We start from the raw sequence: 54,498 nt of genomic DNA, 5'->3' as shown, positions 1-54,498 counted from the left end.
CTTGATTGACAGTGGTGTAGATTTCTATCATGCGGGAGCTCTTACCAGTCGAAAATATCAACCCGCTATATATGAATTATTTTTCCTAAAATGAAATAATATTAAAATTGTAAAAATAAAAGCCAAATTTTAAAAATAAAAGCCTATCATATTTTATTTACGAATTAATAACAAATGAAAGTGTTCAAAAGATCTGTGTTTAATTCACTAAGATATAAAAGAAAAAAAAACATCGGGACTTAAATCGTTCAACTCATTCGATGAATTCGATTCAAGCTTGTTCGACACAGTTCAGTTTTATTGTAATCCTCCTAAAATGTTCCTTCTAATCATTTTACCCTGAAGTGTCCCTTTTAATCATAATCCTCCTATAATTTCCCTTCTAATCATGTTCCCTCTAAAATATGGCTCTACTTATAAAATATTTCTAACCACATACATGTCCGTCTTTAAACTTTTTATCACTTTCGTTATCCGTTGCCCTGAAAGATTATTGCTTGTCTACAAATAAGTAATATTTCTAATCAGATAACTCCATATAAATCTAGTTTTAAAATAATTCTAACCATTTTCATCCCACAAATGGCCATAAACGCCTGTCCTTAAAATTACATTTCTAACCACTATCTGCATCCGTTGCCCACAAAGGGATTGTTAGTCTGTAAACAAGCAATGATAATCACGGTATTCCAATGGTTCAAACATATTTGATCAAATGGTTAATGTTGAAAGAAAATGAACAGGAAAGTCGTGGGATAGAATTCTTATCTATGTATATGATGAGACGTATAACGGTATTTGTCATTGTTTTCTTATCGCTAAACACGCCCTATGCTGACACCATGAAAATTCTGTCTTCTGAATTGATTCATTATCGTTTTGATCCGTCTTAAATATTGAATATGAATACGTGATATGAATAATTCATTTTGATTAGAATTAGCTTTTGTGGCGCGGAGTCAAGGTGATAAATTGCCTTTCCTAATCGCGTCTTCACATTACACAAGGCAATCAGTCGTACACATTTTAATTAATTAATTAATCAAGTATCTTTAACATTACCCATACAGAATATACAATTAGTCATTCGAATTGGAGACCTTTCATTCAAACTTGGTCATGTGTAAATCAGGTACGCGTGCAAGATTTTTCTTAGATAAATTAAATCCGAATCAAATTACATGTTGCTATATTTTCTTTGAAATTATTGATATCTTGATAATTAATTCCATTAGTTTAATACTATATTTGATGTGAGTTGCTTCCATACATGAAATTACGAAATGTCTGTGCTGGGGTTGTCCTTCCGATGAATCTGACCGGAGTTGATGGTATAAAACTACTCGGCGATTCCCAAGCGGAACGTCAGTCCGAGATAACCATCTGACCCCGAGCATGTTCTGGACATTACCTCCGTATATGGCCTTGTCGCTCTCTAATTTGAATCACCTTTTGATCGCGGACACCTGGTATTAACATTTCCTCTATTCTGAGAATCCTGATAACACGATTTTTATCGCCTTCTCATTCCAGTGAGAAATCATGCAGAGAGTAGGCACATACATATTGTATGAACAACAAAAAGGGCAAGAAATGAGATGTTATTGAAGAAAAACACAAAAATAGTAAATATGTCCGCAGGGACTCCAGAATTAGTTACAGCCTAGATTTTGAAACGTTTTGAGGGGCTAGATTAAAATTCGATGGTAAAAAAACCACCCAGGTGTGCATATATATACGGAAAGGGAGAAAAACTCTCCGTGACAAAGATTCAACCCCGCCTACGTTTATTAATGAAAAAAATACTATTTCTGTTGAGTGTAGAGAATATGCTTATGATCGTTGAAAAGATGGATATTTTTTCTCTCAATAGCATCCTAGATACATGCTAAATGTATTCTCGTTCCGTCCTTGTTGTATATGAACAACGGCCATTTTTAACATTTTTTTTAAATTCATTAAAATTAGAAGACATTGCATTCCCAATTCCAGATTTGGACACTTTTTCGACCTTTTTGAGTTTCTTTGTCGCCTCCCTGTATCAACATTATGCCCTTGCCATCACTGACGAATCCTAAAAGGATGAAATGTCGGGACATTGCAGTTTAATTCATATTTGGCTCAACTGTATCCAACTATAAAAATGTATTAATAGCTTGAGTGTTGTTAGTAGTCAAATACGTGAAAATCAAGAAAGGTATTCGGTTAATGTACTACATAACTAACACTACTAATACCATGAGGCTATAACAACCACTGTCAGTTTGATTGAAGGAACTCGGGATGATGAGAAACTCTAGGAGATTAAACGGTCCTTCAAAACGTACAAAGGCGTAACCCTTCTCGTCCGCCATGAGATCTACGTGCGCCTCAGGATACATAAAATGTCTTCTTATATGCTTAAGTGTCATGTTGTTTATTATCCTTAAGAAGAACATCGAGTATGCCATCAAGTGCCATACAAATACTGAAAAGAAACAGAAACGCGATTAGAAATTGGTCGTTTTACGGGAAATTAAAAGTCGCTATTTAATGTAACAAGCATGCTGGGTATTGCTAAAGCAAAACATGTCCCCTACCGGCACCACTAAAAATAGTAACGGTGACCTTGACCTTGACCCAAAAAACCTTGAAACTCAAACATGATATCTAGCTACTTATACTGAAGATACCTAACAACTTTCGACAACATATCTTGAAGCGTGGCTGAGAAAATTGCGGAAAAGTGAGGCTGACAGACATACAGACAAGATTGAATTATGGGGTGTCGTCTTTTGTCTGTGAACTAGTAACAGTGACCTTGACCTTGATCCTTGGGGTCACTAGCCCGACCACGTGTTTTTTTTTCTCGTGTACTCCGGTCTCCTCCCACAGTAAGACCCCTCGCGCGCTTCCATCCGGGCCAACAAGCGTGATTAATATAAGCTGATATAGCTTGTTTCGCAATTGTTGTAAAAAAATAAAGTTTATATTTTAATATAATATAATTATAAAATAATAATTTATAATTCTTGTAAAGCACGTTCACCCAGAATGATCCATATAATCAAAATAACCTACATTTGTGACAAGCGAACTTTTCTTTCTACATTTTACATGGGTGCTAGCTTTGGACTCTTAAAAGTCTTTCTAGAACACGGACAGTTACTAGTTTCGCAAATCATATACCTAACCCAAACCCGTCCAGTTTCTGTTTCAGATTACATCAATATAAACTTGTGGGTTATACATATATAGTTGTGGGCACAACCTTTGGTAAAAATATGGTCTAGAAATAGAAGATCAAAATAGGCAGATAACTTAAACAGATCAAAATTGACCTTGACCGTATTACGCACCTTGTTCTGCCATCTTGGATCTTCAGCCTCTGAGTGAAGGCAGCTACGTCATGCGCTTTTATAGCGTTCTAAATTTAGCAAAATATTAATGTGCAAAGTGATTAGCTTGACCATCTCACTCCTCCCTTTACTGCCTCTTTCAATAATTACTGTAAAGTTTCTAAATAAAAACAGGAATCCTATACAGAGTTCTGCCTGCATAAATAGCATTAAAACAAGTTTTAATTTGTATTTGTACCGAGAGAAATATATATAATATAGGTACAATTCGTATCCAGTATGCAAATACATTGTGATCCTGGTATTCATATCATCTAATAGACGACTTCCATAATGATCATGTCAGGGTATCGGGCCGACCATCACTGCGCCATTGAAACGTTCTTTATTAAGAACGCCCATGTGGCGCAGCGGTAATAAGCTGCGGGTATTTCTGGCCAGGCGTAGATCGTGAGTTCGAGGGCCGGTCAGGGTACGAGTCAAAAAGTTGTCTTCCTTCGTCATTTCTGTTACTATGTATGATACATATATAATCTTTCTTCATATCCAGCTGGAATTTCGCGCTTTTTCATTCACACTCGTGCTGAGGGCGTGCCGTGTGAATTATGGAAGTTATTTAACCGTTGATCCTTGACACATAAGTTATATCTGTCGCCATGGTTACTAAGTCTCGGACTGACACGAGATCACTTGACGTGAGACATGACTATAATGTAAATCTATAGGAACATATTGGTTGATTTAACTATGATTAAAACTAAATCCAGTAACTTAAAACTGTTGTTATCTGCAATACAATGTGGTGGTTCCTCTACCTGTAAAGAGAATTCTGTAGGCTGTCCTCCATGTACGGTTTTTTTCTGTTTGTGAGCATTTGTGTGTTACCAACCTTTTATACACGTAAAACATGGAGGTTTGGTGGCTTCATGCCCATCGCGATTGAAAATTCCTTGAATGGCTTAGGTTTGGAAGCTTCATGCCCATGGCGATTGAAAATTCCTTGAATGGCTTAGGTTTGGAAGCTTCATGCCCATCGCGATTGAAAATTCCTTGAATGGCTTAGGTTTGGAAGCTTCATGCCCATCGCGATTGAAAATTCCTTGAATGGCTTAGGTTTGGAAGCTTCATGCCCATGGCGATTGAAAATTCCTTGAATGGCTTAGGTTTGGAAGCTTCATGCCCATGGCGATTGAAAATTCCTTGAATGGCTTAGGTTTGGAAGCTTCATGCCCATCGCGATTGAAAATTCCTTGAATGGCTTAGGTTTGGAAGCTTCATGCCCATCGCGATTGAAAATTCCTTGAATGGCTTGTCCATCAAAAGACGGATATAATTGTGTTGATGTCCCTATATATTTAAGATTAATCCTAAAAGAATCAAATGCCAACCTTGTGTGGTCTCTGACCAGGAGACTTTTCAATAACACACACAGCATGTTTGCTCAGTACAGTATACAGATATCATCTATGGGAGCATGCTACCGTCCTGTGTGGTAAATTGTCACGGTAGGGAGTGGGATGGAGTGAGGACAAGGTCCCTTGCTACAGTCCCAAGTTGTCAATGTGTTATTTCCCTATGATAGTCGCGTGTGGTATTTATGTACGGAAGGGCGACAAGGGTCTTATACCATTCATTCTCATGTGGCGTTGTTCTATAAGCGCCTTTTATTTGATAAGGTGTCCTGTTCTTTGTAAGTATTGTTGTCTTGTACATGGCCCAGCCCTACAGGCGTAAAAGCCAGCTGCACCCATCACAAATTTGGGATATTATCTTTTCGAGTTGCTCTCTTCTGTCTACCAACTTCCTGGGGTGGGGGGGTGTTCCTGGGGATGAGGAAAAAATAAAGCCATTCAAATAACCGCCTATGCCAACCCCCCCCCCCCCCCAACAGATTGCATTGCTATAAGCATAAGCATTTCATTTTTTTTGGCCCCCCAGACCCCTCGCCAAAAAAAAATCGGCTCGCATTACCACTAATTTACTGGATCCCCCTCTCTTCGGTATCACAAGGAAACAAACACGAACATATGTATTATATTTATCCTGTAACTGCCATCACATTGTCGGAATACACCCACCATATATATTTTTGCTGTATACGGCAGTGACGGAAAACGGCTGTATTTTTTAATCTTAGCACATGCGTCAATTCGACTGACCTACTTCCAAGCGAAACAACGTTAAAAAGGCGAACATATTTGGATCATTGTTGATACCGTTTCACTTCAAAATGATTATATTTTACACGGTCAGTGTCTTAAAGTATAAGCTGTATTTTTGGCTCGGGACAGAAAGGTTAAGTGGCTCGCCAAGTTTGTCTTGATTTACCCTCACCAAAATACAGCTTATATTTTAAGACACTGACCATGTATTCTCTATATATACCGCAGCCTCACACACACGCACACCCACACATGTCGCACACGAATGAGCCCATCATTAAATGACTTTGCTTTTGATTTGACGTTAAACGTACGCGCACTTTTAGGAATTTTGTTCGAAGGGAGGCAACCGTTATATAAGTTGTGTAAAAATGATGGGATGTCAATCAATATTTTTGAGTCCCTCTTTAAAGTCATGGAGTTTACGATATCTATGTTAAAAACCATATGTCTAGTTTTCATGGAAACGAATTTAAAGTGAAATAAATGAATTGAAAAAATACCTGACATTGTTTTGGTTTTAAGTCTAATTACCGTAACTAAGGAGATAATGACGACTGTTTCCCGCCAAAGATAGCGATGTTGACGACTATTTCCCGCCAAATATGGTGATGTTGACGACTGTTTCCCGCCAAATATGGTGATGTTGACGACTGTTTCCCGCCAATGATGGTGATGTTGATGACTGTTTCCCGCCAAGGATGGTGATGTTGACGACTGTTTCCCGCCAATGATGGTGATGTTGATGACTGTTTCTCGACAATGATGGTGATGTTGATGACTGTTTCCCGCCAAAGATGGTGATGTTGACGACTGTTTCCCGCCAATGATGGTGATGTTGACGACTGTTTCCCGCCAAATATGGTGATGTTGACGTCTGTTTCCCGCCAAGGATGGTGATGTTGACTGTTTCCCGCCAAATATGGTGATGTTGACGACTGTTTCCCGCCAATGATGGTGATGTTGACGACTGTTTCTCGACAATGATGGTGATGTTGACGACTGTTTCCCGCCAAAGATTGTGATGTTGACGACTGTTTCCCGCCAAAGATGGTGATGTTGATGGCTGTTTACCGCCAATGATGGCGGACTGTTTCCCACCAATGATGACGATGTTGACGACTGTTTCCCGCCAATGATGGCGACAATCTTTATTACATTGTACCGATATAAATAATAATTGCCATCGATTTTCAACATTTTAAAAAATCGCATAATTTTCAAGGTAAAGGGACTTCCATACCTTTTTTTCACTACCTATTAAATCAGTTAAAACCGACAATGTTTTTTGTGAGGAAATATCCGATTCTAGGTGTTTCAATGGCAATATTTTGTGAATTTGGTTCCAAATTATCAAACAATGACACGTATGCATGTATTTAGTAAGGTAAAATTGATATACATGCGTGATTTGCGTCTAGTTTTGATATGACTGAATGAACAACAGACGTTGATGTCAATCTAAGTCCGTTTTAAAGGTGTACTTTGTTCATACACAATTTCTGGCAAATCTGCCACCTTCAATTATTTATTATGTATAATTTCACATGTTTGGCTATCCATTTTTTTATTTTCATTTTTTTTAGATATTTTTCCAGTTTTCTGAGTGAAACTGAGACAGGTATAAAAAAAACAAAAAAAACAAAAAAAAAAACAAAAAACTTAGTAAATTTGATTTATAGAACATTTTATTATATAAACCTCCAATATATTACAGAGTTGATTGATCACTTTGGAAGTTATGTATCTTATGAGTGACAGTTACATATGTATAAATAACACACTTTCACACAGAGTCCACTCGCACTGGTTATACGATGAACATCCCAAATCACACACACTTATCAAAACCACTGTAATTCACTTAAAATTTCAAACTACAGTGAACATTTTTTATGATATCACAGGTCAACACAGTTACAATGCATTTCACCTGCCTTATCAATTAATACTATCAGCCTTATCGCTAAACCACATGTATCTTTGAAATTCAGAAATTTGAACAGAAATAGATATTCTATGTAATTAATTAACCCTAGCTGCAGGCATATTTGGGGTTATATACTTCTATTCTTTTAATCTTTAATATCTTCTAAATTTCAAGATATTGGAAAATATTAATCGTTATTTCCGAGATCATATATGTGATATGCAGGAAACCCCTGATAAAGGGAGAAATGTTTTGTAAATACACAGCAAATCTGACACAACCAATTAAAGCAGTTCATATTTATCTGTCTACATAATGTAGAGAAATATTTCCCGAACAAATAAATAACCTCACATTATATATATTTCATCATTCTTTGAAAGAATCAAGAAATCATAATTTTTTTTGTCATTAAATATTGTGTCATCTTCATCCACAACCATCAGGATAAAAAACAGCCCCATTAAAGCCAGCCCAACCCTCCAATCCAATCAGCACTTTGTCTAGCCAGCACTTTGTTTAGGAGGTCATGACCCCTAAAATTTAAATATCACTTTTGTTTCATCAGTTTGTAACATTTAACAATTCACATATTTCATTAAATTTTAAACAATTGGGGTACAAAATGTAAATATTTCCACCGCAATAGATATGTTAATTTGTGTGTATTGCCGAACACAGACAATATTCTTTCATGTAAATTTCACGTGAAATTTCAGAATTTCACGTGAATAGGACAAAAATGTGAAATTCGCGTGAAATTTTTCATGTGAAATTTCACATGAAATATGAATTTCTTCATGTGAATTTCATGTGACTTTCACATGAATTTCGCATGAAAAAATCCACATGAATTTCGCATGAAAAAATCCACATGAATTTCGCATGAAAAAATTCACATGAATTTCACTTGAAGGAATATCGCCTGTGTACAGTGAACTTTCTTCCTGATTCAGTAAAACAAAAATTAGTGAAATTATCCACACTATTCTCCTGTCCATTGTTCAATTGTTATAATGCCTGGCCGTCCCAGTCAATGATCTCGTCATTATGCCTTCTCCAGTATCACAGTAATTCCCTGGCCACCTCCAATGCAGGCTGATCCAAGACCAATCTTTTTACCTTGACGACTGAAAAAAAAATAAAACAAATGTAGCAGAGCACATAATTTATTAAATTTAAATCACTGCCTCCGCTAGGGATCGAACCTGAGACCTTTGGTTTACTAGTCTTACGTTCAACTGATCGAGTTAAAGAGAAGATCTCTCTAGCCGAGTGGTATATTGTGGCTAATATTTACCAGGGTTACACAAATATCATCAGAAACCTTTGACACAAAATCCTGAAAAAAATCTGATAGCTAATATAACTATATTTCAAAGTATATCTTTGTAAACTGAATCTAGCAAAAGTATGTGTTATTTACTATCAGGGAGTTTTATTTTCCAAAACAAACATGAGAGAAATGAATGCCATAAAGTTTGTAGAATATATGGGCAGAAATATGACCTTCACCTTTAACCGTTGACACCGAGAGTGATTGAAGTGACATGTTGTACATGTAAGTCACTATGATCAGGAAAACCCACACAGTAAGTAATGATAATACAATTAGAAAGATTTTTAATTTGTGGGGGATTAATGTATAATATGGATGCTTACATTTCTAATTCAGTTCTAGAATAAAATTCATTACTTTAAGAAATGAACTCAAGGTCCTTATATTTTTTAAATATTCCCTATTCCTTTTCATGTGTAGCTGGAAACACTTCCGAGTTTTGAGAATTTAAAGCATAACTCAAATGGTTTCATCCTGTGTGGACCATCTTAATTAGGCTTTACTGCTTCAAGGACTAAAACAAACAAAACAAAACTATAATGGACGCCATCCCATGGCCAGATCTCTGTACTTACTGAAGTTCATGTGCGATGTGTCCGGTGATCCTGGTCCCTGAGGCTGCCAGAGGGTGACCGAGAGCGATAGCGCCACCGTTCATGTTGGAGACCTCTGGGTTCAGACCCAATTCCTTCTGAACTGCGAGGTACTGGGGGGCAAATGCCTCATTTACCTGGAAATCCGAGTGAAGTCATAAGCAACAGAACATTTCATCAAAGCATATTCACAGAAATATTCATAACACATCAATTTACCTAAAGATGTGGTGCATATTTCTTGCACCAATTTGTATTTTACCCTCTTTTCTTATGGAAAAAATATGGAAATTCTAGTACTGAACAAGTAATATTACATTTGATATCAAAGACATTTAAGTTGTACTATTCTGACAGAGAATGAACTATGATATGGTCACTTATTTAAATCCTACAAAGAGGGACTTCCAAATTAATGTGCTAGGGGAACTGCTTAATTCAGGACAAAAGAATAACAGACCTTAAATTAATGCACAAATAAGGTTGCTTTGAAATATTTTGATCAAACTTTTAGATATGCTCCATAAACTATCGAACATTGAACAGAAATGAAGAATATTCTCGTTTGGCATAGATAATAACAATTACGACCACTTGGAAGAAGAGATTACCTATCGCGATGTCACAATAAACATGTTTACTTACTTCAACAATATCCATATCCTCCACACTTTTGCCTGCCGCCTGAAGAGCTGCGCGAGATGCAGGGGCGGGGCCTATTCCCATGATCTTGGGGTCACAACCTGTCAATCATACAAATTTACAGTCATTCACATCCATTGTGTCTAGCCATGATACACAAAAAATCTACCATCTCTCTCAATCAGCATGAATTAGTTCAGTTGTTAATTCTTTGTAATAAGACAGGGCTTTTCGGGGCCTTTAATGGGCCCCGCTCCAAAATGAAATTATTTCATATTTAAGCCAAATTCCCAAAATTTGCAGTTTACTCATGGAAAAATCTTTCCCAATTAACCAACTTTCTTCGAAAAAGGAGACAAAAAGGCCCCATCCCAAACCAGTGAGAAAAAGCCCTGTACCATCTCTGAAAGTGTTTATTTCACAAGAAAAGTATTTCAATTGTCACCTGAAATTCCGTAAGCGACAAGTCTGGCAAGTGGTGTGAGGTTGTACTTCCGCACAGCTTCCTCGCTGGCTACAATCACAGCTGCAGCCCCGTCACAAACGCCCTGGACACCCAGAATGTATACATTATTAGTCTGTACTATATTAGACATACCTCCTTAATACAACCAGACGACAACAAACACTTCCCCAACTCATCCAGCTCTCATCGAATTGATGAAACAGTTTCCACTATACATCATACACCTTAATTTGGAATTACTTTCTTAATGCATGAAGATGTTACACTTCCGACAAAGAATAATTACGATTAATATGAACAAGAATAGCCTATTGTATATGTTCTCACTTCATCTTTAAAGGGGCATTCCTTCATTTGAATAAAGTTTAGGTCATCAAAATTGAGCTTAATACTAGAAATGCGTATTTTTTCCAAGTAGTAAAAGTTACAATCCTTACATATACGGCAGTTTTACTTTCAAGATAAACCAAAGATCTTCGATTATTAAGTCCTGAAAATTCTTAATTTGACCCGAAATATCACAAATTATCGCAAAGACATAAAGTATTTGTATACGATACGCCTTTTTCTTGTACATTTTGGCGCTAGTTTCATTAAATATAGACACAGATACTCATATAATCATTGTTCTGATATAGATTTCATCAATAGAAATTGTGCATGTTTTCTGATGCCGAATGAATGATGCCCCTTTAAAACTTCAGAGTTGGTAAAAAATTAATTTCATCCAAAACAAATTCTATCTTGCTCAGCCTTTATACTTTGTAACATTTGGCCTTATAAACGACCATTATTAGGGCGATGTATTATTTTATATTTGTTGATGTTAAGTAGATATGTTTCTATACTGTGGGTGAAATTTCACACATTTGAACAAGTCTGGTCTGGTTTCATTAATGTTCATTAACTTAAAAGAAATCCCAAAAAATTCCCTTAAGGCATGATTGGATTTAAGAAAAATCTCATTTATAAAACTTCGTTAATGCTTTGGTGTTTTCCTATGGAAAATTCTAATAAAAAATTTTGTAAGTTAAGGAATGTTGATGAAACTGATTCCTGTTTTGCTATATTAATATATGTGTATACCATGGGCATCTGACAGGGTGAAATAGCACCAGTAAAATCACAAATGATAATATATGATTTCCAGTCAAGTCAAAAGCTCTTGTTTTAAAATGTTAAGCCATACATTAGATAACACATCGCCAACAATAACACTGGTCATATCTAAGTGAGATATATACCGAAGCATTGCCTGCTGTCACTACTCCGTCCTTTTTAAACACTGCAGGCAATTTGGCCAGTCCCGCCGGGACGGTCTGAGGACGCGGGTGTTCATCCACACTGAAGGTTTCTGGTCCTGTATATCAGAAATATCAACACAAAATTATCAGAAATATCAACACAAAACTCAGAAACATCAACACAAAACTCAGAAATATAAACACAAAACTATCAGAAATGTATGAAATATATAAATCTATTCCTCATTAGGGCTATTGCATTGAAATGTCTACCTGACCCCAGGCCTCCACAATAAATCACTTCTATCCATGGTTGGATTGCCTTCCCATTACTTCTATGTAATTTATCAAATAAATTCTATAGGTGGTACCCCTTAACTAAACCTGGAGTCCAGGGGTGGGGTAGATGTTTTACTGGAAAAGCCCTTAGGATTTTGGTCAAGGAATCTAAGGTAAGGCTTTGTGTCACATCGACAACGATGTAATAACATTTATATATGTGAATATAGACATATTTTGTAATTGTTGATATAGCATGCATACATCATAATTTTTTCAACATTAATAAAAGTCAGTTTTAAGTCATACTTAAAACAGACGTCAAACTTTAGAAAATTTGAAGGGATTATTAACGCCACAATGAGTAAAAGTTACTTACATATTACTCAGACTGACCACACAGTGAAAGGTCTATAAAATATAACCCTGATCTATTCTGCTCCCTTACCTTTTTTGCCTTTAAGTGTCAGTGGGGCAATCTCTGCATTAAATACACCACCGTCTTGTGCTGTAAGCATAAAAAACATTTCACACAACTAATATTTCTTCTGATCATGCCTAATTAATCATTTGTTTAAAAAGAGTCAATGATACAAGGTATCTTAAAACTTACCATTCTACTGTAAGTACTGGCCCCAAATCATGATACTACAAAGGGCAAATTTTTTCACATTTAAACTAAATGACTGGAAAATTTAAACAAGATGACCATCTTGGTGACAGGCAAGGTCACTATCTACTTTGCCGTCGATGCTATCCTAATTTATTTAGAGTGTAACTGAAGACAAGAGGCAAAAAAGAAAAGCTGAAACGAATTTCCTAATTCAATATCTGAAAAGAAAAGCTGAAACCTAGTTTCCTAATTTGATAACTGAAAAGAAAAGCTGAAATCTTGATTTTCTCATTGACTGAAATGAAAAGCTGAAATCTTGATTTCCTTATTAATTGAAAAGAAAAGCTGAAAACTTGATTTCCTCAATAACTGAAAAGAAAAGCTGAAAATTTGATTTCCTCATTAAACTGAAAAGAAAATCTGAAATCTTGATTTCCTCATTAAACTGAAAAGAAAAGCTGAAAACTTGATTTCCTCAATAACTGAAAAGAAAAGCTGAAAATTTGATTTCCTCATTAAACAGAAAAGAAAAGCTGAAATCTTGTTTTCCTCATTAAACAGAAAAGAAAAGCTGAAAACTTGATTTCCTCATTAACTGAACAGAAAAGCTAACAAATTGATTTCCTAATTAACAGAAGAGAATAGCAGAAAACTTGATTTCCTCATGAACTGAAAAGAAATGCTTGAATCAAATTTCCTAATTAACAGAAAAAAAAGCTGAAACCTCGATTTCCTCATTAACTAAAACGAAAAGCTGAAAACTTGATTTCCTCATTAACTAAAAAGAAAAGCTGAAATCTTGATTTCCTCTTTAACTAAAAAGAAAAGCTGAAAACTTGATTTCCTCATTAACTAAAACAAAAAGCTGAAAACTTGATTTCCTCATTAACTAAAAAGAAAAGCTGAAAACTTGATTTCCTCATTAACTAAAAAGAAAAGCAGAAATCTTGATTTCCTCATTAACTCAAATGAAAAGCTGAAAACTTGATTTCCTCATTAACTGAACTGAAAAGCTGAAAACTTGATTTCCTCATTAACTAAAAAGAAAAGCTGAAAACTTGATTTCCTCATTAACTAAAAAGAAAAGGTATAAACTTGATTTCCTCATTAACTAAAAAGAAAAGGTGAAATCTTGATTTTCTCATTAAACAGAAAAGAAAAGCTGAAATCTTGATTTCCTCATTAACAGAAAAGAAAAGCTGATAACTTGATTTCCTCATAAACAGAAAAGAAAAGCTGAAATCTTGATTTCCACATTAACTAAACAGAAAAGTTGAAATTTTTATTTCTTCAGTAATTCATTCACTTGCTGTCGGTACTAACCTTCCTTCCAGCGTGTCTGTGACTGCAGAGCATATGTATCACAGTCCTCGCGACTGATGTTGTACTGCATGGCCAGATTCTCCGCCGTGATGGCCATTGGCATTTTTGTGTATGTGTCTGTCAGTCCACCCCAAAGCGTATCTTCAAGCTGAAAGTTAGAATCAGGACATTCACATTTTAATATTTATCATCTGTATTGTTTATGCATCAATTTTTCATAGGATATTTCATTAACACAATGTCATGTACGTTAATTAGAATGAAATTTGCAAGTACCGTATCTAACTCCTAATAGTACTGATGCTGACATTTTTTTTCATAATTGACTAGTTGTAACGATTCACCGATGCATCAATGTATTGGATGGCAGAGTGGTGCACCGATGCATCGTCTATCCTTGATTTGTATCGCGATACTTGAAAATGTGTAGTTATCTCCCTTGGCCAATGTTAGCTTATGTTTTGAAGTGAACAACATGGCTGACAAGGCCGTTCCAGCGGCTTATAAAGCTGCCTGTTGGAGTTCTTTCAAATCAAAATTATCTAAATTCAAGAACGCTTCATGGGAAACAGACAAAACAAATGGTTTTTTGTAACAAATGTAGACAAAGACTCTAATATTCCAGAAATTTAAATACCACAAACAAAACATGACTACTGTACGATAGAATACCAGATATCTGATACTTGTAGGTCATCAGTTTCTCATATATAGTGATATGTATTGTATTGTGACACCTGTATCATGATATGAATCGTATCGCTACCAAACTTGCTATCATTAACTCATTTAGAGTCTATAAAAAGACAGCTAAAATGATTGGACACTTCAATACCAGAACAACTATTTTCAGCTCAAGATCCAAGGACTTCAGAAACCGACATGTAACAATACCACAAAACATTAGGACTATTAACATTATTGTAATAGAGAAAGAAAAGACGATAAATAAATTGTATAGTACCTACCAAGGTATAGTATTATACAGTAACTCCACAAAAACACCAGGGCCGATTTCGTTTTTGCGGTCCAAACGGTTAGACTACTTGGACCGGTGTTGTTCGTTTATGAAATAAAGACGGACCTGGTGATTTTATATCGTTTTCAGACGAGTCTTGACAAAGACTTCCAAGGCCTGTATTAACATTTGCAGGTCCGTCGAGATATTTGTTTTAAATGTAACAACTGACGAACCAAATTGTCTGTATGAACAAACAGGCCCCAGATGAAATAACTGATGATCATGTAAATCTACCGTTTACATTGATAAAACATAGACATAAAAGATTACTGCGAGTTCTGACCTGGATAGGTTTTCCCAAGGTGGTTCCAAAGCGGATATCGCGGACTGCAAACGGAGCCTGGCTCATGCTCTCAGTTCCTCCAGCAAGAACAATCTCACTCTCACCCAGCATGATTTCCTGAAAGCAATTAAACATATCATACTGACAAAGCTATACCATCAATAAACAAAAACTAACTAACCAGATAATGCAATTTTTCTATTTATTATATAATTAGTTATTGTGCTGGCCAATGTTGTGATTCATTCAAATCTTATTGTACGATTTGTACATCATGGTAATGTTAAGGGTTATATCGAGTTATCAATAGTTGTTGATCAATATACTGATAAGATCAATGTCAAGTGAGTATCAATTTAGACTCAAGTCCTGGAAAGTTATAATAAGGATTTGGGTTAGTGACTGATTTTCTGCATCTTATTCTTTGCCATATGTTACAAACATTTTTTTTAAACGAACAAACAAAACACAAATATAATTTCAGACTCATGTGAAAACGAAACACAAAATAATATTATTGACTTCAAAATTTGCATATGTTCTAAAATTAAGTTTCTTTTAAAAAGTCTTTTACAAAATGTGATATTACGTTTTTCTGTATAGAGTACATCACTGGGCCATAACTACTTACCTGTGCTGTTTTACGTTTTTCTGTATAGAGTACATCACTGGGTCATACCTACTTACCTGTGCTGTATTACATTTTTCTGTATAGAATACATCATTGGGCCATACCTACTTACCTGTGCTGTATTACATTTTTCTGTATAGAATACATCATTGGGCCATACCTACTTACCTGTGCTGTATTACATTTTTCTGTATAGAATACATCATTGGGCCATACCTACTTACCTGTGCTGTATTACATTTTTCTGTATATAGTACATCACTGGGTCATAACTACTTACCTGTGTTGTATTACATTTTTCTGTATAGAATACATCACTGGGTCATAACTACTTACCTGTGTTGTATTACATTTTTCTGTATAGAATACATCATTGGGCCATACCTACTTACCTGTGCTGTATTACATTTTTCTGTATAGAGTACATCACTGGGTCATACCTACTTACCTGTGCTGTATTACATTTTTCTGTATAGAGTAGATCACAGGGCCATAACTACTTACCTGTGCTGTTTTACGTTTTTCTGTATAGAATACATCACTGGGTCATAACTACTTACCTGTGCTGTATTACGTTTTTCTGTATAGAATACGTCACTGGGCCATACCTACTTACCTGTGCTGTATTACAATTTTCTGTATAGAATACATCACTGGGTCATAACTACTTACCTGTGCTGTATTACATTTTTCTGTATAGAATACATCACTGGGTCATAACTACTTACCTGTGCTGTATTACGTTTTTCTGTATAGAATACATCACTGGGTCATACCTACTTACCTGTGCTGTATTACATTTTTCTGTATAGAGTACATCACAGGGTCATACCTACTTACCTGTGCTGTATTACATTTTTCTGTATAGAGTACATCACTGGGCCATACCTACTTACCTGTGCTGTATTACATTTTTCTGTATAGAATACATCATTGGGCCATACCTACTTACCTGTGCTGTTTTATGTTTTTCTGTATAGAGTACATCACTGGGTCATACCTACTTACCTGTGCTGTATTACATTTTTCTGTATAGAATACATCATTGGGCCATACCTACTTACCTGTGCTGTATTACATTTTTCTGTATAGAGTACATCACTGGGTCATACCTACTTACCTGTGCTGTATTACATTTTTCTGTATAGAATACATCATTGGGCCATACCTACTTACCTGTGCTGTATTACATTTTTCTGTATAGAATACATCATTGGGCCATACCTACTTACCTGTGCTGTATTACATTTTTCTGTATAGACTACATCACTGGGTCATACCTACTTACCTGTGCTGTATTACATTTTTCTGTATAGAGTACATCACTGTGCCAGAACTCTGTATAGAATATACATTGGTATGTATAACACTGGGCCAGAACTACTTACCTGAGCTCCGTTGATAACAGCTTGGAAGCCTGAGCCACACAGCCTGTTTACACAAAGGGATGGAGCAGCCTCTGGTACACCAGACCTCAGACCGACGTGTCGTGCCAGGTATATAGCATCTGTAGATGACTGTTCAAATATTCAAAAGTTTTTAAATGACACGGAATAACATTTATTGTGTTATTTTTTTTTAGATGTTCTTGGATTACTACTTTGCTTCTTCCAACCAATTTATTGCCTCATTTTAACAAGCATGCTGGGTGTTTCTAAAGCAATACCTGTCCCCAATCACTCCCCCCCCCCCCCCCCCCTCCCTCAGCTAAAAATAGTCAGTTACTTTGACCCAAAAACCCAGAAACTTGATCTGTAGCTACTTGCAATTGTACTGAAGTTACATACAAATTTTCACCAACATACCTTGAAACATGGCTAAGAAAAGTGTGGAAAACTGAGTGGACAGACTGACAAATGGACAGACAGCTGACAGATGGAAACCTATATATAGCCCCCCCCCCCCCCCCCCCCCCCCCCCGTTTCACGGAAGGGACTAATAATTCAGGAGATTGCTTAAATTGCATCTTCCATGACCTTCAAATCTCTGCACTAATACATTTGGAAAAGAATAACTATTATACCAGGACATGCGCTGTATAAAATTAAAGTGACCATCAAAATATTTCATTAAACAATATACATTAATTTGAATTTCAAATAGGACATAATATTTTTCTGTTAAGTAGACCTTGTGCTACCTTCTTTCTTTCAATATCAAACGTATACAATGTATACAAAACATATATGAAGAAGTTGACATTCCACCCTCAGCTGAATGAGTTCTTACCTGTATTACGTTCCCTATGATGACAGAGCTGACATTCTCGGGGTTCACATTTCCGGCCGCTAGAGCTGCCTTCGATGCCTCTTCCATCATGGCAGTAGCCGACATGCCTTTCAGTTTGCCTCCAAACGTCCCAAAGGCTGTTCGCTTGGCAGCCACGATAAACACGCCATTTACAGCTGGAAATCAAAACAGAATTTCTTTGACCTTTGAACACACCTCAGCTAGTACCTATTGTCTTCAATACATCAAATATATTTAAGAGAAACTCAAGCTCTCTCCCTTAAACTTTGCAATGTTGTTAGAAAGCAGCTTTAATTTTACATGATATTCCTTCATAAGAGACAATGTACAAGAGGCCAATTGGGCCTGTATCGCTCTCCAGGTTTTTTCAGCCAATATCAGGTCTCAGGGTTTCTTGGTTATAGAGAAGTCGTCTTTTAAAAATTTCAACATATCTTATCTTTGTGACCTTGAATGTAGGTCAAGGTCATTCAATTGAACAAAAATGGTATCCTTTTCCCCCAATATCAGGTGCCCAGGACTCTTGGTTATTGAGAAGTCATTAAAGATATTTGACCTCAATGTCTGTCAAGATCATTTATTTGAACAAAACTGGTAGCCCTTCACCCAAACATGCTACGGCCCAAAAGCAGATCTCTGGGGTTATTGGGAAGAAGTTATTTTATGGGAAAAGTTGATGTACAAGGACGCCACACCACAGTATAAGCTCACTTGCTCTTTTTACAGGTGAGCTAAAAAGAAGAGCGTTTATAGTTAGTAGTAGCAAGGGGAGGGCATAATACAATAAATATGCGATGTAACTTACAGTATTGCACATGTGCATAAGTTACAGCTCTGTATCCAGCTCTACTACAGAAAATTTAGTTACCTTGCCAACTCCAGCTAATAGAAGTTTCCCTTTAAAATGCATATGTACACACAAGTTTAGACTATACTATAGCTAACGGCCATGTTACACGTTGCACAAGGGAATATATTCAATCAGAGACATATATATATATATGTACTGTATATATGTCTCTGATTCAATATACATGTCTGTCTCTGTCATCCATACTAAAAAATGCTTATTTTTATCGATGAAGATTTTTTAAGACTAGATAATTTGTAGGCTACATCTTAATTCAATCACAGCTCTTAAAATAGTAGATACATGTATGTATCTGTAATTTTGGCATTTTTTTTAAAATTAAGAAATCAGATAGATTCTAACGTTGTTGTTTTCTGTTTATACTTTCATTATTAAAGTGTTAAAGTCATGGTTATAAAATAAAACCACTGACAAAAGATCATGTTAACGTGCCTGCCAAAACACAAATACTATATGTCGATATTGTGTGATTGTGGTTAGCATATGTTTTCTCCTGGACATTTCGGCCCGCAAGATTTAAGGTACAAATATTGTCAGAACTTGGATCTACAGATTAAGAACTTGGAAGTTTTGCTGACAGTTAAAGGGTCAAAGTCCAAAATACTGACTGGGCAGTGTTTGCCTATATGTGTGAGTGTTACGTTTAAAATACAACTGCATATCAACTATCACTTTTGTTGAGAGGTATTTTGGAATTTAATTTGTACATGTTTGCTTATTAATCATTTCTTCTGAAAGTTACAACCGGCGAAATGAAATTTACCTCTTGACAGCGCCATGTTGAAATCTTGCAGTAAAGGTGGACTTTGATTGGCTCTTTGAAAAAATGTCAGCGTGTTCGATTTGCATACCAAAAGTTGGGCGCGTTCGAACTAAAAACATAGCAGCACTCGAAGTGATGTTTAATTTTGATTTTCAAGAACACCCCCCCCCCCCCCTTCTTCATTCATTCACAAGATAAAAGTAGATTTAAAAATTAATTAAAACTATTCATGTCAAATCAAATAAAAAGATATTTCATAGTTGATCAAATACTATATAATGTCTTCTTTGCTGGATTACTTGACCAGGCTGTAATATGGACGCAGAGATTCAAAGTCCCTAGTTTTAGGTACTCTTACATTATTTACTTATATCAGTGCTGTATGAAAAACATAGAAATACCTTCTTTCTAATGGCATAGCGAAAATGTGAAAATCTTGTAAGTTTGTTTAAATTAATCGATATTTGAGGTCCCCTTTTTAAGGGAAACTACAGACAATGGCCAGCCATGCAATGTCTTGCCACCAGGTCCTTTCGGACAGTTTTCCATTGGATAGAAATGACTTTATTGAGGCCATACTTACAGACCTATCTAAGGTATTTGTTTTGCCTTGACGCTGATAACCAGCTTTCGGAAACAATGGGAGAAAATAGGAAATGGTTCCACTACATATGAAAACACTGTGAAGGGAGTACCTCAAGGCTCCATCGTGAGACCCCTACTTTTTTATGTTCATAAATGACATTTTTACGCCGTAAATGATGCAATATTGTTAAATTCTGTTGACGACAATACTTTATCATATGCAAATTCTTGTCTTTAGATATTGATAGAAGTTTCAGAAAGGGAAAGCTCAGATTTAATCAAATCGTTTGATGTAAACCAGATGCAGGCAAATCCAGATAAATTTTAGATACTCGGGTCTTTGATATAGGTAAACAGACTTTTGAACAGAAATGGGTAATAACAGTATTCTGTATGAAGAATCTTCAAATTTCCTCCATGGAGTCGAAATTAACTAAATGTGTAGCAAGGCATCTAGATAGATCAATGAATTGAAACGAATTGGACAACACCTAACTTTAAAGGCCGAAAGCCAATTTATAGCTTTTTCGTTTTATTAAATTTTAACTTCTGTCCCTTGGTTTGGCACTTCTGTAATAAAAGTATTACTGACAAAATCGAGAAAGTAAACTATAGGACACTGGAATTTGTTTTCCCAAATTTTTATTCAAGTCATGGTGTCTTATTAAGAAAACCACAGACAAATATGTTATATGTGGAAAAACTGAGGACAATAGCAATTGAAACTTTTAAAATTATCCATGGAATATGTCCACCTTATCTAGAAAATCTGGTGCAAATTAATAACAATGACCATTATTCTGTCAGGTATGGTAACATGTTAAAAGTACCAGTGGTATGAACAGAACGTTATGGCCGAAACAGCTTCTAATACGTCGTGGCTGTGGATGTTGTCAGTTTCAGAGCATGTATGGGAACCTAGAACGACCAAACCTGAAGGTGTGCTGTGTGCAAAACTGTCATGTCGTAAATCTCCTTCTTTTGCTTTTTGACATCTTATATAAATGCTTTGCATGCCTTTTCACTACTGACTATTCGACATTTCACATTTTGAAGTAGACATGGCAAGGAGTGTGGAGACGGACACCGAAACCATTAAAACAAGCTAGGGGTCATCTCAAAAACACTTTCCGTTCCTGCTCACCTCCATGCCAAAATCACAGGGACTTGGTATGAGTACCCAACCAAAGATACATATGCATATGTATGGACCGTGGGTTTGGAATTAGTATCGAGTCCTTGTGGTTAAAACCACAGGGGCTTGGCACGATTTTCCAAATGATGGTCCATATATATATGTATTATAGTGTCACTATAATACATATATATATGGACCATCATTTGGAAAATCGTGTCAAGCCCCTGTGGTTAAAACATAGCAATAAGAACCTTTCTCCGAATGATCTCTAATATATATATTTTCCGACATGAAACACTGTCGAATAACAAGAAATATCACGACTGATAACCGACAAAAGTGATATTATTGTACATTTATTGAATACATCAAACTGACGTATCAATTTTACAGAGACTTGTCATTCCTTACCCAAGGTCAATATATACACGTATCAAAGATAGATAGTACACCTGTTCACCTCCTAGGAGAGAAAGCCGAACAAGTGCTTTTAGAATTGATTTACATTATGTTACGATTCGCTAAACATGCATCTTTCTCATATATCAACGGAAAGAGAAATATTTGGTCTCTCCGACAAGCTAGTTATGACAACGAATTCGAAAATTAGGCAGGCAAGTATGTCACTAATGAGTAGCTATATAATCCATGGAAAACACACAGATCGGATCCTAGTCGTTCCGTTAAATACTGAGATATTATCATGTTCCGTCTGTGGTACAAACATCGCGTTGAAATCAATAAGCCATGTGGATTTTATGCATACACAAATAGCCATATTGACAAAAACTTACAAATCAAATATTCAATGAAACCTGGATGAATTCAAAAAGTTTGAATAATTCAAAGGCATATTCGTAAAATGAAGATTTATCGCGTTATAGGTAGCCTTTGGTGCTACCATGGTGGTGCATATCTGCAATAACTGACAGATGAAATCTGGATGGCCAGGTTACAACACAGAATTGCTGAATTTACGGCTCGCTGACTGGAGTGATTTGTGATTTGCCTGATGTATATGATAACTCAGATAGTATAGCATCGAATATGAGCGCAATGAAATAACTATTGAATGTAAATATCAAGATTTATCAGGATGTGCGCCTATGAACATATAATTACATACTGATTGTGGTTATCAATTATCACATATCTTTGGACCGTGTTTAATATATCCAGAGGTGTCTCCACTATTTAAACCATTCTTATATACTGCCACTGCATTTTAGGGTACTTTAGGGTACAATCATCCCATCCTTCAGTTTTTGGTATTTCGGACATTGGACTAACCGATACTGGGAAAATGCTGATTACAGAAACAAGAAACACTTAGAATTGAAGAGGCATTGTTTCCAAACCCGAAGGCAATAGAGAGGGAAGAGAGCATGGCGCTGTGAGAAAAAGCAAAGAGGAAACTCAGAGGCCAATAATGCCATTTGCCAATCCAAGGGCCAAGTTTAAACAAAATTGAGATATTGGGACATTGAGATATCGAGATATTGGGACATTGAGATCTCGAGATATTAAGACATTGAGATATTGTGACATTGAGATCTCGAGATATTAAGACATTGAGATATTGAGATATCAAGATATTGAGATATCGATATATTGAAACATTGAGATATCGAGATATTGGGACATTGAGATATCGCGACATTGATATATTGGGATATTGAGACATTGATATCTCGAGATATTAAGACATTGAGATCTCGAGATATTGAGATATCGAGACATTGAGGTGTTGAGATATTGAGATATCAAGACATTGAGGTGTTGAGATATTGAGATATCGAGACATTGAGGTGTTGAGATATTGAGACATTGAGGTGTTGAGATATTGAGATATCGAGACATTGAGGTGTTGAGATATTGAGACATTGAGATATTGAGATATCAAGACATTGAGGTGTTGAGATATTGAGATATCGAGATATTGAGACATTGAGATATCGAGATATTGAGATATTGAGATATTGAGATATCGAGATATTGAGACATTGAGATATCGAGACATTGAGATATCGAGATATTGAGACATTGAGATATCGAGACATTGAGATATCGAGATATTGATATATTGAGATATCGAGATATCGAGACATTGAGATATCGAGATATTGATATATTGAGATATCGAGATATCGAGACATTTAGATATTGAGATATTGATATATTGAGATATCGAGACATTGAGATATCGAGATATTGAGACATTGAGATGTTGAGACATTGTTGGTCGTTATTGCAACTACTTATGACATAAATGTGGACGACATGAACCATTTCTATCAGAAGTTGCACGTATCTGATACTGTAGCTGGGAAAGTTTATCATCATGATATGCTTATTAGTATTTGCGACATGGATGCCAAAATTGGTTACAGACCAGAGCTATTTGAGGAGAGTATAAGAAGCTACGGGGTGGGTATGAGGAATGACAATGGGGAGGGGCTATGTGAATGTGTACGATGAACAACCTCGTGATTGCGGGGACGTTATTCTCACACACATACACAGGATGACATGTTTCACTGAATGGAAACACAGAGCCAAAATAGATATTATTTCAGTCAATAAAAGTTTAGAGCTTCATTCAGAGACACCATGCAGGGTATAGAGTTGCGGACATTGACAGCGACCTCATACACAACTGTGAAATAGTAATTAAAGAGAACATAAAGTTAGAGAAAAACAGAATGAAATATGATAAGTTGAAAAGAGAAGAAGTGAGGGAACAATTTTGCCTTAAACTGAAAACAAAATAGATTCCGAATACTAACTAAGTACTCCAAGGAAGAAGAGCAAGCACAGGGAGATCAGTCTTTAGTAGTGATGAATAACAACATAGAAAAAGCCTGCAACGAAACAGCAAAGGAAGTACTTGGAGGGAAGAAAAGGGGTTTATCAGGAGAGGATGATGCCATTTTGGAATACTTAAAAAATGGGAGAAAGGTACAATAGGCATTAACTATAAAGCCAACCAGAGTACGGAATGCAATGATAAAGATCAAGAACATCTCGAGATTAAAGAGGCTTGCCCGCAGAGAGATCAGAACAATTGGCTAATAGAAAAAGATTTTTTACACATGACAGATTGTTGGAATTGTTGAGTTTTTCATTTTATTTTCCTTATAAAACGCTGAAAAGTGATATTAAAACCTCATTTTTAAATATTATTTATTTAATCGCAACCCGCAATAAGTCCCCGCTATACAGTGGAGTCTAATTTGATTGACACATCAAAGAAACAAGCACGTGCACAGTGCCGCACAGTGATAACTTCAAAGGCAGCGGCGATTTACAAAGAAGATTTGCCGTTATATTCCATACATTTCCCTCTCAGGTTGAGTTTTAAAACGTCTTTTAAATACATATTCTGTAATTGTTTTCAAGAAATAAAGTCGGAAAGCCTCTAATTTTGTCACATAGAAACGTGTACTGAAGTTTATTTAGTGATCGGAGATGTGCCGTTTACCGGTCCGTCTGCGGGTAAGCCTCTTTAAATAACGTAAGAGAAAACACAAAATTGAGATCCAATTATCGTCAATAACCGGTAAATGTTAAACCCTGAATATACAGGAACAAATAATTTCAGATATAAGTAGCCCACGTGACATAAATATATTCCACCAAGGTCATTCATGTTAACACATTTGATCTGCCTTCATCTCAGCACGTGGGCCTTTTGGAAATGCAAAAGATTTGATTTCAAGATTTTAACATTTTTGGCTCATGCTGCTTTGAAAGAATGCAAGGACTTTGTCATTCATTTGAACAAACTTGATAGTCTCTTATCCCAGCATGCTACTGGCCCAATAGCATGACTCTTGGCATAGCCGTTTAAGGGCGTTTTACATACATTCGACCCATGTGACCTTGAAAGTATACCTTTGATCCCTGTGACCTTCATAGGAAGTCAATTCATTCAAAGGGAGTTATTTCGAGTGAGATTTCACACAATTGGCCCATGCTACATTTGAACAAGCTTATTAGCCCTTCATGGCAGCATGTTACTGGCCCATTAGCATAGTTCTGGCCCTCTTAGTTAGTAAGAAGTTGTTTTAAAGGAAAAGTTGACACATGAAAGTCAGGCTATGCTCTTTATAAAATTTTGGAAGATGAGCTTAAAAAGATGTGAAGTGTACAGCTGGCCAGAATCCACGCTTGAAATCACAACGGTTGTGATCACTTACCGTCTCCCGTTGTGATCACTTACCGTCTCTGTAGGATACTTTATTGGAGAACATCTAACTTTTGAATTTCAATGACTGTGGTTTTGACTCTAGATACTCTCATATTACAGTCAAATAAATCGGTACAAACCGTTAGTATGTAGCCCCCCCCCCCCCCCCCCACCCACTACAGGCCGTGACTCAAGAGATACTCTCAACTACAGGCCGTGACTCAAGAGATACTCTCAACTACAGACCGTGACTCAAGAGATACTCTCAACTACAGGCCGTGACTCAAGAGAAACTCTCAACTACAGGCTGTGACTCAAGAGATACTCTCAACTACAGGCCGTGACTCAAGAGAAACTCTCAACTACATGCCGTGACTCAAGAGATACTCTCAACTACAGGCCGTGACTCAAAAGATACTCTCAACTACAGGCCGTGACTCAAGAGAAACTCTCAACTACAGGCCGTGACTCAAGAGATACTCTCAACTACAGGCCGTGACTCAAGAGATACTCTCAACTACATGCCGTGATTCAAGAAATAGTCTCAACTACAAGGCTGTGACTCAAGAGATACTCTCAACTACAGGCCGTGACTCAAGAGATACTCTCAACTACAGGCCGTGACTCAAGAGATACTCTCAACTACAGGCCGTGACTCAAGAGATACTCTCAACTACAGACCGTGACTCAAGTGATACTCTCAACTACATGCCGTGACTCAAGAGAAACTCTCAACCACAGGCCGTGACTCAAGAGATACTCTCAACTACAGGCCGTGACTCAAGAGATACTCTCAACTACAGGCCGTGACTCAAGAGATACTCTCAACTACAGGCCGTGACTCAAGAGATACTCTCAACTACAGGCCGTGACTCAAGATAAACTCTCAACTACAGGCTGTGACTCAAGAGAAACTCTCAACTAACGGCCTTGCCTCAAGAGATACTCTCAACTACAGGCCGTGACTCCAGAGAAACTCTCAACTACAGGCCGTGACTCAAGAGATACTCTCAACTACAGACAGTGACTCAAGAAATACTCTCAACAACAGGCCGTGACTTAAGAGATATTTTCAACTACAGGCCGCAATTCAAGAAATTGTCTCAACTACTGGCCGTGACTCAAGAGATAGTCTCAACTACAGGCCGTGACTCAAGAGATACTCTCAAGTACAGGCCGTGACTCAAGAAATTGTCTCAACTACAGGCCGTGACTCAAGAGATACTCTCAACAACAGACCGTGACTCAAGAGATACTCTCAACTACAGGCTGTGACTCAAGAGATACTCTCATGTTACAGGCAAATGACGAGCACAAACAGTTTTCCTGTATTCTCCTAGTAAATATCATTATGGGCGGATACATTAGACAATAGACAGGTCTTCATGCATTGGCCCATCAAGTAAAGCTCCGGTCATGAAGACAGAACATGTTGTCTACAAGGAACTCTTTACTTTTTGAGATACTGGAAATACTAAGGTCACATATACCTTTAATCTAAATTCAATATTGGAACGACAAAAAATAAACAAGACATATTTTTCCATTAACATACATAATTTAATTAAATCCTCACATGACTGATCACAATAGGGTACCAATTAAACCTTGCTACATACACCAATTTAACAGTCATACCAATGGTTCTATATCAGATAAAACCTGATATTGGAATCACGGCAACTTTCAAAATCAAAGATTTATAATTCAAATTAAATAAACACAAAGTGACAACATTATTTAAATAATACCTATAAATCTCCTATTCACATATCCATTCACTGACGGTAAAAACAAACATACAAAGAAATAACATATACAACCATATATAGAAATTTTATGTGTATAATTTTAACATAAGTACCAAGTATACACCAGTGTGCATTTTATATATAATAAACATTGTTCTTTCCAAGATAAAATCTTTTTGATTGTTTGAATTGATTTCCTTCGACATAAAAGATTTTTGATAATTATATCCACATCTTTACTTAATTATATCTCGGAAAACAATCGCAATCTGCCTCCAAATTCATATTCTTAAATTAATTCTAATGTCAAAGCCAACTCCATATCAATATTTTAGGGCCTAAATAAAAATTTCGCGCAAGATTTGATTGACCCAAGTGATATGATTATTTAATGCATGATGATCAAATCGCACAACAATGGACTCAAAATTATCATGTCTGTCTAAAATGCTCAGCAGCAAGTTAAATCATACATTAGGGAAACAGAGAAAATGTTGTTCATATTAACCCTGTAATCAGGTTTTGATGAAAGTAACATTAACGACCTTCATTTTGAGAACAGTAAAACAAAAACTTTCCTTTTTACACTAGCTCTCTCGCTCACCACTATATGATATATATATACTCTGGGTTAATGTAATACATTGGCAATACCTCATTAATTAATCAAATTATCTAATTCAGACATTCAATTTCTCTACAGTGATTTCTTCATCTTCTTTTTCCACATATACTCTTCCAAAAACTTGTCATTTCCTTTTTTAGGAAATGTCACTTTTCAGAAAATAAATGAATATCATTTTTTTTTTGTAAATGGGTATGACTTTTCATAATCTAGGACAAATCTTTTCAACAATTGCATGACTAGGCCTAGCGAAAGTCAGTTTGTTATTGTCAATACTATTTAGTAACCAAAAATGCATAATTGTCGATATGACTGTTACAACATGGACTATGTTAGATGTACAGTATTGTGATTTCTGTGGCATTGAATTGTGTAGCATGCACATTTGTGATTGACAATTACAACAGAATGGGTCTACTGGGTTCCTTTCCTCTTCATCATCTTCCAAAAGAAGTAAATCCTCTACATCCCAAATCATACAATAATATACCCCCCTCAGGAAGTGGACACAGTCCAGCAGTATTTAAATATGTACAGCACTGTTTAACATCTAAATGTATCTACACAAACTACAGATACATATATAGGACTAGGATTTCAGAAAAGGTCAACTCGCTCGATATGCATTTATAAACTATAGTTTTTACAACTAGCTAGGTACCATATTTGACCTAAAAAGCACAGTGTGTACTCAGTGAAACCATTTTCAAGGAAATGATTGTGAAATCAGAGCTGGAGGACAAAGAAAAGAAAGATGTATCAAGAGTACTTAAGTTTTCTACATATAGCTGAATATATCACTACCTATAACTCTTCATACCTGTTCCTGTTTCTGGTAGAAACAAAGATACTGTTGGAAGGCTAGGGTTGTTGTGATTTCACAAGTAAAATTTATTCATTTTTGAGGTGATATCATGTAGAACATCACTAGATGATGTATTTACTAGTTGGTCATCAGGCATTTAAATGTATCAGTTTTAAAGTGGCCAAATAAATTTAGGAAAGAATAATCCTGGCAAAGATTGATAAAATAGTTGAATGTTTAAAAGAAAATATACTAAAATTTGAAATAAAAAATCTAAAATTTAGCCATTTAACCTATTGGCTTGGTATTGTAATGCAGAGAACTATCGTGACATATCAGTGAGGAAGTGGCCATGGTTTTATGGATTTTGATTACCGGTAAGTACACTGATCCTTTTTCACAAAAAAAGGTGGGTGTGCTTATCAGGGCATGTGTGCTTAATAGGTCAAATACGACATATAAACTACGGTTGGTAAATCACGAGACTCAAACTCGAGTTTTGGTCACAGGAGACAATGTTTCAGGAATGTTTTAACATGAAGTAATAATCTTACCAGTGCAGATTGGTCATAGTATTAATGTTAAATTTGATAAATCATAAATACAACCAATACTATTACTACATTACATACTGATACCAGATTATCATCTACAAAGTATACCCTGGTATTATGTTAGATTTTCTCACAGTTGGAATCTGGAATTTAAATGTCAATTTTTTAAGAAACTTGCAGCTCTATGTGTAGATCCTAATTCCCTGTCTTTTTTCTTTTCCCTTTCTTCCATAATGTGTAGAATGTCAATATGTTCTTGTGGAATTTGTTTTAACATGACAAATGTTTAATTCCAGATTATTAATTGGATTTGTGGTAAGATATTCATCATGGCTCCAAGTTTGTTCACGGCAGGTTTATGACATTTCATAACTGGCTTTGGCGTGCATTCTTTGTTGACAACAGGAAAAGAAGAAAAAGAAGACGTAAATGCCTGCAGCAATGAAACAGTTGAGAGCGGTCTGCTCATATTTTTCGTGTACATATGCCATGCTGTAGTTCTGGTGTTTCCATTCGTCTTCGTCTTTAGGGATGTCCTCAAACAGTGCTGGACTGTGAATCTGGAAGAAGGCTCCAAGTATAGCCTGGAAGTATATAATATATAGAATCAAATTAGGACTGTTTTTTGTATACAATACATCTTTGGTAGACCAGAATGGTTAAAACAAGTATTGTCATATAGCTATATACTTTAAGTAAGATTGATAATTCTGCAAATAAATCGTCCACTTGCCTATTCACAACAGATCTCTCCTAACCTGAGCTTAGACATTAGACATAATGATAGAAACATTGTGAATGTTTATAATAATTACAACATTAAGATCTAGAGCATTTCATATTCAAAGGGAAAGATAAGATATAGCAAACAGTAACATAAATAAAAACCATGACAAAAATGGTTCTGTTTTAAAATGTAGTATCTGATACTGGCATTATGATAACACCTGACAAAAGGACCATGGGGAAGGCACATAATGAACATTTCAATTTCTAGCACAAAAATCAAAGGTGATCAAACATTTGATTGGTAATTAATATATAATCAATATTAAATCTTACATTCCAAAACGGTGAGTTTTCAGTTAATTTGTCCAAAATCGTATAAAACTCATTTCATATCAGGATAGATATTAAAAGGTGTTATAATAGGAAATTTCTTGTGCAAGAATTACTATAACTGTATTACGCCTAAGGCAACGATAAATATAATTGCAACATGGTATACGTAAATATTAATTAGCATTTATTAGTTTACATGGTCAACATGCAACAAATGTTAAAGATGTCGTGAGAGACCTGTCCTATCAACATATGTGAAAATATCTAAACGACTTCAGCCAACAAAAAGCACCTGTTCTAGTAATGACACTGGTTATAACTTGTGATCTTGTGACCGAGTCGACGTGTTTGTCATTCGCGATTACATATGTACATTAAGTTTCATTATTTTATAATTTCTGAGAAATACATGGCCAATATCTATGCACTTACCAACATAACTATTCCCCATATGCTGATGATTGTGCAGCATATCGATAGTTTGGGACCACAAAGCGGACACGACACCATTTCAAAATTAAATCTGTCAAATTCCTTCAGCTCCAAGATCAGGAAGTGTACGGCGACCTTCACATTGAATCATGTGACGACTGTCTCGCAGTAAGACGTGATCGACTAGGTATTTATTTGTGAAATTAAAAGAAGAAATATTTTCATGTATTTGGAAAAGGCAAAATAGACCCATGGAAGCTTTTAACTTCTAGCCTTGTCAAATAAGGAAGTTTTCATCTTTTGTCTTATCTGTAACTAAAAATTAATAAACAATTTTAGACATAAATTCCCGATACATTAAATTCAGTCTTGTTTTCGTCACCGGAAGTTGTTTTTTAAGCGCTTAGTTTGAGAAATTAATACTAATATATCTATATACCAGAGACATATATGTATATATGTCTCTGTATATACTAAAGAAAGTCACAGAACTCATGGAATTAGCAAAAAAAAAATGTCATGTTTAAAACGAATGTGATATGAATGGGAACAAAAAGTTTAGTGGAGGGTGATTTTTAACAAGAGCTAACTTGCAGTAGAGAAGAGAACAATAAATCAAAAGTCTGGTTAATGTCAGATCTATGTCGGTAAAGGCAGGTGTCGCTGTAACGTTTGTATTCCTTTATAGTGCTATTACTTAGTCGTTTAAGTGACGTCGTATCAGTGATACATGTAACATGTAAGTGTAGCTTATATTTAGTAGAACCTAGTGCATTCATATGGAACGCCAAATTAACATATTCAATAAGATAGGTTCAATTCAATTAGAGATAGGTTCAATTCAATTGAAGATAGGTTCAATTTAATGAAAGATATGTTTAATATTATTGTACCTATCTTTAAGTAATTAAAGATAGGTACAAATAATTGGACCTATCTTCAAGTAAATTGAACCTATCTTCAAATAATTGAACCTATCTTCAAATAATTGAACCTATCTTCAATTAATTGAATATATGTTAATTTGGCGTTCCATACATTCAACCGGAGGTATCCTGCGACATTCAGTGATATCATTTAGAAGTTTAAATATGTGATTTCATTTAATGAATATCACATAAACGACTAAAAAGTGATATAAAAGTAAAATGGCGCCCATGTTAATTCTAAGATGTTCTGATAATGTCTGCTCCCGCTAAAAATGTAGGGCGCCGTAAAGAGTATATGTCGGTAATCTAGTGCCAGGTGACTAAACACAAGTCGGGCACGTGCCGGTAAAACCAAGTTGTCGTAAATTTGAGTAATGTCTGTTGCCAGCAGATATATAAATTTAACCACAGGGGCTAAGAACGATTTTAATGGTATGAGAATAAAAATAATACTAAAGAAACAAATCTTTGACCTTGACCTTTGAACTTGTTAGTGATTCCAGAGACATAAAATGTATATACAGATATGTCTCTGGTGATTCATCAGCTAAATGTTTTCTATCATGTACTAAACTATAAACGTTTTTTCTTTGTTTTTAAGGTGTTCATAATAATTGCTTTAAGAAGAAAAATCATACGAAGAAAACATAACGAAAACAATAGGAGTTCAATCCGAAATGGACATCCCTATAAAACGTGATACGTAAGTTCTTACACATTTTTCTAATTTTTGTTCATGAATACCTTGTACCTAACACCAGAGACGTATACAAGTCTCTGCTAACACACAGTCCTTGATATATTTAGAAAAGTATGTATCTTCCTGAAACCTGATCTGTTCTTGAATTGGAAATTTAAACAATATGGTATCCTTCCTGGTAAATGGATCGCAATATGTTTGGGACGTTTTCGTTTTTGCGGTCCAAACGGACCACTTGGACCGGTGTTGTTCGTTTATGAAATAAAGACGGAGCGGACCTGGCGATTTTATATTGTTTTCAGGCGAGCCTTGACAAAGACTCCCACGGCACGTACTAACATTTGCAGGTCCTTCAAAATATATGTTTGAAATATTACATTAAAAACAGACCAACCGACTTGTTCGCCTACAATGGACATTAGCCGCTGACGAAATAATTACCTAGCGCATCACGCAAAAGCAGCATTTGCCAAGATGGTCGACAGACTGGGTGGGTAGAGCTGACACTTGAGTATTTACACATGACAACATGATTTTATTTGTACCTAGACAGGATAAAACGGGTTCAGATGAAGTAATCAATGGTTTCTAGCTCAAATTGATTTCAGGTTGTTGTTATTGACTCTAACACGAGCCTATACCAGCGAATAGTGTTGTCAAAATACAACACAGTGCTTTGCGTATGAGTAAGAGGCTATGTGCGTCTGCCTCATAGTCATCTGTTGGTAGGGGTGGGGCTGCTGACATACATGATAAAGGACCAGATTTTGGTAATTGGGGTGTTACGAAATATACCGTAGTCTATACTCTCATAATAAGCCATCTCTCCCGTTGACTTAATAGATAATAGTAAATTGTAATACAAGTATTTAAGTAAACTGCCACCCTACAGTCCAGATGCTTACATAAAGAATATAGAAATGTGTACGGCTTTAATTGTAAAAAATATAAATAGTGATTTGGTTAACTTATAATTTCATGCTAAGGTGAATTTCCCTTTAGCTCAGATGGTAGAGAGCAGCTAGCTCATGATCAGTTGGTAGAATGATGGATCGACAATCTAAGGAACGCGGGTTTGAACTCCAGTACAGACACACTTATATAATTACTTTTCTAGCCTGTAACAGCAATGCATACTGTTCCGATTCTACGTATCTTACCTTTGATGTGATATGATAGTGATGCTTGAGGAAATAAGGATTTAATTTATGCTGCTTTTGATTTTTTTTCAGAAGTAAGGCAAAAAGTAAAATTAATTATATACCAAAATGTTTCACACTTGACAACTCTCCCTATTTGGCAAGACAACACCCATTTTTAACGTTACAGACTTATATTTTATAATTATCAGTAAAACTTTTTTATTGGCCAGTAAAATGGCAGCATATGGTATTTACTAAGGCATTAATATATAAATGCACTTTTCTTAAAGTGAAAATTTTTACATGTACATATATATTGTACAATTTTTCCCAAGCTGGCAATAAGTAATTTTAAATAATGGATCACATATACAGTATTTATTACTGTGGAAAAATCTATGTTTTTTTCTTGTTGACAGTGAACAGCGAGTCGAATACACGGCGAATTGCCTTCGTGGAACAGTGCTTTGGTGCTTCTGGACAGGTAAAGATGATGCTATGTGGTTTTTCTTTTGTCAGTCACAGTCTGACACTGACAAGGAGAAGGTTTATAATTACTTACATTGAAATATAATATAAGGTCTCAGGGGTTCTGTCAAAATAAATAACTGTAAATATTCGTGTATAGTGTGCATGTACGTACGTTTTTGAGGTTCATTCCCCCCCCCCCCCCCCCCCCCCCCCCCAAAAAAAAAACCAACTGTTTATTTCTTTGATTATTTGTTCAATATTTATACTTACTAAATTCTTCATATATATAAGTATTTAATCATAATCCTAACTGTTGAGGGAAACGATTACAAATCTCGCATCACATATTCATGACATACATACATCTGACTGGCAAAGGCTTGTACCTGCGTATAGTGCGCAGTGGATTTTTTCACTTGTCAAATTTTTTTTTTAAAGTGTGCACTATACACAAATATTTACGGTTTAACAACACATAGACTTCAGTGTTAGTGCTTTCATTCTTGGATCTTAATGATGCTTAACTACATTTATTGCCTATATACTTATATATAGTTACTAGGAAGTTTTCTATGATGTCACATAATAATGACGTCACATAATCATCCTTGTGATGATGTCATAGAAAACTACATTTTTGTACCTAGAAACTATTAACATTTTTTTTATCTAGGCAATCAATGAAGATAAACATAATGAATATTCAAGAATGAAAGCGCTTATGCTTAAATCTATATATATATAACCCAGCTGGTCACAAACTTTCCACACTGAGACGGTTTGTCCACACTGAGACGGTTTAATTTTTCCACACTGAGACGGTTTGTCCACACTGAGACGGTTTGTCCACACTGAGACGGTTTGTCCACACTGAGACGGTTTGTCCACACTGGACGGTTTGTCCACACTGAGACGGTTTGTCCACACTGAGACGGTTTGTCCACACTGAGACGGTTTGTCCACACTGAGACGGTTTAATTTGTCCACACTGAGACGGTTTGTCCACACTGAGACGGTTTAATTTGTCCACACTGAGACGGTTTGTCCACACTGAGACGGTTTGTCCACACTGAGACGGTTTGTCCACATGTACTTGTTTTCTGTTGACAGCCTCTGAAGGTGCCAGGAAGAGTGTTGGTAGGGGAAGGCGTACTGACTAAACTCTGTCGTAAACGACCCAAACCCAGACAGTTCTTCCTCTTCAATGATATACTTGTGTACGGCAATATTCTCATCAGTAAAAAGAAGGTAAAGATCATGTATGATGTATTGTAACCGTCTTTATAAAGTTTATTTCTTTAATTTCCTGTAGTGTACAAATGTATATCTGATATTTTTGAAACTTGGCAGACTTTACAATGATGATAATTTGTTTGACCGAGCTGCTTTATTTAACACATGGAAAAGTTATTGGCCATTGTTTATTTCCATTTCGTCTTAATTGAGAATTTTCTGACGTTGATTTAGACTGATCTCTAGCTATAGGAAGCTTTGTAGGATCAGTTACTATGACATTTTGTCAGATAGGAAGATTACTAGTTCCATATCCGATTCATTTTGATGCAAAAACCTGTATGTTATGTCACTTTGTCATCAAAAACCTGTGAATCAGTAATTTTGCCATCAAGTGCACTTCAGTCCTGCTATACTCTTCTGTTTTCGAAAAAAAAATCTTCATCTTGAGTCAGCTTCAAATTCAAGGGGATGATAGGCAATTTAACTATAGAGCCTTCATTTCATTTTATTTCTACTTATTTAAAAGAAAAAATTGTAAGATTATGTACAATTGTTTATAAGAATATTGATCTTTTCCCAGTATAACCAGCAACACATCATATCACTGGAGGATGTCAAATTAGAAAATGTGGATGATGAAATAAGTAAGTATCATTTCACAGAAAACTGAACAATATAAACCTCTGTTTTAGCGAAATTGATGTAATATTACAATATCAGTTTGGTAGAATTATAGTAACATGTACATTATGTTTCAAATCCTTCATTTGTGTGCTGATAGAACTAGATTGGCCTGTTTTTTGAGTACTTGAATCTGATTGGCTACAGTTAAAGGTCACCAGAATATGACCCTTGTTGAAGTACTCACATCTGGTGTTATAATTGTATTAATCATATGCTTTAAGTGTTGAGAAAGGATTTCCTGGCTATTTCAGTACTACTCACCAGTGCTACTGCAGAATTTCCAACTGGCTGGTGGAGATAAATAAAACTAAACTAGAAGGAGTTCTTTTCTTCAGTTCTTCATAAAAACAATAAGCAATTTTAAAGGGGAATAACTCTTAATCAAGCATCTACAATCTTCTGATTAAAATGTCTGTTCTATATGCAGTTTAGAATTGTTGTTGACTTTGTCTAGGAGTTCCTTATAATTAATTAATTTACCCATTTTGCAAAGTAAACCTCTTGGAAGTTTTCTTTTCAGAAGCCGGAATATTTTCTCCATGAATCCATATGTAAACTGCAGACTTCATTCATTTTGAATAATTTTGAAACAAGTTATATATCAATCGCTTTTATTGGCCCAGATGGAAGCATTCCTAAACTACACTTATCAGAAGTTGTGTTCTGTTTTTATTTTAGCCCTGACTGACATCGGTAACAGCTATGTCATTGATTCCTGCATTCCAGCATTCCCCTCCTAAACTCTATCATGAACAACATGAACCTCTCCTAAACTCTATCATGAACAACATGAACCTCTCCTAAACTCTATCATAAACAATACTTCTGTGTATGCTGTTTTCCTACAGTATCAGCTTTCCTCTCCTGAACTCTAGATCTATAGATTCTATGTATCCTGATATGAATACTGAATAGCATCATCTTGCTTGGAACTAGAGAAAAGACTTTGACATCTAGAAAGAAATTCTGTTTATTTTTCCAAAATTCCAGATTCCCCAATTTAAATTATGATATGAACAAACTATTCTTCATTTTAAAATCATATTATTGGTACACAAAAAGATTTCTTATTTTCAAAATCATGATAAGGAGAAAAAACACTTTAAACTGGAAAAAGGTTTTTTACATTTTGAAGCAGCTTCCATCAATAATAAATCAATTGGCCCCACTCTCAGAATAACAATACAGTGTGCTTCAGTCGAGGCTACATACAAATGTATCAGAAAATCTGAATGACCCAGCTTGTAATTAACATTAGCATTTACCCAGCATTATCTACAGACTGTTATGGAATGTATCTTTACCCAAATACTGTTGTTATCATGGGCCGTCTTCTTAGTCATGGCTACCACTTTACCCTTATTGCTCTGGATATAGCAGGTCTTCTTATATATTATTCATTGAGGTAGCCACAAGCTACTACAATACATTATTCATTGAGGTAGCCACAAGCTACTACAAGAAATCCCCCTCCTCACAATGGCAGTTGACTTGGTGATAAGCATTCTATACCTAAGTGTTTAAGTTAAATACATTAATTACTTTGTAATGTACCTGTTTCCTTCTGAGAGATGGTACTTGTTACCAAGCATGGTCTTCTGGAATGTGTAGTACAGAGATTTATCATAACATGTATGATATATAAAATTGCGCTGATGCTATTTTCTGCTGACTAATTGGTATTGCAAAATGAGATGATAAAATACCTCTCCTTTTGGCAGTTATAAATCTTTGTAGCATAAAACACCAGTATTCTTTTTACGTACATGTAATTTCAATCCTTGATACAGTAAAACATTCCTACATAGACTGAATATCTTAGAAACAAATAGTTGAAATTTTACCCATTTAAGTTATGTTCATGATTATAAATAGCTGATCATCAATCATTTCAGAAATTGTGGTGACAAGCCACAAATTTCAAAGAAAATTTTCATTACTTATAGCTTTGATTATAAAAGGGAGTTCTAAGCACTTCCATTTATATTTTCGACATTAATGGAAGTTTGACCATCTGTGATGTAAAAAGAAAGTTTGATGACTTAATACAAATGATTGTCCTTGATATATCTGTGTATGTTTCAGCCTTGCGCAATGGATGGAAGATCATCAGTCCAAAGAAATCCTTTGTAGTTTATGCAGCAACAACTACAGAAAAGACACAATGGATGTCGCATATAAAGAAGTGTGTTAATGACCTTCTACTGAAAAGTAAGTCGAAAAGTTATTTATTTTATGACCTACTACTGAAAAGTAAGTCAAAAGTCATTAATTTAATGATCTTCTACTGAAAAGTAAGTCTAAAAGTCACTAATTTAATGATCTTCTACTGAAAAATTAGTCTAAAAGTTATTAATTTAATGACCTACTACTGAAAAGTAAGTCAAAAAGTCATTAATTTAATGATGATCTACTGAAAAGTTAGTCTAAAAGTTATTAATTTAATGACCTACTCTCAAAAGTAAGTCAAAAAGTCATTAATTTAATGACCTTCTACTCAAAAGTAAGTATAAAAGTCGTTAATTTAATGACCTTCTACTGAAAAGTAAGTAAAAAAGTAATCAATTTAATGACCTACTCTCAAAAGTAGGTCAAAAAGTCATTAATTTAATGACCTACTACTCAAAAGTAAGTCTAAAAGTCATTAATTTAATGACCGACTGAAAAGTAAGTCTAAAAGTCATTAATTTAATGATCTTCTACTGAAAAGTTAGTCTAAAAGTTATTAATTTAATGACCTACTCTCAAAAGTAAGTCAAAAAGTCATTAATTTAATGACCTTCTACTCAAAAGTAAGTCTAAACATTGTTAATTTAATGACCTTCTACTGAAAAGTAAGTAAAAAAGTAATCAATTTAATGACCTACTCTCAAAAGTAGGTCAAAAAGTCATTAATTTAATGACCTACTACTCAAAAGTAAGTCTAAAAGTCATTAATTTAATGACCTACAACTGAAAAGTATGTCAAAATGTCATTAATTTAATGACCTACTACTGAAAAGTAAGTCAAAAAGTCATTAATGTAATGACCTACTGAAAAGTAAGTCAAAAAGTCATTAATTTAATGACCTACACAAAAGTAAGTCTAAACATTGTTAATTTAATGACCCGGTACTACTGAAAAGTAAGTGTAAAAGTTATTTATTTAATGACCTTCTACTGAAAAGTAAGTCAAAAAGTCATAAATCAATGCACTGCTTCTCATGCAGACATTAGTTGCTTATTAGGGCCCCGCATCGAGAGATGCGGGTGCCCTATAGTAATCAGGTTGTCCGTCTGTCCGTCCGTCTGTCTGTCCGTCCGTCTGTCCGTTTTTTTTCTTCTGCACAAAAATGATTGAAGGAGATGAAGGATTTGTATCAAATTGGAACTGATGATTCCTCATGCATCCTAGATCAGATGTGTAGTATTTCATGCAAATCGGATTCAAAATGGCTGTTAGGCGGCCATATTGGATTTTAACATTAACATGAAAATACTGGATCTTTGTTGTTTTTAACTGTTCACTATTCGATTATGCAAAGTTGTCAAGAAATAAACCAAGAGTTAACTGACAGAATGATCAAACTCATAGTTCAAGGTCACAAGTTCAAAGGTCAACGGTCAAGGTTCAGCACAAATCATCTAATAACATGAAATGTTTGTGCTTACTTAGTTTTCCGACGTGATATCACCATCAACTGCTCCTATACTAATAACCTAAATTGAATATAATATTATATAACTTATTGTAGTTTGTACTAATAACCTGGTTAATTATATAAATTTCCCATTGAAGTTTGTACTTATAACCTGGTTAATCTTATAACCTGATTGATTTTAATTTGTAGCAATAACCAGGTTAACTGTAATTTTGTGTAATAAATAACCTGGTTTATTAGGGCCCCGCATCGAAGATGTGGTGCCCTATAGTAATCAGGTTGTCTGTCTGTCTGTCCGTCCGTCTGTCCGTTTTTTTCTTTTGCGCCAAATTATTGACAAGAGTTGAAGGATTTCGGTGAAAATTGGTACCACTTACAAAACCGTCTGTTGCCATGGTAACAAATGGAGGTTTCTGATTGGTTGAAATTTCTATATTGTTCGATTTCGGTGAAAATTGGTACATAGTGGTTTTTAGGGAAGCCAAACACAATGGTACCACTTATGAAACCGTCTGTTGCCATGGTAACAAATGGAGGTTTCTGATTGGTTGAAATTATTGGGAATTTTCGAGTTGATTTTGGGAAAAAATCAGGCTAAAACGCATTGAGAATGGGGTCGTTTGGCGCACCCAGTTATATAGGCAGGAAAAACACTGACAATAATTATTACATTTACCCTGAAGGGTCAGACACATAGCGGGGCCCTTTCTGACGTGTCAGTGTTCTAGTTTACAAAGTAAGTCAAAAACCCATTTAGCAATATGCCCTGGTTTTCATAAAAATATCAGTTTATACATCTATTCAAAAATTAGTCCAAAAGTAATTTCTTTACATCCTGCTTCTCATGCAAACATTGAACATATTGTAGCAATCAGTAACCTACTTGCCCCCATTGTAGCACTGTGGTATGGTGTGTATATATATTTGATTTCTATGATTTACAGTTTAATAATTTTGACTTTAATTTGTGCTGTCAGGGGGAATAACTCAGGATACAGCCAATGATTCACCTGTATGGGTGCCAGATGATGAAGCGACTGTGTGTATGCATTGTCATAAATACCAATTCTCTGTGATAAACAGACGGGTAAGTAAAAGACATGTTTTATTGTTGGTGTTTTTGTCTATTTTAATCTCCTCCTTCTTTTTTAGCTCACCTGCCCTAAGGGCAAGTGAGCTTATGCCGTGGTGCGGCGTCCGTGGTGCGGCGTCCGTCCGTCCGGCCGGCCATCCGGCGTCAACTTTTTCATTCAAACAACTTCTTCTCAATAACCAAAAGGCCCAGGGACTTGATATTGGGCATGTAGCATGCTGGGGTGAAGAGCTACAAAGTTTGTTCAAATAAATGACCTTGGCCTTCATTCAAGGTCACATGGGTCAAATAGGCTATAATCTTCAAACGACTTCTTCTCAATAACCAAGAGGCCTAGGGACTTGATATTGGGCCTGTAGCATGCTGGGGTGAAGGGCTACAAAGTTTGTTCAAATAAATGACCTTGGCCTTCATTCAAGGGCACATGGGTCAAATAGGCTATAATCTTCAAACAACTTCTTCTCAATAACCAAGAGGCCCAGGGACTTGATATTGGGCCTGTAGCATGCTGGGGTGAAGGGCTACAAAGTTTGTTCAAATAAATGACCTTGGCCTTCATTCAAGGTCACATGGGTCAAATAGGCTATAATCTTCGAACGACTTCTTCTCAATAACCAAGAGGCCCAGGGACTTGATATTGGGCCTGTAGCATGCTGGGGGGAAGGGCTACAAAGTTTGTTCAAATAAATGACCTTGGCCTTCATTCAAGGTCACATGGGTCAAATAGGCTATAATCTTCAAACGACTTCTTCTCAATAACCAAGAGGCCCAGGGACTTGATATTGGGCCTGTAGCATGCTGGGGTGAAGGGCTACAAAGTTTGTTCAAATAAATGACCTTGGCCTTCATTCAAGGTCACATGGGTCAAATAGGCTATAATCTTCAAACGACTTCTTCTCAATAACCAAGAGGCCCAGGGACTTGATATTGGGCCTGTAGCATGCTGGGGTGAAGGGCTACAAAGTTTGTTCAAATAAATGACCTTGGCCTCCATTCAAGGTCACATGGGTCAAATAGGCTATAATCTTCAAACGACTTCTTCTCAATAACCAAGAGGCCCAGGGACTTGATATTGGGCCTGTAGCATGCTTGGGTGAAGGGCTACAAAGTTTGTTCAAATAAGTGACCTTGGCCTTCATTCAAGGTCACATGGGTCAAATAGGCTATAATCTTCAAACAACTTCTTCTCAATAACCAAGAGGCCCAGGGACTTGATATTGGGCCTGTAGCATGCTGGGGTGAAGGGCTACAAAGTTTGTTCAAATAAATGACCTTGGCCTTCATTCAAGGGCACATGGGTCAAATAGGCTATAATCTTCAAACAACTTCTTCTCAATAACCAAGAGGCCCAGGGACTTGATATTGGGCCTGTAGCATGCTGGGGTGAAGGGCTACAAAGTTTGTTCAAATAAATGACCTTGGCCTTCATTCAAGGTCACATGGGTCAAATAGGCTATAATCTTCGAACAACTTCTTCTCAATAACCAAGAGGCCCAGGGACTTGATATTGGGCCTGTAGCATGCTGGGGGGAAGGGCTACAAAGTTTGTTCAAATAAATGAGACCTTGGCCTTCATTCAAGGACACATGGGTCAAATAGGCTATAATCTTCAAACGACTTCTTCTCAATAACCAAGAGGCCCAGGGACTTGATATTGGGCCTGTAGCATGCTGGGGTGAAGGGCTACAAAGTTTGTTCAAATAAATGACCTTGGCCTCCATTCAAGGTCACATGGGTCAAATAGGCTATAATCTTCAAACGACTTCTTCTCAATAACCAAGAGGCCCAGGGACTTGATATTGGGCCTGTAGCATGCTGGGGGGAAGGGCTACAAAGTTTGTTCAAATAAATGACCTTGGCCTTCATTCAAGGTCACATGGGTCAAATAGGCTATAATCTTCAAACGACTTCTTCTCAATAACCAAGAGGCCCAGGGACTTGATATTGGGCCTGTAGCATGCTGGGGTGAAGGGCTACCAATTTTGTTCAAATAAATGACCTTGACCTACATTCAAGGTCACAGGGGTGAAATCGGCTTAAATCTGTAAACAATAATTTTGCGATAGCCAAGAGCCTCCAAGACCTGATATTAGGCCAATAGAATGCTGGAATGAAGGACTAGAAAATTTTCAATATGAATAAAACTAGCTTACAATGACATTTGAATAAAGAGGTAATCAACATAGTATCTTTAGAAATGACCTCCATCAACTTCAAAGTTGCTGTAGAGCCAGGTGAGCGATACAGGCCCATTGGGCCTCTTGTTTACCTGTTTGACTTTTTCATTTATATTTTTGTTTTTTTTGCTTTGTTTTGTATTTCTTTTCATTACTCTGGTAAAAATTAGCTCTCATTCTTTTATTTTCTTTTTTTTTTCACAAATATTGTTGTTTATATTTAAAACCCAAGTACAGAAAACAAATTGTCTACAAATCTTCTTTGCTTCTGTTTGAATTAATATTTTTGTCTTTCTTGTAATAATTGGTACCTTGGTTGTGTCCCCTTGACAGCACCATTGCAGGAAGTGTGGTAAGGTGGTGTGTGGTCCCTGCTCCAATCAGAAGTGGCTCCTCCCACAACAGTCGTCTAAGCCAATCAGAATCTGTTTGTCCTGTTACCAAGAATTGTCCTCAGCAAAATCCAACAACGCAGGTCAGTAAAGCGTTGTAGAATTCCACAATTTTCAATTTGCAGGAAACAACTTTGCATATTTGATTATGTATTTGAAACCATTAATAAATGTTATTTGTTTTATTTTTTGCAAATTCTTAGAATTTCTATGGATGAGATTAAAATGTATAAATTTTCAAGTCCAAGAAAAGTGACGGTACACCTTTTTGAGAAAATGATAAAAGGAGTTTCCCTTACCATTTAAGAGGGTGGGCAAGTATGTAGGTCTAAAGATTTCAAAAATTTCAAAAAGAATTTACATGTGTTATCAGCAGTGTAATGGCCCCTTGTTCAGTTTCACACCCTAAAAGGAGAATTATTTTTTAGGTCCACCTCCAGCAGCTACTGGGGCTGACGATTCCTCTGGTGAGGACTCCTCTGACGACGATGATACAAACTATGCGAGTGTGGATACTGTTTCACAGGATGTAAGTATCATTCTCTCCTTTAAGTCACGAGAGGGGAAGGACTATTTTGTCAGTGGAGAGAAAGGAATATTAAATCTTTTAAGGGAAAGATATATTTGGTCTGAAGAGTGGGACCTTACACCCCAGTAACCAAGTGATCGAGGACACCTATTGGCCCAGGTAACTCCATCACCCCAGTAACCAAGTTATCCAGGACACCTATTGACACAGGTAACCCCTTCACCCCAGTAACCAAGTAACCCAGGACACCTATTGGCGCAGGTAACCCCATCATGATCACCCCAGTAACCAAGTGATGCAGGACATCTATTGGCCCAGGTAACCCCATCACCCCAGTAACCATGTGATCTAGGATACCTATTGCCCCAAGTAACCCCATCACCCCAGTAACCATGTGATCTAGGACACCTATTGCCCCAAATAACCCCATCACCCCAGTAACCAAGTGACCCAGGACATCTATTGACCCAGATAACCCCATCACCCCAGTAACCAAGTGATCCAGGAAACTTATTGACACAGGTAACCCCATCACCCCAGTAACCAAATGATTTAGGATACCTATTGGCCCAGGTAACCCCATCAACCCAGTAACCAAGTATCTATGACACCTATTGACCCAGGTAACCCAATCACCCCAGTAACCAAGTATCTATGACACCTATTGCCCCAAGTAACCCCATCACCCCTGTAACCAAGTGATTTAGGATACCTATTGCCCCAAGTAACCCCATCACCCCTGTAACCAAGTGATCCAGGACACCTATTGACCCAGGTAACCCCATCACCTCAGTAACCAAGTGACCCAGGACACCTACTGCCCCAGGTAACCCCATCGTCCCAGTAACCAAGTGATTCAGTACACCTATTTACACAGGTAACCCCATCACCCCGGTAACCAAGTTATCTAGGACACCTATTGGCCCAGGTAACCCCATCACCCCAGTAACCATGTGATCTAGGACACCTATTGCCCCAAGTAACCCCATCACCCCAGTAACCAAGTGATCCAGGAAACTTATTGACACAGGTAACCCCATCACCCCAGTAACCAAATGATTTAGGACACCTATTGCCCCAAGTAACCCCATCACCCCAGTAACCAAGTGACCCAGGACATCTATTGACCCAGATAACCCCATCACCCCAATAACCAAGTGATCCAGGAAACTTATTGACACAGGTAACCCCATCACCCCAGTAACCAAATGATTTAGGATACCTATTGGCCCAGGTAACCCCATCAACCCAGTAACCAAATGATTTAGGATACCTATTGGCCCAGGTAACCCCATCAACCCAGTAACCAAGTATCTATGACACCTATTGACCCAGGTAACCCAATCACCCCAGTAACCAAGTATCTATGACACCTATTGCCCCAAGTAACCCCATCACCCCTGTAACCAAGTGATTTAGGACACCTAATGCCCCAAGTAACCCCATCACCCCTGTAACCAAGTGATCCAGGACACCTATTGACCCAGGTAACCCCATCACCTCAGTAACCAAGTGACCCAGGATATCTATTGACCCAGGTAACCCCATCACCCCTGTACGTAACCAAGTGATCCAGGACACCTACTGCCCCAGGTAACCCCATCGTCCCAGTAACCAAGTGATCTAGGAAACCTACCGCCCCAGGTAACCCCATCAACCCGGTAACCAAGTTATCTAGGAAACCTACCGCCCCAGGTAACCCCATCAACCCAGTAACCAAGTTATCTAGGACACCTATTAACACTGGTTACCCCATCACCCGAGTAACCAAGTGATCCAGGACACCTATTGTCCCAGGTAACCCCATCATCTACCTATCAACATGTATTAATTACTCAAAGGCCGTAGAATGACCAAATGACCAACTTGTAGGTACATTGTGTCCTCTTTGTTTTAATTTCAGTGGTACTCTTAGCTCGATGGATTATTTATCCTATGGTAATATCAAAACACAATTGATTTCCGTGATGTTTATATTTGATTTTTTGTCATTTTCACTGCTTTGAAATCTAAAATCACAAATGGTCCTTACTGCAAATTAAGTGATGCACTAACTGAATTTTGTGTTTAAGGTCACCCGAGACAAAGTTTCAATTGACCTATTCTAATCGCCTTTTGTTTGTTGTCGTGTTTCGTCTATCGTCCGTCCGTAAACAATTTACATTTTCTACTTCTGAAAAACAGCTGAACCAATTCACTGATACTTGTCATGAAGCTTCCATGGCCAAAGGTGAGAAGTTGTGAATTATACGATCCCCAGACCCCAGGGGCCTAAGGGGCGGGGCCAAAAAGTGTCAAATTGACTAAAATTTCAAAAAACTTTGTCTCAACTCCAAGAGATGGTAGAAACAAATACTCTTCAAAGGTAAAAAGGTCTTAAGGTCCTTTACCAAAATTGTGAATTACATGACCCTGGGGTTTTGCCCTGGGGAGGGGGTAAGGTTTACATGTATGATAGTTTATATAGGGAAAACACATTTTTGAGCCTTATTAGTATCAGTATAGGTTGTGTTTTGAATAGTATGTGCATATCAGCACTGATTGACTCCCAGGGGCTTAAGGGGCAAGGTCAAAATAGGTAAGATTAACAAAAATTTCAGAAAACTTCTCAAGTTCATGAAGGTCGAAAAAAAATACTCTTCATAGATAGAAGGGTCTTAATTAAGGTGCTTTATTAAAATTTTAAATATCATGACCCTTGGGTCACACATTTGCGTCTGGGGAGGGGGTAGACTTTACTATAGTTTGTATATATAGGGAAATCACATTTTTTTGCTATCATTTGTTTAATTTCTATTATCATCCTAACTTGCTTAACATTATCAGCATTGGATGACAGCTTGATGGTATGCACATGTTGGCTCTGACTGGCCTTCAGGGGTTTATGGACGGGGTCAAAAATGGTCAAATTAACTGAAATATTTCAAAACTCAGGTGACTGTTAAGCGCATGGGCCTCTTGTGTTTTTTACCGTCATCTTTAACATATTTCTTTGGTACATCATTGTTAATAAGTCTGTAAAGAAAGTGATACACCATTGTCACTAAGCCTATAAAGAAGTTGTTCCTTTTGAATAGCTATAAAGTACTGCTGTATGCATACTACCAAGTAGTGTTATAACTTCTCAGAAAATATATTCTGATGAAAAACAGCAGGAGCTCGGCCATCTGAATAAGTTGATGGTACGTGTTGTGACTGGCATATATACCTTAAAGGTAGATAGCTGATAATCTAAACTTACATCTTCTCAAGTCTCTTGACCCCTGATGTAATAAAAACCTGGTGAGGTCATCACCACATGTACTTGTGTCTTGTTGGGTTTGAATACTCAGCTCTCTAGGGTTGCACTATTAAATCAGTCAAGTTGATGATACAGACTGTATTTAAAATACATACCATATATGAATGAATGAATACACAATATCATACGATAGTCATTGATAATGAATTTGAGGGAAGGGGAGAGGGTAAATTGATTGTTGATGGTAAGTTGTAATAGTTTGGATACAATTTCCATGTTTCCTCGCACTAATTAATAAAGTAGGCTATTTTTTCCTTCGATAACTGCTACTCCTAATTTTCTGTCATCAGTTTGCTGTTAAATAACTCAGCTACTATACAACATGTTATGTTATACATAAGACACTTGTACATTTCTATTGTTTTACATAAGACACTTGTACATTTCTATTGTTTTACATAAGACACTTGTACATTTCTATTGTTTTTCAAAAGACACTTGTACAGTAGGTTTCTATTGTTATATATAAGACACTGTCTTGTACATTTCTATTGTTATACATTAGACACTTGTACATTTCCATTGTTTTACATAAGACACTTGTACATTTCTATTGTTATACATCAGACACTTGTACATTTCCATTGTTTTACATAAGACACTTGTACATTTCTATTGTTATACATTAGACACTTGTACATTTCTATTGTTTAACATAAGACACTTGTACATTTCTATTGTTATACATCAGACACTTGTACATTTCTATTGTTATACATAAGACACTTGTACATTTCTATTGTTTTACATACGACACTTTTACATTTCTATTGTTATACATAAGACACTTGTACATTTCTATTGTTTTACATACAACACTTTTACATTTTGATGTTATACATAAGACACTTGTACATTTCTATTGTTTTACATACGACACTTGTACATTTCTATTGTTATACATCAGACACTTGTACATTTCTATTGTTTTACATACGACACTTTTACATTTTGATGTTATACATAAGACACTTGTACATTTCTATTGTTTCACATCAGACACTTGTACATTTCTATTGTTTTACATAAGACACTTGTACATTTCTATTGTTATACATCAGACACTTGTACATTTCTATTGTTATACATCAGACACTTGTACATTTCTATTGTTTTACATAAGACACTTGTACATTTCTATTGTTTAACATCAGACACTTGTACATTTATATTGTTTCACATAAGACACTTGTACATTTCTATTGTTATACATCAGACACTTGTACATTTCTATTGTTATACATAAGACACTTGTACATTTCTATTGTTTTACATACGACACTTTTACATTTCTATTGTTATACATAAGACACTTGTACATTTCTATTGTTATACATCAGACACTTGTACATTTCTATTGTTATACATCAGACACTTGTACATTTCTATTGTTTTACATAAGACACTTGTACATTTCTATTGTTTAACATCAGACACTTGTACATTTATATTGTTTCACATAAGACACTTGTACATTTCTATTGTTATACATCAGACACTTGTACATTTCTATTGTTATACATAAGACACTTGTACATTTCTATTGTTTTACATACGACACTTTTACATTTCTATTGTTATACATAAGACACTTGTACATTTCTATTGTTTTACATACAACACTTTTACATTTTGATGTTATACATAAGACACTTGTACATTTCTATTGTTTTACATACGACACTTGTACATTTCTATTGTTATACATCAGACACTTGTACATTTCTATTGTTTTACATACGACACTTTTACATTTTGATGTTATATATAAGACACTTTTACATTTCTGTTTTACATCAGACACTTGTACATTTCTATTGTTTTACATAAGACACTTGTACATTTCTATTGTTATACATAAGACACTTGTACATTTATATTGTTATACATAAGACACTTGTACATTTCTATTGTTATACATTAGACACTTGTACATTTCTATTGTTATACATCAGACACTTGTACATTTCTATTGTTATACATCAGACACTTGTACATTTCTATTGTTTTACATAAGACACTTGTACATTTCTATTGTTTAACATCAGACACTTGTACATTTATATTGTTTCACATAAGACACTTGTACATTTCTATTGTTATACATCAGACACTTGTACATTTCTATTGTTATACATAAGACACTTGTACATTTCTATTGTTTTACATACGACACTTTTACATTTCTATTGTTATACATAAGACACTTGTACATTTCTATTGTTTTACATACAACACTTTTACATTTTGATGTTATACATAAGACACTTGTACATTTCTATTGTTTTACATACGACACTTGTACATTTCTATTGTTATACATCAGACACTTGTACATTTCTATTGTTTTACATACGACACTTTTACATTTTGATGTTATATATGACACTTTTACATTTCTGTTTTACATCAGACACTTGTACATTTCTATTGTTATACATCAGACACTTGTACATTTCTATTGTTTTACATAAGACACTTGTACATTTCTATTGTTTAACATCAGACACTTGTACATTTCTATTGTTTCACATAAGACACTTGTACATTTCTATTGTTATACATAAGACACTTGTACATTTCTGTTGTTTCACATAAGACACTTGTACATTTATATTGTTTCACTTAAGACACTTGTACATTTCTATTGTTTAACATCAGACACTTGTACATTTCTATTGTTTAACATCAGACACTTGTACATTTATATTGTTTCACTTAAGACACTTGTACATTTCTATTGTTTAACATCAGACACTTGTACATTTCTATTGTTTAACATCAGACACTTGTACATTTCTATTGTTTTACATAAGACACTTGTACATTTCTATTGTTATTCATTAGACACTTGTACATTTCTATTGTTTTACATCAGACACTTGTACATTTCTATTGTTTTACATACGACACTTTTACATTTTGATGTTATACATAAGACACTTGTACATTTCTATGTTATACATTAGACACTTGTACATTTCTATTGTTTAACATCAGACACTTGTACATTTCTATTGTTTTACATAAGACACTTGTACATTTCTATTGTTATACATCAGACACTTCTACATTTCTATTGTTTAACATCAGACACTTGTACGTTTCTATTGTTTTACATAAGACACTTGTACATTTCTATTGTTTTACATAAGACACTTGTACATTTCTATTGTTTTACATAAGACACTTGTACATTTCTATTGTTTTACATCAGACACTTGTACATTTCTATTGTTTTACATAAGACACTTGTACATTTCTATTGTTTTACATAAGACACTTGTACATTTCTATTGTTATACATAAGACACTTGTACATTTCTATTGTTATACATAAGACACTTGTACATTTCTATTGTTTCACATTAGACACTTGTACATTTCTATTGTTTTACATAAGACACTTGTACATTTCTATTGTTTAACATCAGACACTTGTACGTTTCTATTGTTTTACATAAGACACCTGTACATTTATATTGTTATATATAAGACACTTGTACATTTCTATTGTTATATATAAGACACTTGTACATTTATATTGTTATATATAAGACACTTGTACATTTCTATTGTTTTACATAAGACACCTGTACATTTATATTGTTATATATAAGACACTTGTACATTTCTATTGTTATATATAAGACACTTGTACATTTATATTGTTATATATAAGACACTTGTACATTTCTATAGTTTTACATAAGACACTTGTACATTTCTATTGTTTTACATAAGACACCTGTACATTTATATTGTTATATATAAGACACTTGTACATTTCTATTGTTATATATAAGACACTTGTACATTTATATTGTTATATATAAGACACTTGTACATTTCTATTGTTTTACATAAGACACCTGTACATTTATATTGTTATATATAAGACACTTGTACATTTCTATTGTTATATATAAGACACTTGTACATTTATATTGTTATATATAAGACACTTGTACATTTATATTGTTATATATAAGACACCTGTACATTTATATTGTTATATATAAGACACTTGTACATTTCTATTGTTATATATAAGACACTTGTACATTTCTATTGTTTTACATAAGACACTTGTACATTTATATTGTTATATATAAGACACTTGTACATTTATATTGTTATATATAAGACACCTGTACATTTATATTGTTATATATAAGACACTTGTACATTTCTATTGTTTTACATAAGACACTTGTACATTTCTATTGTTTTACATAAGACACTTGTACATTTATATTGTTATATATAAGACACTTGTACATTTATATTGTTATATATAAGACACTTGTACATTTATATTGTTATATATAAGACACTTGTACATTTCTATAGTTTTACATAAGACACTTGTACATTTCTATTGTTTTACATAAGACACCTGTACATTTATATTGTTATATATAAGACACTTGTACATTTCTATTGTTATATATAAGACACTTGTACATTTATATTGTTATATATAAGACACTTGTACATTTCTATTGTTTTACATAAGACACCTGTACATTTATATTGTTATATATAAGACACTTGTACATTTCTATTGTTATATATAAGACACTTGTACATTTATATTGTTATATATAAGACACTTGTACATTTATATTGTTATATATAAGACACCTGTACATTTATATTGTTATATATAAGACACTTGTACATTTCTATTGTTATATATAAGACACTTGTACATTTCTATTGTTTTACATAAGACACCTGTACATTTATATTGTTATATATAAGACACTTGTACATTTCTATGTTATACATAAGACACTTGTACATTTATATTGTTATATATAAGACACTTGTACATTTATATTGTTATATATAAGACACCTGTACATTTATATTGTTATATATAAGACACTTGTACATTTATATTGTTATATATAAGACACCTGTACATTTATATTGTTATATATAAGACACTTGTACATTTCTATTGTTATATATAAGACACTTGTACATTTCTATTGTTTTACATAAGACACTTGTACATTTATATTGTTATATATAAGACACTTGTACATTTATATTGTTATATATAAGACACCTGTACATTTATATTGTTATATATAAGACACTTGTACATTTCTATAGTTTTACATAAGACACTTGTACATTTATATTGTTTCACATAAGACACTTGTACATTTCTATGTTATACATTAGACACTTGTACATTTATATTGTTATATATAAGACACTTGTACATTTCTATTGTTTTACATAAGACACTTGTACATTTCTATTGTTTCACATAAGACACTTGTACATTTCTATTGTTTCACATAAGACACTTGTACATTTATATTGTTTCACATAAGACACTTTTATTTTCTAAACATTGCCATGCTATGACATGTCTTGGGCTTATGTGAAACAGTGATGGAGCTAAATTGTTACAGTTTTATCAAAATATTAAATTTTTTCACCTATTTTGATAATTTTGAGGAGAAAATCTACAGACAGAAGTTTTCTGTAGACTGAGAACTGAGGGCATATATATTTTACAGATTAAAAATCTGATTCATATTAATTAATATCTTTGATTTCTTTTCAGGAGCAGTTCCATTCCTACAACTGATCAATTTCATTTGATAGACACACTATTGGCCTACACAACGGACTGGCTCCTTGTTGTACTGAAATTTTAAAATATCTTCATATTATACATGTCAGTGCTTTTCATCATTTGTCTGTTACCTAGGGAACGTTTCTACCGTTCTGTAATTCTTTATAATAGGTGTATGGATACTGTTACAGTATAGTGGACAATACTACAGCATACAAAGGTCATGTGACCTATGTCAGTTCATGGTTATATGACCTCTGTCTTGGATCATGGTTTAGATGACCATTGGTCAGTTGTCCAGTACACTATCAGATTATGCACAGTACTGCATTGTTGTAATGATAAAAATATCGCCATTGATAACAAATTATAAAAAAAAAAGTTTTAATTGGTCAGAGTTAAACATTTTAAGGATGTTTTTGAAGCTAGTGATTTAAAGATATTCTTTATGAGCGTATCTTTATGAAAGGATGTTGTTTACAAACATTTACTGTAAGAAACAAGGGTTTGAGTTTTTGTTATATTTTCTAACATTTATACTGAGCATTTTTTAGCTCACCTGCCCGAAGGGCAAGTGAGCTTATGCCGTGGCGCGGCGTCCGTCGTCCGTCCGTCGGTCCGGCCGTCCGTCCGGCGTCAACTTTTCATTCAAGCAACTTCTTCTCAATAACCAAAAGGCCTAGAGACCTAATATTGGGCCTGTAGCATGCTGGGGTGAAGGGCTACCAAGTTTGTTCAAATGAATGACCTTGACCTTCATTCAAGGTCACAGGAGTCAAAAAGGCTAAAATCTTCAAACGACTTCTTCTCAACAACCAACAGTCCCAGGGAGTTGATATTGGGTCTGTAGCATGCTGGGGTAAAGGGCTACCAAGTTTGTTCAAATGAATGACCTTGACTTTCATTCAAGGTCACAGGAGTCAAAAAGGCTAAAAAAAAATTAGACGACTTCTTCTAAATAGCCAAAAGACCCAGGGACTTGATATTGGGTCTGTAGCATGCTGGGGTGAAGGGCTACCAAGTTTGTTCAAATGAATGACCTTGACCTTCATTCAAGGTCACAGGAGTCAAAAAGGCTAAAATCTTTAAACGACTTCTTCTCAATAACCAAGAGTCCCAGGGACTTGATATTGGGTCTGTAGCATGCTGGGGTGAAGGGCTACCAAGTTTGTTCAAATGAATGACCTTGACTTTCATTCAAGGTCACAGGAGTCAAAAAGGCTAAAATCTTTAAACGACTTCTTCTCAATAACCAAGAGTCCCAGGGAGTTAATATTGGGTCTGTAGCATGCTCGGGTGAAGGGCTACCAAGTTTGTTCAAATGAATGACCTTGACTTTCATTCAAGGTCACAGGGGTCAAAAAGGCTAAAATCTTTAAACGACTTCTTCTCAATAACCAAGAGTCCCAGGGAGTTGATATTGGGTCTGTAGCATGCTGGGGTGAAGGGCTACCAAGTTTGTTCAAATGAATGACCTTGACCGTCATTCAAGGTCACAGGAGTCAAAAAGGCTAAAATCTTTAAACGACTTCTTCTCAATAACCAAGAGTCCCAGAGGCCTAATATTTGGCCTGTAGCATGCTGGGGTGAAGGGCTCCCAAGTTTGTTCAAATGAATGACCTTGACTTTCATTCAAGGTCACAGGAGTCAAAAAGGCTAAAATCTTTAAACAACTTCTTCTCAATAACCAAGAGTCCCAGAGACCTAATATT

At 35.5% G+C, this 54,498-nt stretch overlaps 3 protein-coding genes across 4 annotated transcripts; 1 reads left to right on the top strand and 2 right to left on the bottom strand.

The window, feature by feature from the left end:
- Positions 1–7,166: 7,166 nt before the first annotated feature.
- On the bottom strand, positions 7,167–19,827 carry LOC117336774 (3-ketoacyl-CoA thiolase, mitochondrial-like). The gene is made up of 11 exons (XM_033897412.1): positions 19,749–19,827; positions 18,094–18,269; positions 17,253–17,381; positions 15,234–15,350; positions 13,930–14,077; positions 12,442–12,501; positions 11,715–11,830; positions 10,450–10,552; positions 10,008–10,105; positions 9,345–9,499; positions 7,167–8,560 (listed from the first exon to the last, which is right to left on the bottom strand). Exons 1-11 carry the CDS (start codon positions 19,762–19,764, stop codon positions 8,479–8,481), a joined length of 1,200 nt encoding a protein of 399 aa, XP_033753303.1. The 5' UTR covers positions 19,765–19,827; the 3' UTR covers positions 7,167–8,478.
- A 7,371-nt stretch (positions 19,828–27,198) lies between these two features.
- LOC117336773 (ribonuclease kappa-A-like) lies at positions 27,199–31,039 on the bottom strand. Its single transcript, XM_033897411.1, has 2 exons — positions 30,890–31,039; positions 27,199–29,979 (listed from the first exon to the last, which is right to left on the bottom strand). Exons 1-2 carry the CDS (start codon positions 30,965–30,967, stop codon positions 29,752–29,754), a joined length of 306 nt encoding a protein of 101 aa, XP_033753302.1. The 5' UTR covers positions 30,968–31,039; the 3' UTR covers positions 27,199–29,751.
- Positions 31,040–32,951: 1,912 nt separating this feature from the next.
- LOC117336757 (pleckstrin homology domain-containing family F member 2-like) lies at positions 32,952–53,310 on the top strand. Of its 2 annotated transcripts, XM_033897390.1 has the most exons (10): positions 32,952–33,008; positions 34,080–34,144; positions 35,242–35,379; positions 35,948–36,011; positions 36,730–36,744; positions 38,137–38,262; positions 40,670–40,779; positions 43,296–43,437; positions 43,783–43,883; positions 52,775–53,310. In XM_033897390.1, the coding sequence occupies exons 1-10, from the start codon at positions 32,993–32,995 to the stop codon at positions 52,796–52,798; spliced, it is 801 nt and encodes a 266-aa protein (XP_033753281.1). In that variant the 5' UTR covers positions 32,952–32,992; the 3' UTR covers positions 52,799–53,310. The 2 variants fall into 2 exon arrangements, with proteins under 2 accessions (XP_033753281.1, XP_033753282.1); XM_033897391.1 differs by lacking the exon at positions 36,730–36,744.
- The last annotated feature ends 1,188 nt before the right edge of the window (positions 53,311–54,498 follow it).

The sequence above is a fragment of the Pecten maximus genome, chromosome 10 (assembly GCF_902652985.1).
Source record: "Pecten maximus chromosome 10, xPecMax1.1, whole genome shotgun sequence".
Lineage (NCBI taxonomy): Eukaryota > Metazoa > Mollusca > Bivalvia > Pectinida > Pectinidae > Pecten > Pecten maximus.
Note: the sequence above shows the minus strand (reverse complement) of the source record. Positions and strands in the feature narration are given on the sequence as shown.

What these genes read in the sequence shown, in the direction of transcription:
- LOC117336774 (XM_033897412.1), bottom strand. An exon ending in CCTTGGGAAAACCTATCCAG is followed by an intron (nt 14,078 to 15,233) that starts GTCAGAACTCGC and finishes TCTAACTTTCAG; the next exon opens with CTTGAAGATACGCTTTGGGG. An exon ending in ACAGACACGCTGGAAGGAAG is followed by an intron (nt 12,502 to 13,929) that starts GTTAGTACCGAC and finishes TTATGCTTACAG; the next exon opens with CACAAGACGGTGGTGTATTT.
- LOC117336773 (XM_033897411.1), bottom strand. Translation starts at nt 30,967, where the DNA reads ATGGTGTCGTGTCCGCTTTGTGGTCCCAAACTATCGATATGCTGCACA. An exon ending in TATGGGGAATAGTTATGTTG is followed by an intron (nt 29,980 to 30,889) that starts GTAAGTGCATAG and finishes ATATACTTCCAG; the next exon opens with GCTATACTTGGAGCCTTCTT.
- LOC117336757 (XM_033897390.1), top strand. An exon ending in GCTTTGGTGCTTCTGGACAG is followed by an intron (nt 34,145 to 35,241) that starts GTAAAGATGATG and finishes TTCTGTTGACAG; the next exon opens with CCTCTGAAGGTGCCAGGAAG. An exon ending in TCTCTGTGATAAACAGACGG is followed by an intron (nt 40,780 to 43,295) that starts GTAAGTAAAAGA and finishes TCCCCTTGACAG; the next exon opens with CACCATTGCAGGAAGTGTGG.